The sequence below is a fragment of the Amblyomma maculatum genome, chromosome 3 (genome assembly GCF_055883805.1).
Source record: "Amblyomma maculatum isolate TAMU_Amacu chromosome 3, ASM5588380v1, whole genome shotgun sequence".
In the NCBI taxonomy this organism is placed as follows: domain Eukaryota; kingdom Metazoa; phylum Arthropoda; class Arachnida; order Ixodida; family Ixodidae; genus Amblyomma; species Amblyomma maculatum.
The window spans coordinates 99,830,775-99,902,863 of NC_139346.1; the positions used below are offsets into that span (position 1 = coordinate 99,830,775).

At 43.3% G+C, this 72,089-nt stretch overlaps 3 long non-coding RNA genes across 3 annotated transcripts; 1 reads left to right on the forward strand and 2 right to left on the reverse strand.

Annotated features, from left to right (window-relative positions):
• Nucleotides 1-6,577: 6,577 nt before the first annotated feature.
• Nucleotides 6,578-10,916, forward strand: LOC146195417 (uncharacterized). The gene is made up of 3 exons (XR_014705568.1): nt 6,578-6,682; nt 8,198-8,272; nt 10,619-10,916. It is a non-coding gene; the product is annotated as an uncharacterized LOC146195417 (long non-coding RNA).
• A 24,968-nt stretch (nt 10,917-35,884) lies between these two features.
• Nucleotides 35,885-38,091, reverse strand: LOC146195418 (uncharacterized). The gene is made up of 3 exons (XR_014705569.1): nt 38,032-38,091; nt 37,059-37,131; nt 35,885-36,215 (listed from the first exon to the last, which is right to left on the reverse strand). It is a non-coding gene; the product is annotated as an uncharacterized LOC146195418 (long non-coding RNA).
• Nucleotides 38,092-68,167: 30,076 nt separating this feature from the next.
• LOC146195419 (uncharacterized) lies at nt 68,168-70,651 on the reverse strand. Its single transcript, XR_014705570.1, has 3 exons — nt 70,588-70,651; nt 69,614-69,686; nt 68,168-68,501 (listed from the first exon to the last, which is right to left on the reverse strand). It is a non-coding gene; the product is annotated as an uncharacterized LOC146195419 (long non-coding RNA).
• Nucleotides 70,652-72,089: the final 1,438 nt, after the last annotated feature.

Genomic DNA, 72,089 nt, shown 5'->3' on the forward strand with positions numbered 1-72,089 from the left:
GTGACAAAACTATAATTTCATGCATAACTTCTGAATTTAGGGTTTGACCATGTACAATTTATTAACAAAAATCATTAAACATCATATCATATCCTGTGCCGAATTGAGCTAATATAGGCTTTCTTTTTCTTATTCACTGTATCTTTGAAATGCGATAACAATGAAGCATAAAATTGAGAGAAATTGTTGCTTTATCTTTCGCAGCGTTTGATTATAAAGTATAATACTTGACCATCTTTAGAGGACTAAACCTATGCTGACGCACCCACGCATGATTGCTTGAAATTAAAGTTTTTTTTTTGTATACGCGTGCCCTTCGAGCATGCGCGTGACATTATCATATTCAAATTATTAAGGTATAAGCGTTTAACTGTTGTCTTGACATGAACAACAGGGTGAATGGAACACAAGCTATGCGGTTCATTTAAAACGAAACGCTCTAAACATTTATCTTGTCATACAAAGAACATGAGCCAACATGAAGTTTTTAACGATACGAGAAATATTTTAACGATTGAATGAGAAACGGTATATATAGCTGCAGACATGCACGCTCAGTGCAAAAAAATAGTACAAATAGGAATGGCTTCGCAGGGCAACTAATTTGGGCTCGCATCAAGAATAAAAAATAAGGAAAATTTTGTAATTTATACAGCACATGGTCTATGGGAAAGCTGAATAAAAAGAAGGCAAAATATGAATCCACTTCTCAGGTGGACTTTTCACCTGTCTCCCGGCGAAACCAAAGTTATAGCTTGATAGTGCTAGTCATATGAGAGGCCACAATTCGGCTTATTACGGAGGATACAGAAATATTAGGCATGTTCTTTAAATCCCCAAAGGGAGAGACAAAAGGGAGCAAGATAAAATGCAATAATGAAAAATTTATTTTAAAGGAACTTTCAAAGGATCCTTTTCATTTTGAGTTAGCTCGAAGCAAACATTTTCGTTTAGACTTAAAATTAGGTTGCCCGACGTAGAAGCCAAATTTCATAACCAGTTGGGTTTCTGCGTTAGAATGAGATCTCATACAGCGAAGCATACATCGTGTATGCCGCTTGGTTGTTCTAAGTTCTTCGTTGTGTTGATATTGCATATAAGTAGCGCGCGAATGTTGATTGCAAGAGGGAATTCTGCAGAAAGAATTTGAAACACTTTGTATCTTCTTCTTCTTGTAGTCCGGTATCACTCTCCAGTAGTTTGGCAAGCAATGTCGAGCAGAGCTTGGCGAGACAATCATACTCGTTCTAAAAGACAATTGTGTGGTTAGTGCTATTGGTGACAATAATATACAGTTAACTGATTTACACCGCCCCCTGTTTTAAATGCGGATCAATTGTTACATGCTGCGGATACTGAGCCCTAGTTTAAACACAAATGCAAGTACCAGAGCAAGAATGCAGACTATTTGGCTATCTGTTAGCAAATACCCCTCTTGCATCAATGTTGGAGGATGTAGACATCGCTGGCGGCTAATCGCTGTTTTTCTGTTTACTAATTACTAAATATCTAAGATTTTTCTTTCCAGTCTTCACCCCGATCATTTTTGTAAATAATGTACGAAAACGAAATAAACGATTTAAATAAACCAGCAAGCAAATAAGGCACCCAAACATCCGCGATGCAGCAAGCTCAGTACCTACTTAAAGAGTATTAACATTCATTGTTCCGCTGTGTTCTTTCTAAAGATTCTGCTTTCTTGCACCCTAATAACTGCCATATTCAATTTAACTGCGTTATATTATTTGCGACGCATTTCGTTTTAGACGATCGCTTTTAAAAGAGAACACTTCGCATAAACACAAATGTAGTTACCAATTGTAATTTTCTCGAAAACGCTGACAGCCGGAAATCTGGCCTTTCCGAGGACTGCTGTGATTCTCTGTGGACTGAACTTCATTGGCGACAATGAATCTTTAGGTCTTCCAAATACGGTGGTTAGAGATTGTTTCACCCTGGAAACGTTAGACCTTTTTCTGAATTTTCATGTGGGTAGGTCTCAACTCGTTTTCAGGTTTGAGTCCCGTGAAACAGGGTAACTCGAACTACCTTTGCAGGGTGAAGTGTCCGAAAACTATTTTGCCCATGAATGAGCGCAAAAGGATTTCGGTTGGTCCTAGAGCATATGTTATATAGTAATATTATCCAGCACCTAATATATAACAACCTAATGTTAACCACAAAATGGTTTTGAGCGGGGAAAACCTCTAGAACAGATCACTGCTAAAAAGAATGAGTGCTCGAGGGCACTCATTCGCTACGCGAGCTTGATGCCGCGATCGTAGACTTCTCGAAAGTATTCGGCAGAGTTCTTTAATGAGACTTTAATCGTAATACTACCATAATAAACTGAATTCAAAGTTCTTCACACGATAGATATCAGGTTGTCGTGCTAGATAATATAATTTGCTCACCTCCGACATTTAAATCTCAATTTCCTCAGGGATCCGATGTCGGTCCACTTAATTCCTTTTGCACGTAAGCGACCTCCCAAAAATAACTCTTCACGAATTCGTCATTAAGAAGATGACTGCTCATATATTATAAGATTATTTGTACTAGCGATGCGCTTTTTCTAATGGACAATTTTCCTCCATCAGCGTAATAGCGTGACACGTGGCTAACACAGATTTGCGCTAACAAACCAAGAAAATGTTATTCTACTAAAAATGCTGCCAGAGAACAGGTTTATCGGATATAATACCCAGTTGTCATCTTGAAATTAAACTAAATCAGAATTACTGCATACAGTACACAACCAGCAAAGTAACTAAATGGATAGGACTAACTGGCAACACACTCTGCATGACTAAACCAGAGCCAAATCTACTGTCGCAAAACTATTCTCTGATCTCAGCTTCAATATGCCTATATTAATTGATATCCTCATTTTAGCTAACGGAGTCTATGGAATCATTCGAGAATCCTGCTTTCGTTTTATAACACAAAACTACCCAGCTGATAGTAATACAAACCTTTGAACATCGTAAATGTACAAGCACTTCTCCAGCGGAGTCGATATTTCTATAGTTATTCTTTTCAGAAATTCCAATTTTCAATTTGAACAAATTTGCAAGTTAACCATGAATCATAAATCTCTCATCGCACCGAAAATCCAGTCAACGTATGTCTGCCGCATGGTAGGACTAAGTTGTTCTAATTTTCAGTTTTGCTTTTAGATATTAAACATTCGAACGAGCTGCCGAGGAGGCTAGAGTACTAAAAATTACAATACACTTTTTACAGCTCTTCCTCCTGTATAGGGCTGATTTTCTTTCATATGTTCTTTGTATGAGAAAAATTATACTTCCCCCTTTTGTAATACGCATAAATGGTTCTTCGTGTATTTACAATGCCGCCTTTGAAATAAATACATATGCTATTTATTAATTGCTTTATTACATAGTCGCGTAAATGATGATTGACACTTCATGCGAAGGCATTTTGTTCGCTAGTTGTGTTTACATCCAGGTTATTAGACCGGAATTTATTTCGCATTAAATCATGGACGCCGAATGACTACTAGAATGGGACTGGCAAGCGGTCGGAATATTTAGGGAGTCGAAGCGGCAGCTATGCTGTCTTTAAGACGTCAGAGAGTCAGACGAAATATGTTCGCGCTCTGATGTCGCTGTCCCTGTTGTTCAGGGAAAGAAGGGGGAAGTATTGCCTTGGCGGCCATTGATGCGAGTTACCAAGCCATGCGTGCTGTGGGCCCCGGTTTGGGAGCGAATAAACTGCGAGATGTCAGCTTGCATTTTTTTTTTGCCAATCACTTCTAGGTAGACCCCTCATTGACTCTGTTAGAACACAGACGTTCTAGGCCCAGCATCTAAGCAAGTCAATGGAACTGGACTTTTATACCTACCACTAACCACTCACTTTAGCAATGTGGGAAATATAAGTACTGCTGGGGAGGCAGCGCCTGTAACAGGCGACGTTTAGAACGTGCTCTCTACAGTGGCACAAAGCGTCATACCTTCTCTTTTGATTCATACTCAACTTGTTGGTTCACAGAAGCAGCACTGCTAACAAAAATCATTAAAATATGTGCTCCTAATGACGGTGATTGGTACTAACCTGGGCAATTGACTACACACCAATGCATGTCATTGTTGCATGATTTCTTTAGCTTAATTTGACGGACAGCGAAGGTCTACACCAGACGACTTTTCATGCAGGCAAAGTTGCTTCTCTCAGAAAACTTTCAACATGCAAGTGCTACCAGTATTTTGTGCACATCATGGTTGAGTTATCCGCTCGAAGTTTAGACATTTGGAGGCAGCGTATCGTATGGCGATAAAATGTTTGATAAGATTCTCCTTGAGAAAAACTTAATTGCGGCTTTCGCTAAGGTTTTCCAATAAATGCATCGCCAACTAGCCCCTCATCGCACTCTATTAGATTTCATTAATCCTTGAGGCTGATTATGTTCAGTAATGACCTCAGCGGAGCAGGTAGGAGCATTCAGTAGACTTAGTATTATTGTGACGTGTGCGGTCACAGCGGCCACATTATCAAAAAGGGCCGGCACCACCTTGACCGGTGCAACGAGCAAGCACGCTCTAATTTATTCTTGTAATTTTTCCTTTTGGGGAAACGCGACAGCGACCGCACGTCGACAAGAAAAGGACAACAGCAACAGCGCGCACGACAACAAAAATTCATATGCTGCGCTGCAGCTGAGCATGTGACACGGCCGCGCTCTATACGACGTTTTCAGCTTTTTCCATGGATAGCAATGGCACCCTCTAGCCCACCTGGCCTCATCTTTCTTAATACCAGTTCAATAATTGTTAATTGGCATGAGGAACAGCTCCTGTAGAATAAGTTCAGGAAACTATTTTCTTGACATATACGAACAGAAAAGAACGAACTGAGTGCACATATAATAATAAATGCAGTGACCTATATCAGGTTAACAAAATTAAGTATTCAGGAATGATGTTTAACCTAATCTTAAATGGCACTGGTATACAGATAACATTGTACGAAAGCGAGAAAGAAACATGAATTTCTTAACCGTAGATTGAAGACTGTCGCAAGACACTCCAAGCTCACATCATACAAATATTTGGTAGGTCCACTTCTCGAACACATATATCCTCTTTAGACAGCTTGCCATTCATGCGATATAAAGCCACTGTAGTCTCTTCAAGAAAAAAAGGCTCCAGATTTATTGTCAGCAGAGTGCCCGCCATATCTCGTCCTCGACTCAAGTCAAAATCTTCACACTTCTTTCTCCTGCTCACAGGTACAGCATTTGTCAAACGTTTAGAGCCCAGAAGGTTTTCTTTCAAGCCGTTCATTATGAGTTATTTAAAAATTTGGACGTCCTAGCCATCGGACGGGATAGGACGAAAAATAATCTTGCCTTTAACATGTCTGGAAACTTGGGAATGCATCGCGAGCCACATAGTATGGCTCAGAAGTAGACCCCGGGGCTCTAAACGTTTGACAAAGGCTGCACATTCATTACCGCATTACTCTTTTACTCAAGATTGTACATGGAAGAGTAGATATCCAAGAACCAGCTGAGTTCAGCAATCCTGCGCGACGCATGCGAAGCAGCCTGCTATGCTTAGTTCCGTTACAGGCGTCAATGGGTTTTTATAACTATTTTTTGCGCACAACGTAAAAACCCTAGAATTCACTAGATAATTCATATTGTGCACTGCCGCATGACGAATCTGCCAATGAATTTGCGAATAGCTTGTGAATAGTCGACCCAGGAAACCAGAAACTAAAATTGTTGCTGTGCGGCAAATGCCTAATCATCACATGATACATTGAGATAGCAATCAATATAAATATAATGCAAATATTTCAGCTTTTCTTTACAGCTGCGGTTTACATCATGCCTGGCTGAATAACTTCAAAACCAGGCTATTCGTATATGCGCACGCATTTGTTCAGAGACATCTTGATGCTTAGACACCTTATGCCATCTGCTGTTTCCTAAGTTCAACATCCTCTGTTAGGCCGCAATGTAACGCATGTAATCTAGGACAAGTATATATTTTGGCCTCATTTAGTGAAGAGGAAACGGCTCTCGTTAGAAGAAATAACAAAATAGTTATTCATGGATGTCATTTGATGAATTTGCGTGCTGTGATGTATTATGTTCCCCGAAAGAGTGCTGTGTAAATGTCGAGCGCATTCTAGCGTTTACATGAACTGTATTGCAGTCGCTGACTTTCCATTTCAACGATAATACACCAGCTACGGCCAATATGGTCGGCATTTTCTTTTGTCTTTGTGTTTTTGAAGAGAGCGTAAATTGGAGTGGCATTCAAAGACATCATATGGTTGTAAAAGTCCGTTTTTTTTTTTTTTTTAATCAGATGCAGTTTCGGGCTCTGGTGGTGCGCATCACTAAGGCCGCTATAATTGAGTTTCCAGATTCTTTGTTATTAAACAAATGCAAGGTAGATTTTCGTCCCGTACATGCAGATAAGTTTTAAATTGCATTTTTGTGGGATGCAATGTAGTTCGCCGTATCAATTCAGTTATTTCTCGTGATGCCGAGATGAAATAGAGAATGCTATTTTTAATTACACAGATATGATGTTCTATGTCGGTCCCATGAAGCCGACAGTATGCGTCAGTGGCGAAGAATAAAAGGCCGTGATTGCGGTTGCGTCCATCGTTGTTGCGTCTTCATCGAGCTAAAGGCAGAACGGTGAGTTGCGAATCCAAAGACTGTGATTGACTTCAAGAGTGACTATTGCTGATCAATTGTTATCCTAAATTCCTAATATCTTCTGCTCAATATATTTAGAAAACCAAAGACTGCAATCTGTGAAATATCTTAACGCAAAACGGTAAATCACTATTTTGAAAATGCGAAGCTGCCAGAAGAAGCAAATGAGCACTAGCTTTTTCAGTAGAAAATGATTACCAGTTTCATGTTTCTGAGGGATACGACATATCGATTCGAATTCCCAGATTCTGAGGAATACTATTGTCGGGATACTTTGTAGGGTGGGTAACTAAACATCCATCGTTAATTTAAACAGCGCGAACACGAAGACACAGGACAAGATACAAGGAAGCCACAGTATGCTGGCTTCCTTGCATCTTGTCTTGTGTCTTCCTCTTCGCGCTGTTTAGATTAATAATAGATACTATTATCGGGATCACCAAAAATGTTTGTGTTTTTCTTGACGATACTCATTTCATGACCATTTCGGAGCAATAAACCAAGCAGCGCAATTCTAGAACAGTTTAACGACTTACAACAAATTTGATTAGAGAAAGGTGGGAAACAAAGATAAGTGAGGATTTAGTGCGGTGTAATTCCTCTCTTAAGAGTTCATGCTTGCGAAACAATTTCATATACGAATTATTTTTGACACAGGAATAAAATCGCGGAAATATTCACAGCTAGAGGCAACACTTTGCAAGGGGTGTATAACGGAATATGTAATAATAAAAATCAAATTTTTAAGCATGATTTCACAACCATGAGTCATAGTGAGAATTGTTGTCGAATGTGTACCTGTATGAGAAATTTTAAAACATAAAAGCTTCTAATGGCAAAAATTATTTATGTGACGTCGATCTTAGGTCTGTCGTTCGAAACGTGGCCCACGAAGTCTTTCGTACGCAATAGTGAATTGGTCCCGCAATAGGCATTTTATCTTGCATTTGCAATTTTTGTCTAAATATATGGTGGAGTTTCAGCAGCAATTTGAATGCCCTATATTGCCGGCAGCAGCTTAACGAGAAAGCCACAAAGCCATCATTGAGGATTTTGTTATGAATGAACCCGCCTTTAGAGGTAGAGCTATTTAATGAAACAAATCAACGGAGACTACAGTATGCAACTGCAAATTTTATTCGGTGAGCATAAACGCTTAGTGATGAATCAGTATCAGACTATCATACTGGAAATATTACTCGCTTGATTAGGAAGCATACAAGATAAATTTTATAACAATCATTTGGCTATTGTAATATAAAGCTGAAAGTTAGAAACTTTTGATCAGAAATTGTATTCTTTTTCAATATAACAATTTCATCGCAGTGAACAACGGCCTGTAAAATATATCTTAAATACACACGCAGATGTCGCTCGTTATTCATGTTTGGTTACCTCCTCTGATAAGAAGGTAAAAACGAAAAATAGTGTTTTTGGCGCAGTTAAACAAGCCTCGCACAAATTGCCAATGCGTTTTTTTTTTCATATATCCAGGTTGCCAAGATCTCACAACTATGAAGATCAAGGTTTTTATTATTGGCTTGGCCATTTTGGGTCTGCTTCTTACCGGTAGGAAATTTTTGTAGGCCGGAAGCTTGCTGTACCACATCTTGCACTCCGCAGCAAGACCACTTTCATTTTAGACATCACGTAACGCTTTATAACAAAGTTCTATTTCATGATGGGATAGGAACTGCTTTTGTGCTCTATTGGCAACATATCTGACTTTTTTGGTAACTACTGAGTACCTGCAACACAAACGTGGTGACGCTTTGGCTGGACAAAGACTCGCAGAGGCAGGTACTATGATTCAAACGCTGGCTTCATGGTGAAGATAACTTCAATTCAACATTGATAACGACGTTGCAAATTACTTGCAAATTTCTCAGACAGCACCATCATATTTAATAAAATTCATGTAGCGGAGAACGAGTACATTCCGATTTGAAGATCTCTGTACTGAAATAAAATATGTTTGTATGAATAGTGAAAATCAACCTTTAGAAAGCACGATGCCAACATCCAAGCAGCTAGGCGCGTGCTTGAGTCTTTATATTTGTACCTTATAAATAACTGTATATTTCAGCAAATAATATTTTCTATGCCATGGAAGTACCGTACTGAGACTTAAGATGTTTCCTGATTAGCGGCACTAACTTGAATAAAAAATAATGTAGTGGAAGGGCATTGGTACGTCCGTTTTTTGTTGCGTACCTATTCCACAATTGCTTGCCTTCAATTTCGCTAGTCTCGGCAGCTGACGGAACAATGCTGCTGCATTGCGGTGCTTTTTTACACCACTCACTCACATTAGCTATCACTGGATAGCGGCAACCAATTCTTTAGATCTAGGGAGTTTGTTCAAACAAAGCAGGCATTTTTGGCCAACCTCTTATACTTTCCTTTTCCATGCCGGTGTTTTAGTTTCTCTGTTCGGTAAAAATTAAATGAAATTCGCGTCGAAGTTCAACAAACTAGACGTGCTATATATTTAGGGCAGTTTACAATTACGGCTTGAAAGAAGCCATCGGAGCGAAGAAATTTAGCCTTCTGAGTGGTTGACGACACAATTTCTGGAACTGAATTGGTCTTCTACTTTGTTCGCCTACTTGCTATTTACTCATTCTTTGCTAACAGGCCAGTCTTCTAAATTTCGGATGAGAACTAATGCTTGTTTTTCCGATTTAGTTTGAAGTAATTTGAGGATATCGATTTGAATCGGTGAAAGTGCTAAGAAATATTCGCCCTAGTTTGACGCTGCGCCTGGTCAGAACAGATATGGGCAATTGATAAATATATATCGTGTGATATTGCTTCAATTTTTGTGCTTTCCCTGCAGTAAGTCGACATAGCCGAACTAAGCTCCAACATTTAACGATGTAATTGTTAGTAGTGAAATGACGTAATCAAAATTTCTCCGTCACATTTGTTCGCTAGAGAATACGAATTTGTTTGGTACAGTTTCTTATGAAGAGGTGCTTGTTTCGGCTTCTCTTGACGTTTCTTCTTCCGAAACAACGTTCACTGGGATACTTCAATACCACTGTGAATGCAATGGCGTTCAAGTAGTTTAGATCTATAAGGCAATCGTTGAAATAGAGTGCAAAATAGTCGGAAGTTTTTGCTGAAACAGACCTGCGCGAATTTCCGCATGCATGCCTTAATCACGTTAAATCATTATCTCTGCTTTATGCTTAAGCCTTGTTTTATCATGAGGAAAGAGTGTGTTGCTCTAAGTTTACAATTCGATCATGAACTGCACAATGACGTCTAAGCCGGAACACTGAGGGACCATCACCAGTGATGTGAACACAGTCGATCTGTCTAGAATTAGTCTGTAGCATTTCGAGGTAAAATTTACAAAGCCTTCAATGCCACAGCGACGGCAAAGTTTAGGCTCAATAGCGGGAGGAACACATGCTTTCGTTTGCAAAAATTCTTTTCTTGGTTCGGCTTATGTGTTTGTCTCTATGCGACTCTGAGTATAAGAGACACCATGTAGGAGGACTCAATAAATTTCTGCTAACTAGTGTTTTTTAACGAGCTCTGCAGCACACAGCTGACGAGATCCTCTGCTTTTCGTCTTCATCGAAAAGGTGCCTCTACGACCGGGATTTGATCCCTCATGCTTGCGAACAGCAGCCGAGTGCCCTAATCACTGCACCACCCCGGTGGTTAGAAGTACTTATAGTTTGATCGATAGCTTATCGCCACCTTTTAAATAGCAGTGCCCTGCATTTCTTGTTTCTATTTTATTATTCACGAATTAACTAAAATTTGTGTTTCCTAACCGAGCTACACACCGGTATGAAAGTTTCTTGCATTACCGCGTCTAAAATAAGATCATGGAAGACCCTTTAGAAGAATCTTCACAAAATCATTTAGGGTTTGAACATCCCAATTCATCATTTTCAGAGGCCACTCCGGCTACTGCCGAAGCTGAGCCACAAGCACGGGCTGATGCTCAAGACCAGGACCGTGGTGAAGCAAGAAGCCAGGAAGCTGAGGCCCGCATTGGAGGAGCCTGCATGGCTTCTCTTTGTGGCTAGAAGCCAGCTTGAGATAGTTTATGAGGTGCGAAGAATGTCCTCGGATTGTATGGCCCGCTTGGAGCACTTATTACATAGGACAACGTGCGATCCCCTTGTCTTTATATTTTTATAACGACTTTGCATGATACACTACCGCGCAAATAAACTCTCTTAACGACGAATTGTTGCTTGTGCTTGGTATTTCACACCATATAACATTTTAAATCACTCAACTTTAAATCTCACTTAAAGCCACTGGAACGATGCAACAAGTTTCGCTGTAAATTGGAAGCGGACTAAAATTTGGCCTAAAGGGCTTTTTTTAAAATCTTTCTAAAAAATGTGGTCAGGCTTCCTGAGTACACTCTGGGTTTGTTCCAGTGGTCATTCAATTGATATTATACAGTTTTCGAAAAAAAATTGTATAGTGGTTACGTGGTACTGTGCAACACTAATGTTTATTTCCAATACAAAGAATTAGATACCTCAATATTAAACATCCACCTTCGAGAAGCGCGAAGAATTACACCTCTTTCGTTTTCATTCTCTTTGAAAAGATTGAAGTACATGAACTATTGACAAAAGAGCTTCAGAACTATTCAACTCCATGCTTCATAATGTTTTCGTTAGGAGCATTGTAAAATGAGCTTCAATAATGCGGATTTTGAAATTATAAGCTAACTTAGGGTTATCATGACGGATAGTAATATAAGTGCGCAACAAGACGTGACAAAGAGAAGTGGACAATGACGGAGAAGAACTGACAACTGATTTAATGGAAGAACGACAGAGCAAATATATATATATATACACTTGGTGTACGTACATGCGAATAGTCAAATTTTGTTATATCTGTTTTCATAAAATATAACAGCACATGTAAAAAGCTCCCCATAACATGCACGTGGTGAAACCTGCCGATGCACTATCCTCCAAATTATCCATCATGGTTCACCAACTCTCCCAATAAGCCGTTATTCCTTAGGGTTGTCCTTGTTTGTTGATATCAATTACTAGAATATTTGAAGCCTGTGCTCTTAAGTGTACCATCAAAGAAAAGTTGACAAAACAGTAATTTCTCCAAGTTATGACATTAAAACATTCGTCGTTTAATATCCTATTTAGATAATGCGAAATTACACCTCTCGTGCTTTGGATGTTTGCTGTATATATAAGTGGAATAGCCGTGTAATATTCTTCGAGATTTGCGAGAAAAATTGTGTTATGTCCAAAACAGACAAAGGAAAAGAAAAAAAAGCGTACATCCACGGTACTCTCCTTTGTTTATACAATGTATCCCGACAAGCCACCAGGTGCACTATAGCGGATATTTTTGACCCACGAGGAGGGTTAGTTCAGTTGCACGGGACTAATAAGCGTGCAGAATGGCCAAAAGCTCGTAATGTTTTGCAGGGCACCTGACGGCAGATAACAAAGAAATAATTTGTGAACTCTCACGCCACGCAAAAAATAGCTGTGAACGTTCTTGAAATCACTGGCGCAGTCTCAATTAGTCAATTTGTATTATATTGTTTAATTTGTTTTGCAAATATAAGGGCTTGATTATAATATGCGCTTTAGATAGCCATATACAGTAAGTAATACAGCGACGAAGCAGTTCATGACTTCGACTAAACCGCAAACTGCTTATGAACACGAAAGAAGCAGCGCATAAAAAAATTCATTTTTTAGCTTGGTTTTTGAGAGTGCTGCAGGACATGTTTTCTCTCTGAGTCAACAGCTATTTTCGTTCACTATATTTACCCTTGCGGGAACATGGTTATGCTCAAGGATAACAATAGCCAAGAACAAAAATGAAGATTTTTGTTTGTTCTGATTAGGGCTATACTATATGTTGTGACATCTATTGCTTGAAGCATAAACTAACGGCAATCTATTTTGCGATTGTGGCAGATAACATACGCCAAGCAAAGAAATTCCAGTCGCTCCTGGCAGCTTGTTACTCGTTATAAGAATGGACAAGCACATAGCTGCGGGTTGTTGACCTGGCAGTTTATAGGCATCATTTTTGACACAATAAAAAAAAAACAGACTCTAGATAAGTAACGAATTAGATGTCTGCCCATTCTGGCAAAGGAGACAGTAGAATGCGACGCGGGCATCAACATCACAACGTTTTTGCTGCGAACGCTCACGAAACTTTCGCTTTCAGTATCTAATAGAGATTTCCTTTCCTAATTGGTTGACAGCCTATGAAAGTGGATGGTTTACCTTTCCGTATTAGAAATCCTTTCGATTGCCTTCGAGTCACCAGGAAGTTATGGCTACAATTAAAACTCGATTCAACGAAGCTGACGGGAACCGCGTATTACTTCGTTAAGTCGGAAAATTTGTTAAATAGAGAGGCATTCGTCGGTCAGTTATTCCGATAAAAAAATGATAATTATACGGTGTAGCAGCGTCATAGAAGTACCATGGCATCATAACTGTGAAGCGTAAACTCGATGCAAATGAAATTGCATATTGAAAGGACGCAATGAAATTGCGGTTTGAAACAACGCAACAGCGCAACCTATACACATAATCAGGGAAATTATAGTGTCATGACTTCCGAAATATATTGGCAGCAATTTCTCGCTGTGCTATGCTGCTACATTGAAATTGCGGCCTGCGTAGACGACCGTCAGTGATCGCCAGTGCGTAACAAAAAAAAGCAACGAAAATTGAATGTCGGCAAGAGTGGTGCCAAGGCAGTAAAAACTTCATCGTTAGCAAAGAAGTGGCTGATCTAGCCTAGCTTGCAATTTCTAAGCAAAAACGGCAAGCTTTTTTTCATGTCTTCCTCCGGCAGACTGCCGCAATAGATCATGGGCATCGAAAACCTGACTCGGTGTCCCAAACGGTGCTGGAAGCCGACACCGGGCAAGGTCAATAAATGTGCCCCTTTACGGCTCGCAGTTAAGCTAAAACGAGACGAAGTTTTTCCAAGATGGAAACTTTTTGGGCAGTTTACGCCTAATAGTTAAATAAAGTTAAATTGGTTCACAGGAAGGGAAAGGCGCAGTAACTGTCACACTTGCTCTGTGGACACCCGAACCGCGCCGAAGGGAAGGGAGGAAGGTGGGAATGAAAGTGGAAAGAGAGAAAGAGGAGCCGTAGTGGAGGGCTACGGAGTAATTTCGACCACCTGGGGATCTTTAACGTGCGCTGACATCGCACAGCACACGGACGCCACTTCGTTTCGCCTCCATCGAAACGCAGCCGCCGAGGCCGGGATTCGATCCCGGGAACTCCGGCACAGTAGTCGGGCGTCTTACCACTGCACCACCCCGGCGGGGCCGCCTAATAGACCACAAATTTAATTTGTGACCTTTGCTCGTTAGTTAGATCTTATCAGATAGTGCAAGGGCCGGTGTGCACAATGCGGTGGGCACAATCAAGTACTAATGGCCGACTTCACTGCCAAGGTAGGGAAAAAGCAGGCAGGAGATCAGGCAGTAGGGGACTATGGCATTGGTTCTAGGAATAGCAGGGGGAGTTACTAGTTGAGTTGCAGAGCGCAATAGCTTAAGAATCATGAATACCTTCTTCAGCAAACGAATGAACCGGAAATGAACATGGAAAAGTCCTAACCGGGAGACTAAAAATGAAATTGACTTCATAATGGGTTCAACCCCCGCCATTATGCAAGATGTAGAGATAATCGGGAAAGTGCGATGCAGTGACCACAGGATGGTGAGGTCCCAAATTAGCCTAAATCTGAAGAAGGAACGCAACAGATTAGTAAGAAGAAAACCATCAACGTATTAGCGGTGAGGGGGAGGGCAGAAGAGTTCAGCATCTCGCTACAGAATAGATATGCAGCTCTAAACGAGGATGGCGACATTACCCTAGAAGCAATCAACAATAATTTCAGAGATATATTACTGAATGTGCGGTAGAAGTAGGCTGTAGGATAGCTAGAGCTGTCTAAGGAGACGAAAGATTTGATCAAAAAACGACAGAGTATGAAAGCTTCCAATCCATCAGACCAGCTTGAATTGGCCGAGATATCAAAACTAATCCATAAGCGCAAGGTGGCCGATATAAGGAAGTATAACATGGAGAAAATTGAGCATGCTGTAAAGAACGGGGAAAGCTTTAAAGCGGTAAAGAAGAAATTGGGCATAGGCAAAAACCAGATGTATGCGATAAGGGACAAGGCGGGCAACGTCATCACGAATATGGACAGGATTGTTACAGTAGCTGAGCAGTTCGATACATATCTCTACAGTAGCTAAAAACGTCAGTACCGGAACGAGATTGGCGGTAGAGAAAAACAATCAGACGTTCCACCAGTGATGAAGGACGAGGTCAAGAAAGCATTAGAAACTATGAAAAAGGGGAAATCAGCTGGAGAGGATCAGACAACTACAGATTTGCTGAAGGACGGGGGGATATCATGTTAGAAAAACTGACGACCATGTATATGCAGTGCCTGGTGTCATCGACGGTATCGGAGTCATGGAAGAATGCAAACATTATCCTCATTCATAAGAAAGGGGACTCTAAAGACCTTAAAAATTACAGCCCAATCAGCTTACTGTCTGTTACGTATAAGGTATTTACTAAGGTAATCGCTAATAGAATCACGACAACCTTGACTAAAATCAACCAAAGGATCAAGTAGATTTTCGGAAACGGTACTCTACTATCGATCATATCCATACCATCAATCAGGTCATAGAAAAATGCTCGGAATATAACCAGCCCTTATACATAGCATTCATTAATTACGAAAAAGCATTTTACTCAGTTGAAACCTCGGCGGTGATGCAGCCATTGCGAAATCAGGGGGTAGACTAAGCCGTACGTGAAAGTGCTTGAAGATATAGATAGTGGCTCCACAGCAACCATAGTTCTGCATAAAGAAAGGAACAAAATTCCGATAAAGAAAGGTGTTAGGCAAGAGACACAATCTCCCCAGTACTATTCACAGCTTGCTTAGAGGAAGTTTCAGAGACTTGGAATAGGAGCAGTTAGGGATAAGGGTAGATGGAGAATACCTCAGTAATCTGCAATTTGCTGACGACATTGCCTTGCTAAGCAACTCAGGGAATGAACTGCAAATAATGATTGGTGACCTAGATAGGAAAAGTAGAAAGGTAGGCTTGAAAATAAGTAGGCAGAAGACTAAGGAAATTATAAACAGCCTCGAGAAGGAACAGCAGTTTACATTAGGTAGCGAAGTACTCGAAGTAGTAGGCGAATGTGTCGACTTAGGGCAGGTAGTAACCGCCGATCCGGATCATGAAAAGGAATAACAAGAAGAATAAGATTGGGATGGAGCGCATTTGGCAGGCACTCACAGATTATGACTTACCGGTATCGCTAAAGAGGAAAGTATTTAACAGTTGCATCTTACCTGTACTCACCTATGGGGCTGAAACGTGGAGGCTAACCAAGAGAGTTCTACTTAAGGTTAGGACAACCCAGAGGGCTATGGAGCGAAAAATGGTAGGGGTAACATTAAGAGATAGGAAGCGTGCAGAGTGGGTCAGAGAAATGACTCAAGTTGCCGACATTCTAGTGGAAATTAAAACGAAGAAATGGGCATGTGCAGGACATGTAGTGCGAAGAGAGGATAACCGATGGTCGCTTAGAGTAACAAACTAGATTCCAAGGGAAGGAAAGTGTAGCAGGGGCGGCAGAAAGGTAGGTGGGCGGATGAGGTTAAGAAGTTCGCAGGGGTTAAGTGGATGCAGCTAGCATAGAACCGGGTTAGGTGAAGAAATATGGGAGAGGCCTTCGCCCTACAGTGGATATAGTCAGGCTGATGATGATGATGACAATCAAGCGTCAGCATTACTTGTGTGGAGACAAGACAAATGCCCTTGTGGACATCGTGGTATTCGCGCAGTGCGAAGTGAACAGCATCTACGGAGGCTGTTGGAATGGCTAGCGAACAGCGTCTAATAACCTGGGTGTCTGAAGTTGCAACAACGATACCGCGTATGGCAAAAAGGAGACCCACCTGCTTGGAGGGGATCGCTTCTGCAACAATAGCAAGGGTGAAGGCCTCGGATTGTCATTATCGAATACGATAAAACGACAATGCCAAATTTGTGTCAACCGTGGCACTGGAGTCACCAACAAGTGCACAGTGACAACACTTAGGTGACACTGGTCTACGAATGGAAGCGTTGAAAAGGTCATGTATCCAGTGGCTTGTTCCCCATCTCTGTAAGAGAGGGGCCTGCGTACAAGTTAAGGTTGGGGGGCTGAGAACCGGATCTGGCACGCTAATGTGATCGCTGGGGTCACAGAATGTGTATGCTTAGTTTTTGTGCTCTTTTCGTGAATACATGTCCATGGAAAGCGTTGGTAGCTTTAAGAAAGTCCGGAGTGGGTGGTAAGCTGCAACCAACAAATCGGGGTGATGCTTGCTGCAATCTGTTATTATTTAAACATCGGCTGGACCTCGAGGCATTAAAACTGAGGCCCAGTGCCCAATCGAGATTTCTGTGCTATGGCCTAACTCGTCATGTTCGGCTACGCCAGAGTATTAGTTCCAGTTACCGAATATTGTTGTATATTTGTAAAGTTTTTTTTAGCATAAACTTCACCTATTCGTTTTGTCGACCTCATCAAGCGGAGTCGTCTTCGATTATTGTCGTCTTTGGCATCACTGTCTTGAAAGGCCCTAATTAACATATACTGGCCCAGTCAAGCAGGAGCCTGGTTGCAGACACCGAGATCTTGATTTGGAGAAACAGCGGCGCGTCAGAAGGACCAGCTGCCGAACTTAGGATCCAGAGCGGAAACGCGCAGCGGCGTGTCAATAGGATCGGTGACCGAACCAAAGATCCTGATCTTCAGCTCCTAGCAGGCCAGAGAGAACGCTAGCAAGGGCAAAATTGTGGAGCGACTCAGCGAAACGGCGTGTTTCCTCAGTCGCATTCTTTGCGCCTAATTGTGTGTGTATTCGAGCCTAGCACAGTTGTACTTCGTGCACAAGGCGAAATGAGATTCGCACCGCCGACCCATTCAAGAGTTGGAACTCGAACTTGAAGCGGATAGGACACATTTGAGACCATTTCAGGCGAAACTGGTCAAGCCGAAGAGCGAGAAGGCGCCTCTCGGCGAGGAAACGCCTCAAAAAGTAGAATGTGAGTGTGTCCAGCCAGTCGAGACCGGATCTCTTGACGAACGAGACAGCGGTCCCGCATGCTCTTCGGATAATGAAACGGGTGAGCAGTTAGCGGGAGAAAAGCAGGGACAGCCAAGGAGAAGAAATAAGTATCCGGACAAATTGCAGCGCTTCCGTAGTTGATGAAGAGAATACCGTCTCTGAAGTTCGCATGGTTCAGGGTAGCGATGCCATGGCTATAAACCGGTACAAAAACCGCGGTTCAGTGCTTTTGTAAAAGCTATCTGAGAGAGCGTATGAAAGGGAGGGTTTAAGCACGCATGGAATCAATAAGGATGACAGCGGTGATCTCAGCGAATTAGCGGAAAGCGGAACTTTGCCGCTTTGGCCAGAGCGTACTGTGTTAACCAAGGTACCAGAAGCTCGCGACAGCAGTATTTCGTCATGTGAGGCGAGTAACCGAGATTGGCCAATCGCGGCGCACATAGAGAGCGCCGCGGAGTATTCTGACGGGAGTCCAGTCGTGCAGTTAGAGGGCAGTGCAGTGCCACCAGACAAAGTTAAACCAGGTGAGCGCAAGGGAGACTCAGGTATAAATGATGCGACCGGGCCGATACATGCATGCCAAGCAAGGTGCAGGAAGCAGAAACGTTGCCCATTCCAGAAGAGAGCAAGTGGCTCCAACCGAGGCAAATTGACACGAGGCCACTCTGCGGCAAGTGCCCCGAAAGCTGGTGCAGGCAACAGTGCACACCGCCTCACGGTATGCTAGATAAAGAACAATGACCGCGACCACACAATTCGGGCTAGACAAGGCAGCATTTGTGCTCCATGTACGCCACAAGACTCTTTGCAGCGGTGCAATGTGATGAGCGGGACATCAGGGGCTCTCTTTGGCCAAGTGTTTTACACGTTCGATGATCAGGACGTCATTGATCCTGGAGGGTCAAAGACGTAGAGTTTTAGCCTTGTTGTGGAAGCAGCCTAATGACGTGATAAACCGTTAGGCGCTAGATACGTGCTGCTCAAAAGCACCCAGATACGAAGGGTGTGACTGACGGGGTTCATTTGGGCGCTCACGCAAGCGCAAATGGACGCCACAGTTTTTTTTGCTTGTGTGCGTGTTTGCGTGCCGAAATAGATGTGTGCAAGTGCGAACTGACTTCAGCGTGATAATTTGAACTTATCTCAAGGCGCACGTTTTTCATGCTAAATCTTTTACTTGGCTTCCGTTTTTTTCTTTTTTTTTTCTTTTGCTGAGCAAGGTTTTTTGTGTGTGCACGTGTGATATTGCAACAGTGATTATTGGTTGCGAGGGGTATATTGATCATTTGCTACTGTGGCACCAATGGCATTTTCGGCGCTCTATAGAGTCTAGGAGGGGCGCCTATCGATTTCGCCAGCAGCTAGCTGTGGTAGAGGCGCTTATTCTTTCAGCGTTAGCATCTATTTCTCAGCTTGCACACTTCCCTTATTTTGGGTTTCATTCACGCAGGCTTTGAAACCCTTACCTCAATCTTATTACAGGCGCAAAGAGTCGGTGTTGATACGCGGTGGTTCCAATCTAGTGTCGGCATTCCTTGTGCCCACACAGGACAGAGATCCTGTCGATATCATGGTATTCGCGCAGTGCTAAGTGAACCGCATCTACGGAGGCTGTTGGAATTGAAAGCGAACAGCGTCTAACGACCTGGGAGTCGAGGTTCCAACAATAGAGCCCGCGCATTGTAAAAGGTAGATGCACCTGCTTGGAGGGGGTCGCTTCAGCAACAATAACAAGGGTGAAGGAATCTGGCGATCATTATCGAATACGGCGAAACGATGACGCCAAATTAGTGTTGTCAACCACGGCGCTGGGGTCGCCAACAGGTGCACAGTGCCAACGCATAGGTGACACGGGTCTACGAAGGGAAGCATTGAAAGGGTCAGGTATCCAGTGGCTTGTTCCCTTTCTCTGTAAGAGAATGGCTTGCGTACATGTTAAGTTTGTGGGGCTGAGTTCCGGATCGCCATGCTAAAGTGGTCTCTGGAGCGCGCCATTTGTTTGTTATTTGTTTTGTTTCTCCTTGCATTAAATAGGTGCCCCGGGAAAGAGTTGATTGCTCTAAGAAAGTCTAGAGGGACTGGTAAGCAGGAAAAAACAATCGGTGAAGCTTGGTACAATTGGCTAATATTCAAATGTGGGCTAGCTCCCGAGGCATTATTACTGAGTCCCAGTGAGTGCCTAGTCGAGGGTTCTGTGCTTTGGCATAACTCGCCGTTTTATTTTTGTCCGAGCTAGCTAAATTCATGTGTTACCCAACTTTGGTGTGTATATTCTAAAGTATTTTTCGCATACACTCCCGTTACTCGCTTCTTCTATCTTCTCATGTGGAGTCGTCTTCCATTATCATTACCTTTGGCATCACCATTTTGGACAGGACCTGAAATTTACTGATAGTGTAATGGGTTTCGTTATTTCGTGTTACTCAAAGAATCAGACCATACGAGCGCCTGACGGGAGACCGGAATGTCTTGGTTTTAATGAAGATTTTTGTTAAATTGAGTTTTGACAGTGTTCCGAATAAAACCCATTGACAGCGCACCACGGCTATCTTGGCTCCTTTCATTGTTAGAGGCAGACTGCAGTCTTTGCATTCACCTCCTTTGTAAAAAGGCTAATTAAAATGACTCTCTTGTGACATAAGATATGTGTTTTAGAATAGAAAATATTGTGAGACCCATGATTAGAGGCAAGGAAAAATGAGGACGACGAAGAATCGGCTCTTGCTCGGGCTCGAAAGTGAACTCAGGTGGTTTGCGATGTTCTTTCTCCGGCTAATGATGCCTCACCTGTACCCTCTTGGGGCGCGGTGCCGGATATATGTTCACCTGAATCCCCAAAAACAGACTTCAGCTTGAACAAGGTCAAAATCGCCTTCTTGCTGGCCTTCCACCACCTATGCCTGTTATGTCTCTTGACAACGACGTTCCCTGGCGTGTACCTCTCAGCTCATGGCAACATCACCGGAAGCCGTGTTCGTTCTCGTGCTCATGCAGTGAAGATGTTGATGAGAGGTTGACTCTTTTCCGTGGGTGAGTCAATGTAATAAGTGGGACTCTTCCGCCCGGCTAGCAAACGTGGTTTTTGAGCTTGATGACACGGCCATAACGCGGTATGAGAACCAGGAGGACACTTTCCGCACCAGAGACCGCGTTGTAGAAGAGTTGAAAAGTGTTTACGAGGCTGATTCAAAGAAGAACCTAGCTTAACAAGTTCTTTTTCAAAAAGCGCAGCTTCCTGGTCTAACATGCACGAAGTATATCGAGGAAGATTTGAAGCTTTGCAAACATGTTTCCCTCGCATGACGGAAGATCACAAAGTTTGCCATCTGCCTAAAGGCTTTGCCGAAGATATTTTTAATTTTCTTACCGGAAAATCAAGCCTTGACTCATTGTCTGGCATGATTGAGCGCTGTCGCACGTTTGAGTCGCTTAAAATGCGTCGGATAACGCCCAAGTTCGGACGTCTGGCTGGCATGACATCGGTGGCCATTGTTGATGCTGCTGATGTAACGTCGGCTGACGATCTGGCCTTCATGATCCCTCTGATTATTCGCGAAGATGTGACTCCGTTGCTATAATTACCTTGGCATCAGCCTCCTAATCCGCCGTTAATGCAGCGGAGTTCTGGGAATACCGGTGACAGCAGCAGCTGCGGCCGAGCATCATACCGACGGCACCCACATGGCAACGGACCTGCTATTACCAGCCGACATATATCAGGTATGGCAGGTGTCAACGCGATGCTATGATCGGTGACTAATTTCCAGCAGCACATTTGCTCCTCCTGTGTGCTACCGCTGCTGCAAACCCGGGCAAAGCTTTCCGTCATACTCTCGCCGCCAAGCATCATGTTACGGCTCCATAAATTATCCTCAGCAGTAGGACTACAATTCTGGCTCTTCTTTTCAATTCGCGCTACCCCCTTTGATTCTGCAGAAACGTAACATGCGCCGTTTTCGAATGTTTCACCAGCATCGAACAGAAGCATATAACCTCCAGCTTCTTGCAGCAACCGCTCACAGCCGTCGGAACATTTGTAAGCGCGAACTATCGGCGTGAGGGAAAAATATGGTAGAGGCCTTCGCCCTGCAGTAGGTATAATCAGGCTGCTGCTGCTGCTGCTGATGATGATGATGATGATGATCGGCGTGAGGTCGCTGGACGTTCGCTCCTGGATCAGTACATCCGCATGCGTTTATGTGGCGGAACAAGGTTACTGATTTAGTTAACGGTGTACCTGCTACGAATTCAGTTGATATCGGGGCCACCATATCCGTATTGAGTGCTGCCTTTAAGCGTCGCCTCGAAATAAAAGTGGTATTCTAGTGGCACAAAGTTACTAGTTTTGTCTTTGGAGTAGCGAAGCATTGCTTGCTATCTGGGATTGCGTTAGTAGTAGTTTGCGTCTTTATCTAGATTGTTCGGGCAGCCTTTAAGTTGAGCATTGAAGAGTGCGACTGGCATTCTTAGTTCCACCACCGACGAGCACGTTTATTGCTATCGCCGCCGCCAAGTTGCTTAGTTCTTTTGCGGGGCAAGTCAGCCCAATAAAGGGTTTCTTCAATGCAATCACTGACTAATTTGTGTCATCGACCTTGTCACCACCACGTGACATCTTGTGGAGGTGCTGCCTCCACCAGATGTCAAGACCCCAGCCTTGTTCCTGTCGCTCTGGGGGACCAGCCTACAGGTCACCGAACCAGCCGCCAGCTTCAAGGGCTTCAACCCGAACACGTTCTGCTGCCTGCCCTCGTTCGACACCGGAAGGCATCAACTTTGAAAATGGCCCAGTGAACAGCGCCAGTCGTCTTCGTGTAGTACCGGGAGCCCATCATCTTCCAAGAGCTGCCCAGTCAACATGCGGAAGAATGGATGTACCTTTTCGACCACGTGGCAGAATTCAATGGCTGGAACGACGCTGCGAAACTCACGCTAGTCTACTTTGCTCTTCAAGGACATACCCGAGTTTGGTTGGAAAACATGAAACTTTTTAAAGGATTGTGAGGCATTAAAAGTAGAAGTTTTGATGGTCTTTGCAAGTTTTGTCCAAAACGAAAGTGCTCAGGCTCTCCTCCAATCACGACTTCAACTCCCGAACGAGTCCGTCGTGGTCTACATTGAGGAAATGAAGCCCCTCTTTCGCCGCGCCGATCCTTACGTGACCGAAGGTGAGAAAGTGAAATTTTTAATGCGAGGCATTAAAGAGACTCTTTTTGCAGGGCTTGTCAGAAATTCGCCAAAAACCGTGGAGGAATTTGAGAGTAAGCATCGACCACCGAGAGGACGATGGACACCGGGATGCGCCACTACGAACGACCACTCCAGCCGGTCTACGCAAGCCCCTACAGTAGAGCATCTGCGAGCGGTGAGAGCCTTCGGAACCTCATCCGAGACATCGTGCAAGACGAACTCCGGTGGTCGCTGCCGCCATCTCAACAACCCCAGTTGGCGACGCTCGAGGATGTCGTCCGTGAATAAGTCAAGCAGTCACTCGGTGTTCAAGTGAAGGCTCCAACTACTACAATGTAAGAAGCAGCAGCCATGAACCATTCTGCTGCATTACGTCACCCTGCGAGCCGACGTGACTTCCCAAGGCCCCGCCGCTACTGTTCCTGAAATTCGCCTCTTAAACCCCGCCCGTCAAGCCTACCAACGACCCCCAAGCTCCACAAAGTGCGATGCTTCGAGGACTGCTAAAAACCGGCTATTATGCTTCCACTGCGGTGAAGCCTGCCACATCCTACTCCTATAACCTTACAGACGCATCGGCCTGCGCGGCTTCGCCATCGACGCCCCACGACCCCATCCTGGCGAGCGACCACAAGAAATCGACAACTTGCTTCGCAGGAGAGAGCACGCGTCGCCAATCCATCTGTCACGCTCACCCTCGCCATACAGGGCCCGCTTTGGGTCGCCAGGCCATACCTATGAACGAATTTGCTCCAGGTTCCACTAGACCGCGCAGGGGAAACTAAATAGAGCAACCTTTGGAGGTGAGGTTGCTTCACTGCGAAAACATGAATATCCTCCAGCGCCGACGACGAGTCATGATGACGAGCCATTAAATTGCCAATCCACAAGACAACGTCGACGAGATCACAACCAGACTTCAAGTTGACATCGCCGCCCAGCGACGTGACGACGGTGTGCCCCGGCGTTGACCTTAGCACGAGACGAAGCAGAGATCGAAGATTGAAGACAACATGCAATACTAAGACGCGAACAAGCGACCTTGAGGTTGCTGTCGACGGAATACACGGTTACCGCCCTAGTGGACACCCGAGCGAGACTACTCTGCCATGAGTGGAGCTTTCGCCGCTCAGCTCATGAAGGTGACAACCACTTGGAATGGCCCGCTAATCCGCACCTTATTACGCCGTTAGGGCAATGCACCACAATGGTTACGGTAAATGGATGTACCTACCCCCAGTTTCGTCGTCTTACAGCACTGTTTCCGCGACGTGATTCTGGGCATTATTTCTCTGAATGAACATCGAGCGATCATCGACCTTCGACGCAAACTCATCAAGCTCTCGACCAACAAAGCCATACCGGCTACAAGAACTTTGACGCATCACGTCGCTGTCAGAGTCCTCGACGGATACCTGACCGTACCACCCCGATCAGGCGTCATCGTCTCTGTGGTTACAAAAAAAAGTTGAAATCACGGAAAGGGTTGTTAAGGGAATACTCAGTTGATAATGGATAGCGGACTTGGCATCGCAAGAGGCATCGTCCGTTTCCGTCATAGACAAGCTCATGTGCTCGTCACAAACTTCACCGACGAATACCGGCACCTGAACAAGGGGATGACTATCGTTGTCCTTGACGAGCTATCGGACACCCTTGAGGTCTTCGTCCTCCCCAGTCAGCTTGAAGACGATGCACCGAACCGAACCAAGCAGCCTAAATTAGACATTAGCCATCAATTCCCCGAGACAGACCAAGGCCGGATTTGCACTTTTCTTGAAAACTACAGCGAGTGATTTTCTTCAGCGTCGAAAGTGCGGCAAAATCTGTTTTCAAAGCATCGCATCATCACGGACGAAAACACTCGACGGCTACGCGAAAGCCTCTACAGTGTATCGCCACGAGAACGCCAGGCCATACGAGATAAAGTTGAGGAAATGCTACGTGATGACGTACTATTCACAGCTTGCTTAGCTGAAGTATTCAGAAACTTGGAAGGACAGCAGTTAGGGATAAGGGCAGATGGAGAATACCTCCTCAGTAATCTGCAATTTGCTGATGACATTGACATTGCCTAGAAATTTAGGAGATGAGCTGCAAAGCATTATTCCTGATCTGAAAGAAAAAGTAAAAAGGTATAGCTTGAAAATTCTTATGCAGAAGACTTAGGTAATGTTCAACAGCCTCGGGAAGGAACAGCAGTTTATGTTATATAGCGAAGCACTGGAAGTAGTACGCAAATATGTCTACTAGGACAAGTAGTGACCGCAGATCCGGACCATGAAAAGGAAATAAGAAGAATAAGATTTGGATAGAGCGGATTTGGCACGCACTCGCAGATTAGGACTAGTAGATTACCGGTATCGCTCAAGAGGAAGGTATAAACCAGTTTCACCTTACCGGTACTTACCTATGGTTCTGAAACATGGAGGCTAACCAAGAGGGTTCTATTTAAGTTGAGGACAACAAAGAGGGCTATGGAACGAAAAATGGTAGGGGTAACATTAAGAGACAGGAAGCGTGCAGAGTGGGTCAGAGAAATAACTCATGTTGCTGACATTCTGGTGGAAATCAAGAAGATATGGGCATGGGCAGGACATGTAGTGTGAAGAGAGGATAACCGATGGTAGCATAGGGTAACAAATTGGATTCCAGAGGAATGAAAGTGTACCATGAGGCGGCAGAAAATTCGATGAGTGAATGAGCTATAGAAGTTCGCAGGGGTCAAGTGGATGCAGCTAGCACAGAAGCGGGTTTATTGGAGAAATATGGGAGAGGTCTTCGCCCTGCAGTGGGTATAGTCAGGCTGATAATGATGCTGCTGCTGCTGATGATGATGACGTGATCAAGCCATCCAACCGCCCCTGGGCGGCACTAGTCATTTTGCTGAAGAAAGACAGCACATTTTTCTTCTGCGTTGATTACCACCGCTTGAATAGCATAACTAAGAAGGATGTCTACCCGCTTCCCCGCTTCCCCGCATCGACGACACACTGGACCGGCTCTGTAACGCTAAGTACTTCTCGTCAATGGACCTGAAGAGTGGGTACTAGTAAATTGAGGTCGACCAAAGAGACTGTGAGAAGACGGCGTTCATGACACAGTACGGTCTCTTCGAAGTCAAGGAAATGCCATTTGGCTCGTGCTCCGCACCAGCCACGTTTCAGCGGGTAATAGACACTGTCCTGGCGGGCTTAAAGCGGCAGATTTGTTTAGTTTATTTTGACAACGTCGTTGTGTTCTAGTCAAACTTTGACGACCGTCTGGGAGGGCTCTGAACAATACTTGACGCAATGAAGTCCTCAGGATTATTATTAAAAGCAGAGAAGTGTCACTTCGCCTACAAAGAGATGTTTCTTGGCCATATCTTAAGCAAGGAGGAAGTTCGCCCCTATCCGCAGAAAAAAGCTGCGATCGCACAGTTTCCACAGCCCGGAGAAAAGAAAGCTGTGCGCAGACTCCTCGGACTGTGTGCATATTTTTGACGATTTTTCAAGAACTGTTCACGCCTCGCCGAACCTTTGGCGCAGCTTATAAACACAGACGCGCCATTTCAATGAGAAGCACCGCAAGCGGTAGCCTTCGAGGAACTTAAGTGTCGTCTACAGTCCCCTCCTGTGCTAGGACACTTGGATGAGAACGCCGAGATTAAGATACACGCGAGCAATCTAGGCCTAGGCGCCGCTCTCATTCAGAAGAATGCCGGACGGGAGAAAGTAATCACCCACGCTGGAAGGTGCCTCTCGAAAGCCGAAGCCAATTACTCGACCACCGAGAACGAGTGCTTTGCGATCATCTGGGCCACTTCAAAGTTCCGCCCGTACTTAAACGGCCGACCATTCAATGTGGTAAGCGATCACTATGCGCTCTGCTGGCTGCCAAATTTGAATCACCCCTCCAGCCGCTTTGCCCGGTGGAGCCTACGTCTTCACGAAATCAACAAAACAGTCGTCTAGAAGTCACGCCTCAAACATGCCGATGCAGACTGCTTGTCACGAGCCCCCGTTGATGCGCCGACGAAGGAAGACGACGAAGACACCTTTTTGGGACCAGTAAGCGCCAGCAGTTTCGCAGAACGGTCATCACACCCTGAGTTGGAAGCGCCAGCCGCTCGCCTAAATGGAAAAACCGCTTTACGTCCTGGCGTGTTCAGGCGACATTTATCATCGTTCGCGATAAGCAATGACCTCCTCTTGAAGATCGTCGCTCCCAACAGGACCGCGAAGCTTTTTGTTGTGCCTAGAAACCTCCGCGAAGATATTCTGCAGGCGTTGCGCAGTTAGCCCACAGCAGGCCATGTATGGTTTGCGCATACGTTGTGTCCAATCGAGGAGAAGTATACTGGCCACGGCTGCCTGCCGAAGTTGCCCACTACGTGAGAAGGTGTGATTGTCAACAACGCAAAATGCCGCCGATAACACCAGCGGGACTACTGAACCAGATTCTCAACCCCTTTTTACCTTCGTCCATGGGTAAATAGTGGATCGTCGTGGACACTTACTACCTTACCCGTTACACCAAAGCAAAAGCACTACCCAATGGTACCACGGCAGAAGTCGGCAAATGTTTCGTTGAACAAATTTTTTTTGCGACCCGGCGCCGCAGAAGTGCTCATCATAGACAGGGGAACAGCGTTTACGGCAGAGTCGACGCAAGCCATCATGGAATACGGTCATACAAATCTTCACTTCACTTCACTTCACTTCACTTCACTTCACTTTATTTCCTTAAAGGCCTCTCTTGGAGGCATTACATAAGGGGTGGGTTTACAAGCATGAGAAAATACAAGCACAGGTCATTGTGTTTGAAAATAAATTTTTAAGGCATCAATAAATGATGATTGGCAATCATCGACGAACAACTGCGTACCATCCCCAGACCAATGGCCTTACGGAGCACCTGAACAAAATGATAGAGGAGATGATAGCCATGTACGTCGACGCTGAACACAAGAGCTGCGACGCCATCTTGCCGCACGTGATCTTCGCGTGTAACACGGCAGTACAGGAGACGACCAGAGCGACCCCTCCCAGTTTGTGGACAGCAGGGAGCCCACGACGACGGTCGACGCAATGTCGCCGCACAGAAATAACGATGACAAATCTGACTTCCCCATCTACCGGCAGCTCGCAGAGGAAGGCCCGACGACTCACACGGCTGCGTATTAAAGACCAACAGCACACCGACAATCGACGATACAACTTACGCCTATGCCACGCAGAGTACAATCCAGGAGACCAAGTGTGGGTTTGGACTCCAATTCGCAGCCGTGTACTCAGTGAAAAGCTGCTGCGTCGATACTTTGAGCCGTACAAAATACTTCGCCGCGCCGGACAACTCAACTTGAAGTCCTTCCCGAGAGTACGACAGCATCACATTGGTGTCGCGCGCCCAGAAATTGTGCATGCTGTTCATCTGAAGCCTTATTACGTGCGTTAAAGAATCCATGATGTTTGAACGGAGTAATGTTTGTATATAAGTTGCTTTGTTTATTTTGGAACATTGAGGCGATATTTTTTTAAGGTGGGAGTAATGCCGCGAAACCTACAAAATTGTATTTGTTGTTTTCTGGCACCCGCCGGCTTATGACCTTATCACTGATTCTGGATCACGTATTAGTTCTGTATTCTTTGTTTGTTAATGCTCGATGTCGCGAGACGCACCTTCATCAGTTTCGTTTTCGCGCAACATGCGACGAGATGTGTCTCGAAGATTGCGACCACTAGCGTATGTTTCTACAATGTTCCAGGTTGTGCTAGTAGCAGTTTGCGATGTTATCGTGATTTTTCTGAGCAGCCTTTAAATTGAGCGTTCATGAGTACGACGGGCATTCTTAATTCGACCATCGACGAGCACGCTTGTTGCTATCGCTGCCGCAAAATTGCTTATTTCTTTTGCGGGCGCAAGTCAGCCTAATAAAGAGTTTCTTCAGTGCAATCTCCGACTCTTCGTTTGTGTCATCGACCTTGTTACCACCACGTGACAGTTTAATTTGAAACAATAAGTACTATAACCCTCGCGACCATTTATTTTGTTTTTTGTGGGAACGAGTTTCGCGTATCACGCTTCGATGAAGGCAAACGCGAGAGAGCAAACTTTGTGCTGGACGAACTAGATGCAGAAAAATAAGTCAAGTGAAGATGCCACAAAGGAGTTGCTAGAAGTTTGCACGCAGCTAAGAGAACTAAGTTGCAGGATGCTTGGAAAGGTGAAGCAAACAACTGCGTTCCAGAAACGCTATCTTAGAACAATCAAAATTATGCACACATCAGGAACGTTTTATTCAAGTAATTTATTACCGTAGATGCACAAAGGTAAAACACATTACGGACAACCTTCCAATAATTGAATTAAAAGAACAAACATATGACACATTCGCTCAAGAGCTCACAGTAAACAATATATCATTCTCAGGTACAAGACTGGAAGAAGGAAGGAAAACAAATATTAATTTAGTTTAAGGGAATAGACACCATTTTATACAGTTTTGCTATAAGGAGAAGAAGTACTTAGCTTTTCACGTTGTTGTATATTAAGAAAACCAGCGTCTTAAGTGCATTATTTATATCAAAATGGTTACTTCCTTAACAAAACAGAATGCTTAACCTTGCGTTTACAGAATGATAGCCATAGTTGCCTAAAGGAGATGAACATGCATATAACATTTGGGCTCACTCCTGCCTAATAAGTGCCGAGTTCGGCAGTATTCCGTCTGGCATTATAAATTCATACTGACATGATTAAAACGTACCCCCGTCAAACGTCGTAGAAAAAAAAGGAAATTAAGAAATATTGGCATCTAGGTGCTTTTACAAATATCTTGATCGCAATGAAGCAAGTACGGGAAGCTTCGCTACTTTCGCTAAGATCAATGAAGTAAAGGGTTTGACGAAGCCCCATCTGGCGAGGGAGAAGCTGAGAAGCTTCCACTCACAGAAATGTATTCAGGACCCCCCCCCCCCCATGACGACATTCTAAAATAACAATGTGAATAGCCTAATCGCGTGGAGCAGAACCCCTCAATAATAGCGCTGTCGGCCAGTAGTGAGTAACCAGAGCCTGCTGGAATGGAGGCTAGAGCGTATTTGCTACTGACAGCTTCCATTAGGTACGACAGCTACAACCAATGACCGGAGAATGTGAATATAACGAAGTCACAGCGTTGCCGCCGTGAAGGACGCACAGCGAAGTGTCGGATTCGCTGCCAAAAGTCCTACATCGTTTTGTGCATGCCTGCTCATAGCGAGTTGAAAAAACGTCAGCGCGAATGAAAAGCCTTATGGCGTTTTCATATGTCGCGTTGACTCATCTGGTTTTTTCTCATAATGATTCCGCATGCCTGCCTCATTTTTTATCTGTGTTGGTATATTGTTTATAGCTTCGTCCATATCAACTGAATATCTTAACATTATATCTGAGTTCCAGCATCTTTTAGCATTATCACATGTTTTGCGTTTTATCGCTTTAAAGGCCCTTTACATCATGTGACGTTTGCCTGCCTCTAACTGTTCTGCCACCGCTCTAGTATTTATTGCGCACGCTTTTACTCAATAAAGATTAGTTGTCAGTCAGCGCACTTTCATGTCCCTTCTTTTCGCATTCGGGATTTTTATTTGCACTGAAGTTTTTTCAAATCGTTGTGGACCAACTATCCTAACAAAACGTTTTACTTCTGCTCATAACAATTGCTTTTACCTTTTCCACAGTATATATACTCTGAGATTACCCATTTATTTAGGAAATCTTGCAATAATTCAATGACCATCTTTGCGCCAGATATTTTTCTGTATCGGGGTTCCCTGTCCTCGAATGGGGCCATTGAAAACGACAATCAAAAAATAAATATTTTTTTTCTTCAGGACCATGTCATTTGAAGCGTGGAGAACCATACATGGCCCTCAGATAGTTTTTTTGTATTGCAAAGATTTTTTTCGCGCATGAAAGGGCTATTTTAAATGTTTCAAAACAAGCCACATTCGACATCAACAAACTTGACTTATGTCGCTGCACCTTCTTATGTCAAGAACCAGACAGTGGACGGTTAGGACAGTTTCTCCGCCTGCTATCTTTAGCGATGTGCAACACCCGCTAGAATTTCTGAGGAATACGAGTGCTGACAAGCTTGCACAGAAAAGTACATTGGACCTTAAGGTTTTGCAAGCTGACTTACCAACTAGCCTAATAGCGTGCAGCTAATCACCTCCAAAATACCGCAGTTGGCCGACCACTTAGTACCAAGAACATGTTAGAAAAAAGGCTAGCCCGCATTCGCTGCCGATTGCCACTATAAGGTATGATGGCTGCCACCACTGGCTGTAGCATATAAACACACCGGGCTCCCAGTACTGCGGTCAGGAGGGATGTACAGCGAAGTGTTGGATTCGCCTCCAAAAGTGCCACAGCTCATTGCACGTGTCTGCTCAGAGCAGTTGCTTTCACCTTTTTTACGCAGTGCACTGTATGGTTATTGCTTAATTATGAAACAAAGCAATGGGCTTTCACTATAGTGTGGATCAGATATCCTTTTGCTGGCATCATGCAATATATTTTCTGCATTAAGGCACCTTGTACACGAATTGGAACACCCCACCTACTGGCTACGCCATTTGAAGTGTGAAGACCAAACAACGTCATAAGATAATTTTATTAAAAATATTTTTTCGATACTGAAGGACATATGCAGGGACCTGTCTGATCAGTTGTTTCTTGAATTTACAATTATATATTTTATGAGACGTCTCAAGCATCAGTTGCAGAGTGTCACAATTCAGGGCATAGTGAAAAACGCTTCGTCGAATTTCTCTACCAAAAGGGCAACCGCGACATCCGGAGCTTAAAGCCATTTTTTGTCAGTGCCAGGTTTCCAGTATTATTTTCATTGTTTTCGCACCAATCGTTTCAAACACAGTGGCCAATGAACTGCAATAGAAAACCGGCCCTTTAACAGCCCTTTAACGATTCGAAACCCGCGTCGGGATCCTTGCTGAAAAGGTGCCAACATGCTATTGCTCTCAAGAAAAGTGAATTTACGAAATGATATGCTTGAGAATTTTAGATGATGATACTTGGCGGAATTTGGTGTATAGTTTGCGGGAGAAGCGGTGTCCTATGATTTGTGGATAGGTAACAATTTAGCCATTTTCCACTCTTTTGCCAATCCTGACGACGAAATAGATTTGCGAAGGATAACTCATAGGTATCTGCTACACCACTCCGCATACTTAAAAAAATTGTTCGGAATATTATCAGGGCCTTTTGATTTTTTTATGATCTAGGATGAGAGAATGGTTAAATATGCCACCATCTGTAATTCTGAAAGGTTCGATATTGATAATGGATAATGTGCAGGTCCTGGGTAGTTTCCGTTATCTTAAGTGAAATCTTTGAAGAAAAAAATTGTTGCACATATTAGCAGTGCAATTTTTATCTTCTGGTGTAGGCCCGAATGGTGCTTTTTCATGGTCTCGTAAATGGATTGAAAATCGTTCAGGATTCATTTTCAAGAAGTTTGATAAAGTCACGCTGAAAGTGTAATCTTACGCTTGATTCACAGCTTGCTTGAGCGTATCAACGGCATTTCTTAAATTAAACCTTTTCAATTCACTTACGCCTTTGATCTTGAACGCTCTGCGTATTCGCTTTACTCGACGCTGCTCGTGGATAACGTCTCTTGTGATCCAAAGGTTGTCTTTTGAGGCACGTTCAACCTTTCGCAGAACAAATTTTTTCAAATCTGAGCCAAACTCATCTGACAATTATACTGCAAAATGAATTTAATCAAGAAAATTTCCCCATTTCAATCTGAGAAAAATTTGAATAATTTTATTTTCTTTACAGTCTGTCACCTCTCATGATAGGCTCCATAAAACCCCGGCCCTCAGGCACGAGCGGCTGCGGAACAACTGACCACGGCGGCGGTCAGCCCTATGACGCAGCAGAGGGTGCTAAGAATTTCTGGCTCCACTGGACAGGCCGCCATTGGAAACTGACCCTGGCAACTTTTAACGCTAGAACCCTAGCTAGTGAAGCTAGTTTAGCAGGGCTGTTAGAGTAACTAGAGGGTATGGAATGGGATGTCATAGGGCTTAGTGAGGTTAGGAGGCCGAATGAGGCATATATTGTACTGAAGGATGGGCATGTACTGTGTTATCTAGGTTTACCAGAGGGGCGACAATTAGTAGTAGTTTCCCTTGACAATAAGTATATAGCGGGTAATATAGATGAATTTTATAGTATTAATGAGAGGGTGGCAGGCATCGTAATTGGGCCTAAAAAGCGGTGTAAACTGAACGTTGTACAGGCCTATGCACCTACATGTAATTATGATGACCAGGCATTTGAAAGCTTCTACGAAGATGTAGAATCGGCAATGCAAAAAGTAAAGACGCAGTATACTGTACTAATCGGCGACTTCAATGCCAAGGTAGGGAAAAAGCAGGCGGGAGACCAAGCAGTAGGCGACTATGGCATTGGTTTTAGGAATAGCAGGGGGGGAGTTACTAGTTGAGTTTGTAGAGCGCAATAACTTAAGAATTATGAATACCTTCTTCAGCAAACGGAAGCACCGGAAATGGACATGGAAAAGTCCTAACGGGGAGAATAAAATAAAATTGACTTCATAATGCGTTCAACCCCCGCCATTATGCAAGATGTAGATGTAATCGGGTAAGTGCGATGCAGTGACCACAGGATGGTGAGGTCCCGAATTAGCCTAAATCTGAAGAAGGAACGCAACAGATTAGTAAGAAAAAAATCCATCAACGAATTAGCGGTGAGGGGGAGGGCAGAAGAGTTCATGATCTCGCTACTGAATACATATTCAGCTCTAACCTAGGATCGCGGCATTACCCTATAAGCGATCAACAATAATTTCAGAGATATCATTACTGAGTGCGCGGTAGAAGTAGGCAGTAGGATAGTTACAGAGGATACCGGTAAGCTGTCTAACGAGACGGAAAATTTGATTAAGAAACGCCAGAGTATGAAAGCTTCCAATCTAACAGACCAGATCGAAATGGCCGAGATATCAAAGCTAATCAGTAATTGCAAGTTGGCCGATATAAGGAAGTATGACATGGAGAGAATTGATCATGCTGTAAAGAACGGGGAAAGCCTTAAAGCGGTAAAGAAGAAATTGGGAATAGGCAAAAACCAGATGTATAAAGATAAGGGACAAAGCTGGGAACGTCATCACGAGTACGGACAAGATAGTCAAAGTAGCCAAGGAGTTCTATGCAGATTTTTACAGTAGAAAAGTAGTCAGGACCGTAATAAAATTGGCGGTGGGTAAAAACAGACCTTCCGCAAGTGAGGAATGACAATGTCAAGAGCGCATTACAAACTATGAAAAGGGGGAATTCAGATGGAGAGGATCAGATAACTACAGATTTGTTGAAGGACGGGGGTATATCGTGCTAGAAAAACTGGTCATCATGTACATGCACCTGTACGCCCACAAGGCCATGTGGTGTTTCAGCAGAGTTCTTTTGGACTTGTGAATTGCAGAAAAAAAAATAGTTTATTATCTGAAATAATTTTCTTACTCACTGTAAACTTATTTGACGGTAGCGGAAAGTATTCCGTATATGAAAGCTTGAGTGCAGCTGACTGTCAGGTTTCTAGACTACCAGATTGTTTTAGATCGCTATTTCATGGGCACCTTACTTCTAGTATTGTTTTTTTTTAATCTTTAGTGGCCGACGATGGCCCATTTTGGTCCCAGAGTCATTATTTATCAGTGCGCACAAGCACTTTACGATTTATTAGATGCTTTGAAAAGACAGAATAATTCAGTGTGCACATGTCGCGCTGCGAAAGTGCGACGACATCTAAAGAACGCGCGCGGCGACCTGGAGGCGATGTTAAAGCTGTAAATAGAAAAGGAAACTTTAAAAGACACTTTAAAGCAGCTGTTAGTTATTTTATTCATTTACTTATTTATTTATTGATACTGTTGGTCCAGGGGCCGTTCTAGGGTGGATATATATATTTTGCTTAGTTTTTCTTCACTGACATCACAGCAAAAGTTGCATAATCAACAGGCGCACAAGCACACCGCGCAATAGGCCGGCCAGGCAATGTACAAGCGACGACATTTTTATAGAGCTGTGCAAGAGGCACTGGTTGAGCATTCTTAAGGACCTCTTTGGACGTGCGTCTGTGCGACATCGGGGTGTGGGTACATGTTTATTATGCTCAACGGATCTACACTGTACGCTACGGATAGGCAAATACGGATTTCTTCGTCACTAAACCACCTGGATGACGGCTACGAAAAGGCGCTTGCCAATCCCAGAGCTGCACAATGTGTCTTTCATTACCCTCTCATTCCTCTCCTTCTCGTAACTACGTACACTACGTACGGCAATGTCTCCATGGGCATGTGCTCGACTGGTGAGCAACGTTTCTTATGCTTCAGCCTTCGCGTTCCAGAGTATATGTCCACATATAAATATTAGCAAAACGTTCAAATTGTCTGTGTCAAGCTGCTGATCCTTGAGAGCAGAAGTGGCTAACCAAGTAGGCTGCTCTGATTCCTGAGCCGATTGAACTCTAGTTTGCTGATCTTGAGAGAAAGATTAAAGTCACGATTTTCTTTCACACTCTTTAAAGACAGGCAGCCACTCAAATAGAGCTCACTGCTTGCCCAATCACCTTAAATTATCCTTATTTTTAACTTTCTCAATTTGCAAATCTACAATCTGTTGTAAGAGGCTGTAGAATTGAGGCCAACTATGCTAATATTTTCATCGCGACCTCTTCTATATCGTCTATTTATTTACGGATATAAAGACGTACAATTTAAAACGTTCCAGTGAGCAGGCCTTGTGTTCATTTCGTATCCACGTTTATTGCATTGATCTTATCAAAAGGGATTCTGGCACCACTGACGGTGAGAGAGCTGTGCAAACAATTGTTGGTTACATAATGGTGCCTTCGATATTTTTGCAAAAGTGGTAAAAGTTGGTGTTCCTCCCACTCCGGACAGTTCCATGACAGAGTCTCGGCATCTAGCCCAGGCCACCGCCACAGAGTGTGGTAATGCAGGCTGAACCAATGCGCTCTTCAGCACCTTGGGCTCCGGACGCAGCGCGTTCGTGCGGTTCTGCTGCCTGCTTTGCTTCCGACGTCGTTTCTGCAGTGCTAAGCACCACCTCTGAAAATGGTGCGAAAAAGCGGACTTCAGAAAAGTGGTTCACCCCACAGACGGGTTTCTGAGCACCAGATATAAATGTAGCTGGATGCTTGAGTCAAAAATCATGACGATTCCAAGGACAAATAAAGCTGTTAAAGATGAACACAAAGAAAACTTTTATGCTTTATTTTGAATTGTATGCTGATGGCCGGCAAAGAAAACATCGATGCTGTACCTTTTCAAGTACTCCTTCAGCTAGACTGAACGAAGCAGAACTATGAGTGGTTTTGTGCATAGCGGGTAGATTCGCCTTTTTTAGCTATGTACTTAATTCGTGGACCTTTTAGTATTTAGTGCCGCAACCTTGCATCAGTTTTCGGCATAATAAGCGAGGCAGATTCCTCCTGTATCAGAGTAGCCCTATTTTTGTACTCCTGTAAGGTTTAGACGCGGCGGTTTTCCGGCCGTAACATTTTGGCTCAGCGATCTCGAACTCCTGCTTAACCGAGTATTTTTAGCCGTGAAACTCTTAATGGGTACAAATGCGAGTTCTGACTGATGTTCGGGCACTGTACGGCTCGGTTATCTCAAGGTTTGCAAAGGAGTCAACAATAATCCTTATTTTTAATTATATGTTCGTATTCTGTCTTCTGGCACGTCCCATTATAGCTGAATACTTTCGCTATTCAACGGGCATTGATCGATTTCGAATGGCTGACTTTTTATATGCACCAGTCGAAGGCAGTGAGGCACACATCAGTAATGATGAATTTAGTAGGAGGCGATAAATCATTGACAAATTTTTCATTGTGTCTCGCAAAAAAAAAAAAAGAATAAAAGAAATTGCTTATTGACTGGTCTTACCTGACATCAAAAAGCCGAAAATGGCCAAACCGACAAGAACAACTTTGAAGTGCATATCACCAGGCGAATGTACCTGTAAAGAGAAGGAGGACAATAAACTGCTCTTGAGATAAAAAGATCAATAGTGCAGAAATACTTTTTTTGACTCTACTCAGTGGCTCCTGAGCCTTTCAACACACATCGTATTAGCTGTGAAGGTTTATTTCAATGCGGTAAAGAAAATTAAATTATTTGCGCTTTGCTGCTCATGAGAGTCTGTGGGAATAGAAATCGAAGTACTGTATCTACTGCGTGGCGCAAACAGATACAACACACATATAACAAGCTCGTTGTAAGGTATCATAGGTATGGTTAGGCATAGCACCCATTATTAATAAACTCCATCATGTTTTAGTTCAAGCAATATGCCCTGTGGCATTTATTATACCGACCTAGAACACAGGCACATGTAAACCATGCTTCGTTATATGAAATAAAAACCTAGAACTTAAGGCTCTACATAAATTAATCGCTTGCGTTCCAAACTTAAAATGTGTATCAAACGTGTAACTTCAAACGCGCCAGGTTTAAGCGGAAGAAACCAGCATGTATCGTAAGTGATAAGTTTAGGTGCCGCTATCAGCGAGTAACCAACTTGAGTCAGTGCAATGAAAACGAATAATGGAGGAACGGTGCTTGATATAGTTGTCTGATTGTTCTAATTTATGCTTAGATAAAGCGGCCAAGTATCTAATCGGGTATTTTATAGTAAGCGCTGCTAAGTTCATATCACACGTTCAGACCTTCCGACTCTTTTCTAATATATGCAGTTGGTGAGGACTATTCAAGCATGGGATTTTATTTAAAAAGCTACAATATAAATGCGAATTTTAAATACTAAAATAACAATAATTAGAGCTTAACAAAAACATGTCAGTTTTGCACTCTCGCCTGTGAAATCTGCTCAAAAATTGGATAACACTTTAATAATTACCTGCTCCTTTTACAATGAGACTGCGTTGCAAAGGAAGTAACTCTACCTTTCTCTGCTCAGATATCTGGCTGCAGCTTGGATGCTACACAATTTATATGATCCGGCTTGAGCTACACGTACCGAAGAGGGCAACTATTTTTTATCACGATATGCTATATTTCTATTTTGTTTCGCAATAGAGAGCAACACGATATTAACCCTACCGTAGGCTGTCTGCTTATACTCAATCAAAAGAACCATAGATGTACGCTTCATTACAGACCTTGTCCATCAAAAACTGCATTACATACTTATCTTGGCATAGGCAGGAAGATTTACCGCAATAGAAGCAGAACAAAGTTTCACAAGACCTAAAAAGCAGGATACTAACCTGAGAGCATGTCACGTAGTGATATATCAAAAACTGCATACTTTTGTAAAACCGAGAAAGACGATAAACATACCTGAAGCAGCCAATAATTTCAGATCTTCCACGGATATGGGCAAAGAAAATCAGTCCACAAAGGACGTATCCGAAGTTGTGGACGTTGCTGTAGAAATGCGCCGATAAAATTACACTTTTATTATGTCACATTTCATGAGACAGCCATTGAAGCAGCGCAAAGCAGCATGCGTACCAGATTTAAAAAAGTGAAATGCGTTTCTTCAAGTGCACATTATATGTTTGTTTGGGAAGTCAACTTCGTTTTAAACATCAGTGTCGTCGACCTACGTTGTGAGCATGTTATGATGTGAGAAATACAAGGCTTGAGAGCTGCATACCTTAAATTTGCTTCTTTCATCTGCAACACCGTCAAAAGAAAGCTTTCAGTCTTCTTTCCTCATTTATTAAGCCACCTTTATTCGCCCACCGTGAAAAACTAAAAGCTAGCAGAGTTCAACAAAATGGAAGATTTCAGATTACCCATTTCTCCTGGTTTACACTTAGCTAAGGGCAGCCGAACGCAGCTTATAAGGAGCAATTTGTGTCTCGCCTGAAACTTTATCACAAAACGCTTGTATTAAACGAATTGTTTTGTTTCTCAAAACATTTTCGAGAACCTCTTGGGAAATGATGCATCAGATGTTCTTTGCAATTAGGGAAGGAACCATTTCGGGCTTTGTAGTATAATTTCCTAAACGCTTTGAAATAGTTGTTAATAGGATGTCAGAGCTTTATTTTCCTATGCCGTATTTGTATCAAAAATCAACATTTTGAAACCACAGAATATGTCAGGATTTTATTAGACTAATTAATATGTGGAAAGAATAATATATTTAATCTTTTTTTATGTTGACGGTGTCCTCCTAGGCAAAAGATCAGTTTTTGACTGAAGACTGCATATTTCATGACGACTAGCAAAGAGATTGTTTCAAATCGAGCCTTCAAGCGGGTATATATATATATATATATATATATATACATACATTTTTTTGTTTGAAATGGCAACATTTAAGATTCAGACTGTTGGGCTCGACTGGTCAGGAATACCGACTGCATTATGGGATTAGCGGCCTCTTGCCGCAGGACAGAGTGCGTGTGCTTGTTTAGTCGCCGGAATCAAGTTCGGATACCTGCTCCGGTCGCGTACGTGTTCCTGGTGACGGCCCGTTTTATTGCGGTCCAAACGCCGCCAACCCCCCATTTCCTATGGAGTCCGGAAATGGCCGGCGCCCATATGGCAGCAGCGCAACCGCCGCCAGCCGCTGCGCTCTGGAGACACTTGCGCGGACCTCTACCTTGTAAAACAGCAGCTACTGAATAGAAGTGGTGCGACAGAACCTGAAGAACAGCAGGCCCGTAAATCGACAGTCAATGGAGAAGCGGCCGTTTGGAGGCGCAAGTTCGCGGGCTGATGTCGGATTGACACCGGAAGAGCATAGATCACCTTCGTCGGCCCCGAAGAATTTCCACTCCAATGAGAGATGTTATATCAATCGACCAGCGGCGTAGTAGCAGGACCGGCGAGGGTGGGGAGGCACCGCCTTACCGTGGTAGGGTTTTCGTCAATGGGTTTGATTGGATGATTTGAAACGCAGCAAAATTTCCGCTCCCAATTCGGAAGCCTTAAAATGGAACATCTGGGAAGTGTTCAAATATCTTGATTCTCATCTTGGTCATCGACCTTAATCATGGCTAGTAACTATGTATATAAATTGTTTGAATTTTGGTGAACCGGCTGCAGCTTATCCTGGACTTCGTTGGGAAGCCGAGAAACTTCTAAAATCATCAGAAGTACGAACCATCAACATCCCAACTTAGACAATTTTGAATAACCGTTTCTCTACCTCGCACATTGATTGAAGCACGTGTCACAACTTGTCTCCACATGGCAATCAGCAAAATACCTTTTATTGTTTGTTTGCTCGGACAATTTTCTCACAAATCTAGTGTGGTAATAATATGCAATGCGAACACATCTTATCTGTAATCGTTACCTTTGAAAGGAAGGATTTATTTTGCGACCTTTATTTCTTTTTTCACTATGAGTGATACATGTTATTCTTGAGCCACCTAAAAGGGAAGAAGACATTTATTAACAACGAAGTGATTTTGGAAAGGTGCATATAAGAACGATGCTACCGCTTCACTATTTCTTTGTGAAGCGACATGTGGTTCTAAAATCCTTCATGGAATAATGCCGTTAAACTGCTTTCCTGACAGGCTGCGCGGTGCAGTCAAAAATTTTAAAATTATAGGATTGTATCGTTTTACGATCTACCCTTTTGCTATTTTAATTGCCCCTCGAAACTTTATAAGCTTTAAATAATAGGTTATGGCATCTATATCTCTTAAATTCCTTTGAACGCCCTTCAAAGTTTCGAAGGACTTAATTTTTTGCAACATTTACGATAGCCTGCATGATATTATTTATTGCGAAAAAAGAAAGTGGTGTGAATTGAGTGGAGATAGTGAAGCTGTGAAGGAAAGTTTCAAAAGGGGTATTTTACTATCCAGTAGTTGCACCATATATTGCTTTCCCAGCTGTCCAAATTATCTCAGCCCCGCCTCAATGGTGCAGTGCTTACGATACTTGACTGTTGTATGCAAGGACGTGGGACTGAATTCCGCCACGACACTCGCTTTTCTATTATAACCTTAAGAGTCTATGAGCTGCGTGATGTCAGTGCATGTCGATGAATCCCAGTAGGTCGAAATATCAAAAGACCTCCACAACAGTGTCTCTCACAGCCTGAGTCGAATTCGAACATCCAATCACATAAACCAAGTAGAACCAAGCTATCTTACACTCCACTAGTGCTTTTGTGGGTACCCATGGCACCCGCTTTTCTATTGAAACGAACAGCTACGCGATGTTATGAGCAGGGCGATGTCAGTGTACGTCGATGAATCTCAATAGGTAGATAGATCAGGAGGCCTCCACAATAGCGTCTCCAATAGCCCGAATCTCAATGGAACATCGAATAAGATAAACCATGTTAAATCAAGTATTCTTAGACTCTTCTAGCGCTTTTTGGGTGGAGTGAAGTAAAAACAAATATTTGGATATTCGGGGCTATTGACCTTGGAAAAAAGTCCACAGCGCTGAGTATTCGTCCTTTTTATTGCAGTGGATTTTTTCCTTTTTCAATAAATTTGCTTTGTGTAAAGCAATCGACGAGGCGTTCGGCCACGCCTTTTAGCTCTACACCTGATCCAAAGTGAAAGCTTCATTCGCGGCGACCTCTTACCGTGTCAGCACTTTATTTGAACTAATTCATTGCGCCACTGAAGCTTTTTATAAATATATTGTTATACAATAATTTTTTCGACTCAATACTGAGTTTAGCATATCTGACGCTACATAACTAATTATGCGCTTATAAACACAATGTCAAAGTAGGAGCAGCTTTATGAAGCTTTAAACTCTCTCGTTGGGTAAATATGTCTCGCGATAGAGAATAAGGTAAGAGTAAAACTAATATACAACAATTATGTACGTATTATTAGTAGTGTGAGACGTAGAGCCCGGTGTGATCGGTCGTATTATATAGTGTAAAATTATAAAATAGAGTGTAGATTTATGTAATGTAAATGTTGCAAGTTTAGCACTGCATACGGATTGCCAAACAAATCTCTAATATGGTTTAAAAATGTTAATTTTATTATAATCATCATCATCATCATCAGCCTGATTATACCCACTGCATGGCGAAGGCCTCTCCCATATTTCTCCACTTAACCCGGTTCTGTGCTAGCTGCATCCACTTGACCCCTGCGAACTTCTTAATCTCATCCGCCCACCTAACTTTCTGCCGCCCCCTGCTACGCTTTCCTTCCCTTGGAATCCAGTTTGTTACCCTCAGCGACCATCGGTTATCCTTTCTTCGCACTACATGTCTTGCCCATGTCCATTTCTTCTTCTTAATTTCTACTAGAATGTCGGTAACTTGAGTTATGTCTCTGACCCACTCTGCACGCTTTCTATCTCTTAGTGTTACCCCTACCATTTTTCGTTCCATAGCCCTCTGGGTTGTCCTCAACTTAAGTAGAACTCTCTTGGTTAGCCTCCACGTTTCAGCCCCATAGGTGAGTGCAGGCAAGATGCAACTGTTGTATACTTTCCTCTTGAGCGATACCGGCAAGCTGCTAGTCATAATCTGCGAGTGCTTGCCAAATGCGCTCCATCCTAATCGTATTCTTCTTGTTATTTCCTTTTCGTTGTCCGGATCTGCGGTTACTACCTGTTCTAAGTAGACATATTCGCCTACTACTTCCAGTATTTCGCTACCTAATGTAAACTGCTGTTCCTTCACGAGGCTGTTGAACATTACCTTAGTCTTCTGCATATTGATTTTGAAGCCTACCTTTCTACTTTTCCTGTCTAGGTCATCAATCACTATTTGCAGTTCATCCCCCGAGTTGCTTAGCCAGGCAATGTCATCAGGAAATTGCAGATTACTGAGGTATTCTCCATCTACCCTTATCCCTAACTGCTCCCTTTCCAAGTCTCTGAATACTTCCTCTAAACAAGCTATGAATTGTACAGGGAAGATTGTGTCTCCTTGCCTAATTATAATACCTTACTTTAATTGTCCCTACATTGCACGAACTTCAATTTAGTTATTTTAGCGCATAAAGCGCATAAGCGCATAAAAGCTTTAGCGCATAAAGTTGAATTCACACTGAATTCTGCAATGACGCACTTCCTACCAAGAAGCATTCGAAATGTGCGAAAATATGTATTTTCACTACCACCAATGAGCTGGAGCGAAGCTCCTCTTAAAACTACACTGTCACAATAAAACCTGGGTTATATCTTCCTGAAGCTTAACGCGATTCCTCACACTCGCTGCATTTCATAGCTGTGGAGTAAATACATCGCTCAAATCTCCTCCCTTCTGATTCGCATCCATCTGCTAGGATATTTTAGCGGAGAGAGATAATGCGCGGCACACAAAATTGAAGGCAGCCACATGAGGAAGCCAAATAAGGCTTCCACAATGACTGAGAAGATTGAGTATTCGATGTGTAATTTGTTTGCAAAATAGTGGCAGCAATGTAGTTTGCTTACTTGTGCAGGAGTCGACTACGTGAATCAAGCAGGGTTACAGTTGTTGCAAGGCACTTTGGAATTAGCCTTGCGAATTTAACCCGCAATGGTCCCACTGGTGGAACATTTATATGTTAATCAATGTCCATATTTGAGGCACATGTCTGCGACCCGGCGGTGCTATTTCACCACAGACCCCGCCGTAGTGACTCAGTGGGTCGGACACTTTTGGTAGAGCATCCACCTCGCATTCGGGAGGTACGGGGTTCGATCCCCAGTGCCGCCGGGTACCCACCGGTTTCCAATGGGTGCAAGATTTCCCCCGGCCTGGTGGTCGGCTCTTCTGGGGTGAAATGCTTGGGAAAAGGCCATGAACCAAAATGTTGGTTCAAGAAGAAGGAAAAAAAAGGGCCACATAATGGGCTGTTGCCGCGCGAGGCGGACTTATTGTTGTCCGATGGCGGAACTAAGCACTGCCACATCGGCGCAACTATTTGGGGTACAAGGAGGATAGAGGAAATGCCGCCGTTGACGCCACTTTTCGATGGAGGCGAAAAGCAAGGCACAAGTGTGCCGTACAAAGCCAGTGTAAGGTAACGAACCACATGGGGTCGAAATTACCGGCGTCCTCCACTACGGCATTTCTCATAGGCATTTATCATACGCTTGGTTGCTTCCGGAGGATAAGCCCCATAAACCAGTATAAACCAACTTCGCCAACACTAAGCGGGTATAGTGGCGAATAGTTACACCTATAACTTCGACTCCATATCGGAATTCTTGATACAGTATCAGAGAAGTATAAAGTCTCTTTGCATCATGCGTCTTTAGTGCACGGAGAAGCGATATGATACAAGGAAGTTTGCTAAGCCCGCACTTTCTTCTAAACACATTCTACTTTCTTTTTTTTGGAATGCACATACGTGACACTAATCTATACCTTTGCTTACACAACATGAGGACAGAGCCCCTTTATGTCAAAGTTGTTCCGCACCTTCACCAGAAGATAAATTGGTCTTAAGGGCCGTAAGTGAATTTCAAAGTGGCTCCTCTAGTCTGTTTAAGAATTCTCAAGAATGAGAAGAAGAGACTTCTTCAACAGCTCCAGAGCTGACCGCTCTTTGTGTCGCAATTAGGCATATCGGTCAACAGAGCCCCCATTGATGGTCTATTTTCACAGATTCAAAAGCAGCCCTGCAAGCCTTAAAAGCTTCTCTACGCCGTGAAGTTGATGAACAAGTCGTTGCGGAAATACGACAAATTCATCACTGCGCAATTAATGGAGGATATGACTTCATCTTCCAGTGGCTTCCAGGACACAGCAGCATAGCGGGCAATCTTCGGGCGGACGAGGTTTCACGAACAGCCCACAAAGACGGCGATTGTGTTTTGACTCCCTTTTCCTGGGCACACGCGGCGGGCAGGCTTCGCGCACTTGCGCGGGAACCCACACTCTCCCTGTGGAATTCTAGCCAGTTTGCGAACTGCCGCTTAAAATCCCTGGACCCTGACCTAGAGCTCCGCCTTCCACCTGGCCTACCTCGACGAGAAGAAACTTTGCTTCGCCGCGTGTGGGATGGTGTAGCATTCACTAACTCGTATTCTTTTATGATAGGCATGGCAAACAGCCCTGCATGTACAAACTGCGGATGCGACGAATCTATAGGCCACATTCTTTGTTAGTGCCCGATATACAGTGAGGAAAGACAGTGTCTGTGCCGTACGCTGGAACGTCTAGATGGACGCCTATTGACTGAAATTAAGATTTTAGGTCACTAGCAACGGCTATCGTCTGCGGAGAAGGCCCCCCAGGCACTGCTCCGCTTTACGAGAAGCACAGGCCTAATCCAAAGGCTATGAGTTTGCTATGATGCTATGATATGACTGTGACGTGATGTGATGTGGCGTGTCTGTTATGTGGCTGTACTAACTTCAGCTATCCCTCTCTCACAACTTTAATATACACTCATCGCCCCCAAGTGCAGGGTAGCAAACAAGTTGCTTTTACTGGTTAACCTCCCTGCCTTTCCTCATTTTTATTATTATTAAGAACGAGCAATCTCGTTGATGCAATTGCAAAACAGGTCTTTTGCAAACGTGAGAGAGAAGAAACGTGCATTCGAGGGTCGCGAAGAAAAAGGCCGTTTCAACTCCTGAATTTGCATTGTGTTGTCAAGGCATAAGTCCCTAGGAGTGCTAGTTGAAATTAGGCCCTGGATTCAAATATCTTTTGCACAGAATATTGAACCCCTTGTCTTTCTGCAATCTCTACATGCCTGCAAAGTTGCTTTACAGACATTACGGAAACGTTAAAAAAAAAAAGATGTTTCTATATCGAAACGTAGACTTTTGAATTGGACCGGCCGTCTGCGAAATTCTCAAATACCTTTTCCACGCAACGTTTAAATTGTGGAAGATCGCACGTTACGCGGCTTGGCATCAGAGCATCAGTTGGGAAAATTAGGAGTGTGGTTTACCATCATTTTCTTGTGATGCTTTAGATCACGTTTAAACACAACGGTGACAGCGAGAACGTTTAGTCAACAGCCCGTCACCACTACAAAGGAAAAAGCGCGTCAGACTATTCCCCAGTATTAAATTCACGAAGGTTTATATTTATATTCTCAAAACATCTACCTTTGCCTAAAACAAAAAACAAACAAACAAATTTCTCGAAATATAGGGAAATTATTATGCTTTGAGAAAAACAAACAAATTTCTCCAAATATAGGGACATATTATCATGCCTTGACAATGATCATACACGGAAAGTAGGCTCTGTCTAACATCTAAGGCTAGTTGCTTGTTCCGGTAGCCAGATAATGCGCAGAGATAACGTCTTCGTATATTACTATATATACATGCTTGACGTTAACTGCAGTACAAATCCATTACAAAGTTAGAAATCGGGGGAAGTAATTCTGCGAGTGGTTAATTATTCGCATAAAGGCGTTTCAGCGCTTACTGCAATCCTTGACTGCAATATAAACGTACCATCAGTGACGAACGAGACCCATTAGCAGCAGGCCCTATGCATATACGACTTCAGACTATGTAATTTGGTTTGAACAATAGTCCCATGGGCTACATTAAGACAAACAGGCTTGTGTCGAAATGCTGATAGATTTTTGATATTCAAAGTTGGGTAGCAACTGCAAGGCACCATATAGTGGAGTCAAATCTTGGTGTAATCTGATTTCATCACTAGTCAAGCTTCCCCTTGTAGTATTACAGGCGTTGAACAGTCACCAAGTGCACAACACTCCCGAAAGAGCACTTCCTTACACATCCTAGGAGAGATAGCACTACCCGTTGTGAAGGATAAAATGGCCTCATAGAGAAGCCCGAAATTGTTGCGTCTTAACTTTGCAATTTCATAATTATCAAATTTGAGATCAATTTTCGTAAGTAATGACATGAGTCTTATCAAAAGCTCATCTGCTTTTACTGATGAAGAAAAATCGTGTCATTGGACAGAAGTACGCGAATTTGTACAAAATAATTTACTCTTCAAAAGATTGCAATGCTTCCTTTTTCTTTCACTCCCAATGTATCTCGCTATGTGCCTTCACCGTTATAAACGCCCGCATAATTTATCTATGTAAACTGACAGCAGTCGGGAGGGACAGTAATTGTGCGGCTCTTCTGCTTGTTTCGATGCTAGCGTTTACGATAGCATTGCCACGTGCGGAGAGTAGATTTATTTATGCGACCGCTGTGCTCCTTTTGTTGCTTTTGTTCACGATTGTTTTCCACGTGCGAGGGAGACATTGCCATGACGAAAATAGAACTAATCTCTGTGCTGTGCTCTAGTGAGTTTGCGAATTTAGTAGACATGCAATAGAAAACGTTTTATGATGCTCCCACAATATAAAGAAATTATATAAAAATCCAGCGTATGTTCTCTACTTGGGAGTTTAACAAGTTATATGCCTTTTGTCTGAGGTTACTGGAAGATAAAATTTATAGTTTCAAATACTTTTCAAATAATGTCTGGCACAAGACAGTTTAAGAATGTGAAAAACAGCCTTAAATTTTGTGCTCGGAAAAAATGTTTAGACTCAGTCCCAAAATATATGCACAAATATTTGATCTAATTGATGCAAAGAAAACAGGTTTATCTTTACGAGAATTAGCGGTACATGAGGATGACATTTTATTTTTGTAACGCATATTCGCATTTACTGCACATATAAGGAGCTTGAACGCATGACGTATTGTTAGCTTCTAACTATCCTCGACCAGTTATTTTGCTAACGTGGTAGTTCTTGTTGTATAAACTTTCGTTTTAAAAGCTAGATTTTATTGAATATAACGCGTGCGTTGATATAGTAGTGTATTCAGGCCAATCACGCTTTGAATCGTTCAGTAGATAACTCAGTGAAATAATGAGAAATAGCTGTTTTTATTTTGCAACAGTGAAGTGAAAGCTTTTTAGAAAATAGCCCGGGATAGGACTTCTTCGGGAAATCTAACACTGGGTAATCACGAGACCAATGCCTCTGCAGAAAAAAGACACGATTTTTAGCTAAACGATCACGCAGTAAATGGCTCAGCTAAATCTGAAATTATTCATTTGTACCGATATGTTGCCTGATAATATTGTGTAAAATGACATTGATAATGAAAAACATCTGCGGCCGAAAGCCATTCAAACAGTAAATCGAAACATCGAATAGCTCCGCATATAGGGACCTTTCAGGACAGAGTTTACATATGCCACCAGCGGCTTTTCTTGCGTGTTCATAATCGCATAATTGCACTTCGTAATTCGCCTTTTTACTCGCCCCTTATTTGTCCCTCTAGTATCTTTCCTACCAGCATTCCTAGAGGCTCTTCAAATGCCATGATATGTAATAAACCACAATACATAAATTAAAGCCCTGCTTGACGAAAATCTCCGATCCGACCTGCGCTGGCTTACGGTGGCGCGTCTGAATCGGCATCCTTGCGTGTCGCAAAATTTATTCCACACCGTGGCACTTCAAAGGAACAACTATTGTTTAGATGGGCTGCCAAGTTTTTTTATACGTGGTCTGGGCCTGATAGAAGCTTGAGTAAGGTCAACGGCCTGCTATATTACCCGTCCATTACAATGAGCAGGAGGTCGGCAATTTATTTCTCGGCCACACTATAGGACAACAGGGAGAAAGCAACCTTTGACGCTGTTCTGTTAATATTAGACTGTGAGCGAAAAGAGAATGCTGATGCTATACTTGGAGCGCATTTACAAGGCGTCATGGTGATTAGTTTGATTTGACTTATTGGATTAACATTACAAAGCGACTCGGGGTGTGAGTGATGCGGTAGTGGAAGGCTCGGAAATTTGGAGCACCTGGGTTTCTTTCACGTCCACTGACATCGCACAGCACTCGGGCACCATGTTTCCGGTCTTCAGCAAAAAGCCACCGCCGAGGAACAGATGCAATCCCGCATGCACGGACAGAGTTGTCGAGCGCGCTAACCAACTGCACCGTCTCGGCGAAGGTCATGATAATGTTTAAGCAATCGTAAATTTGTGCCTCATTTCCGATTCAAAGGCCAATTTTTTAGCTTTTTTTTTGTATTTTTTAAGAATCAAACGGGTTGAAAATACAGCCCGAGTGGCTCATCAACTTGTTCAAACGCTATATGAAGCGCTTTTTCAGCTCTCTTGAGAAGAAATATCTTCCGACAAGATATCCTTATGTTCTCCTATGAAAGACGTGCTCGGTGGGATGATATTTGGAATACCCTGAAGATTGGCCTCTGAGATGTGGCCAGAAATGCAGGCAACATTTGTCTGTGGTTGCTTTTCTCGATCTTCGTTCGTGCACGCGACATTTGCTTTTGGCCTTATCGCTAACCCCTAGTGCAAAAACTGATATGAAGCCCAGCGAATAAAAAAGCGGTAGCTTCTTATCGCTTAATGTCAACTGAAACTGTATTCTAGACCGATAGCCCTCTTGACAGTAATGAACTCCAATTTGTTCAACTAAATCCTCTTACTGATCCCAGATTGTGTGTATCTATTAGTTTAGAATGCTCATAAGCATGCAGTTGCATGCCAACATGTCATCTGAAGGATGTAGATACAACGGCATAAACTGACTCGATTAAGTAAGTTGTATGGACGGGCTTTCGTGAGATTGAAGCCAACTGCTGCACTCTTTATAAGGTTCTCTGTTTCCATGCCCGTACAATGCCAACACCTACCCTTCTAAAGATTAGGCCGGGTGACCTGTTTGCGCGACGCATGAGAACCTTCCAGCCAATGTAGACCTGGCCATGTCGCCTGTCGCGTACACCTTGTATGGGGCACAGCGTAGTTTTTTTTTTTTTTGCTCACAGTTTACAGAATATACCATGACAACGGCGTAGCCTGTGGCAGAACTTAGGCCCTCAGCTCGTTTGCCCTCCATAACTAATCATCAAGCCTGAATACGTTCCAATAAAAATAGGGCTGCAAATATTTTCAGGATATATGAGAGACCTGCGGGCTTTTCGTATTTCTTAAAAATTAAAACAGAAGGTTAATAAACAGGAGGTTCTGAATATACACAAATATTTGGCGGCACCTAACTGCAATGAATAAGAGATGCTTATCTGAAAAATGCAGAGCCCCTCCAAGGGACTGGCGATGCGCTCTGGGTGGCGTTCCTTTAGCTAATAATGTAGAACTACAGTATATTAGGAATCAACGGGAGCTTTTCGGCCTTCTTTATATGTATTCGGTGATGTGCGTTTCTCCAAACATTGAGAGCGGAAATTCTTTGTCCATCTCTTAACAGTGGTGCAATGTGCGGACTCATTCTCCATTCTAAATTCTACCCTGAAGGAGGAAGGTCCACCGCCCGAAACTTGTTAGAATAAAATAGATAATCGAGAAAGTTTTGTGACATCCGGTTTGAATTTAAGTCTGGCCCATTAGCCACAAGTAAACCATGTCGATATATATATATATATATATATATATATATATATATATATATATATATATATATATATATATATATATATATCTGTGTGTGTGTGTGTGTTTATCAAACAGTATGCTTTTATATATAATACAACACTAGTTCCAGTCAATAGCAAAACGTTAAAAAAAGTTCCCAGACGTTTTCATTGGCCTCGCAGACTGTTGTCTCCTTTCCTTAATGCCTCTTAGCCCCTCATTTCCCTTTTATTTCCTGCTTAAAAAGTTGCGAAAATCTGGGTTAACGCCAACACACAGCTATAGGAATAGCGCAAAGGTGCTCTTGCATAGTTTCCGCCCTCCCCTCTTAATCACGTTCCACCTAACGCTGGTGGTTCCGAGGACGTTCCACGTACGCCACTATGATTGGTGGCGCTGGTGATCGCTGTTAAGATTAGCTTACAGGCGATGGTAACCCAAACAAGTAGACGGGTCGACAGACCTCGATGTAGTTCAGTTGGTAAGAACACCGGACGGAACATTCGGAGGTCGTTGGTTCTGTTTCCACCATCAGCGTATTCTGTTTGCTCCTACTGTGATGTCTGCGTCCTGAATTGCTTACTGTACTCATCCAGGTCAATAGCAAAATTTAAAATAGCTTTCCCAGGCCTCGCCCCCTCGTGGCTGCTGTTATACATGTATGCACTCGTATATACCATGCCTCAGCTAACTTAGACCAAGCCAGTCAACACACGGATATCCGTGGTACGACAGATTAGGATCCGAATCTCCATTGCCATGAGAAGACGTTCGCAAGGCATCCGTACATATGTCCAAATTCGGATACCCGAATCGTAAATTCGTTGTATGTTCGAGGGGCATTCGTTATTGGATGGCGAGCGGATGTACGCAAGCGGAGGTCCGAGAGGTATGAGAGAATGTCCGTCTATGACCACGATCGAATTTGTGACCGACATACATGTTTTAACTGTCCCCACGTAAACTATTTTACAAGTGATTCGGCTGTTGTGCAGATGAATTATCTGACTCCTTCCTACTAGCGCTGATATAAAATAACAACTAAATTAATCATATGTCTTTCTAGCATCTGATTTGAGAAATAATGCCGTTTTCTTTCTCCAGCTGTCTTACGTGCCGAGGCATGCACTCTTCGTTCGGTGAAAACGAACCTCATACCAGGCAGCACCATGGAAGTACAGCATAAAAGCTCACCTCAAACACCGGACTGTCGATGTGATCCGATCCAAAGCCAATCCAGCCGACAAGTTCCGTGATGCTTGTTTGGAATTTCGTTTTTCGAGCTTATTTTGAGTTGTTTGTTTATTGTGTGTTTAATTGGCTGTGCTACATAAGTTATGTTCCACTTATGAGCTAGTCGAGGCCTTCTTTTGGTCCTGAAGCTTTGTGCAACTGACTTTGCCGAGATGGAGCTTGGTTGCTTTTCATGAAAAAAGGAGCGTCTAGTCACACCCGAATGTAACAGTGCGTGAACATTACTTTTGGATGTTATTGCCGGATTTGTGAAGGGTCATAACACAGTTGCAACCTATGGTGCACTTTGTTCACCTTGGCGTGAAGTTTCATGCTTCGGAGTGGTTACCGGCGTGAGGCAATACCTGTCACGACACAACATTATTCGCATTTACGAGCGGAGCACCAAGGCCCGGAAATGAGTGTCTCGCGCCTCTATCTTCTGTCTGCGTTGGTTATTATTAGTGTTTGGTAATATTTTAGAGGAAACCCTCAAGGCAGAGTGTAGTTTTGGAATGAGAGTAATTATTATGTTCACCCGTGCGCAGCCGCACGGCGACAAAAGAAAGCTCGCAGATGTCGTGGTTAAAGAAAATAGTTTTTAGGGGTGAATCTTGAATGATATGCAGGTTCGTCGTTGTGGTTGAACGGAATGTGTAAGAAGCATAATGCCAGAACAACTAGGGCTTTGCAGAGATGCGTGATTTTGCTATCTTTTTAAGTCCTTTCTTTTTGTAGATGGGACCTGCCCACGTAGCGGATTGGTGCCAAAATAATACCAGGTTATAGAAAGAACAGGTAGGCTGAAAATCTAAATATATTACATTTGCATAATATTGACTCGTTCCCTTTTGCTTACAGAGGGATTAAACACGTACGGCACGTATGTTGCACTGCTCAGTAGAAGTGTACCATAAAGTTTAAAGGTCCGGTTAGATTTGCTGACTTCACTCATATTCTCTACTTAAATCCTTATATTTGTACATCGATCGTAGTGAGATGATACCATGCTTTGGTGCAGCCTTGACAAGCATGGTATAGCTCACCGAGGTAAATGCTGAGCCAGATATGTGCGCCTTACGGCTGCCATGGAGCTACAGGTCGCGAAATTGTGAGCAGACCACTTTTTCTTCATTGGAGCCCTCCCTTACAAAAAAGCCTAATGAGTTTCTCATTAAATGATAATTACATTCCTCATCATGCACATTAACATTTCTATACATTTTCTTGATGCATTTTTGATGAGTTTCACAAGAAAGTTGGCCACCGTGTTTCTGGTTGGTACCTAATGTGTGCATTTCTTGTGTGTTGTTCATGAGTGCTGACCAATGAGCACTTTTGGATAAAAAGTAAAAGCTAAAACGTAGCGAAGCACCTCAACTACATTAAAAAAAGCTAAAAAAAAAAAAATTAAGCGAAAAAAAAAACTGCACTTCTGACGCGATTCGAACTCGGTACCTCTTACTCCGTAGCTTTCTACGCTAACCACACGGCCACTCGGGGAACTGGTAATGTCGGTAACGTATTTGCTTCTTATGTCTGGACTGCATTCATAAGATTGGGACATAATGTTTCGAAGCATGTTTCGAAGTGTACAGGCCATTGCGGCTGCTCTAACAATTACAACTTCTTGACCATTAGAACTTGCATCTAATGTTCTAGATACTTATGCGCACTATTTTGTCCACTGCAGTCATTTTAACATGTCGAGTTTGGCCTCACTGGCAAATTTATCAGCGCTGGCTCTTCGGTGGTTGCTACCTTGGGCGTAATTTTCGCTGAACACGGAGCTGTAGCACGAACCTTTAAGGGAAAAAAGTGCGAGCAAGCTTCAATACCGGCAAGCGCAGCAGCGCCAACACTATTTTACTGGTAACTAAATCTTATTTGTATCTAAACATTTCGGGAAGCGTTGCGATGACTGAGGGCTCGGCTAATCTATACGCAGAGCAAGAAGGAGCTCGAAAGCTTAAGAAACACGCAAAATATCATGCATTATAAAGAAGGCATTGCTTCTCGTGCCCTGGTCGCGCACATGCTCCCAGGACGGTCCAGTTCCGAGTCAACGCACGGCTCGGATTACGTCCGCGCGTCGTCGTCGGCGCAGGCCGGGGTACCCCTGCTGGTCTCTCCAAAACGGCCTGCTCGCAGGTGCAAGGAGGCATTGGAAATGGAGCGGCCTTGCGTCCGTTAGCTTGGAGGTGGTGTGGCAGTGCGTCGGTTCGCGTACACAACAATATCCTTGCCCGTAACACCCTCAAGCATATTGTCCAACCACAGCACCCATTCGCTTGGCAAGAAGTGATTTGCAATGGCACAAACACCCAAGACGTAGGGTGTAAGCGTGCTTTGAATGAAACAAATGTCCAAAAAGTAGTTTTTGTTTTTACAGTGCATGCTAAACAGAAATGAAAACATAATAAAGAATATACATTCGCTTAGTGATGTATAATTTCCCTCATTTGAGAAAGTCAATGTATTTCCACATTAGCTCCTATACAAAAATACTGTTTTGTTTTCCAAGTACAAAACTTCTTGCGTAATCTCAAATGAAAGGCTGTTGCGAATCTCATGTTAAAACACATAAAAATTGTTTCTTAGGCAACATCCTACATATGCTAATCAGAAATGAAAACATAGGGCTCTGAAAGTGTGCAGTTAACAAAGAAATAATATATATTCACTTAGTGATGTATACATTTCCTCATTTGATAAAGTCAATGTATTTCCACATTAGATCCTACCCAAAAATACTGTTGCGTTTTCCAAGCACAAAACTTCATGTGTGATCTCAAAGGAAAGTCTGCTGCGGATATGATGTTAAAACACATCTAATCTTGAATCTCCTTTGAGTGGTTGATGACTCATCAAAAACACATTACGTGGGTAACAGAAATTCAATATCCATTTTTGTAAGGGCTGGTTTTTCAGATATGCTGTCAATGCCCTGCTGCATAATTTGTCAATGAACACAGGAACAACGGCGTAACGACAGTAGCACAAAGAGAGAACCCCAAGCACATGTACATTATTGGCAATCATTATGAAAACAAGGAGCTAAATTCTTCCTTCACACCTAAGCTGATGGCACATCGCTATCTTGCAAAACTCTTCTATCACCCATGCATAAGGCTAATAAACAATGAATATTTTTCCTTTCCAGGAATAAAAAAAATACCAAATAAATCAAAGCAGTGTCCGCCATAACTCATGAAGTGGCACGTGAAATTTTAGCGGCTTTTATTGTAAAAAAAGAAAGGTTGCCGATGTGTCAGCGACGCATGATTCCGTTCTCTCATTGGTAGGGTAGTAACTCTAGTACGGCCCTCCAAGAAGCGTCACCTGGTGACAAACATCGGAAATATTGTCAAAATGATTAAGAGTGCATTTGAAGCCTGCCGTTCCCGTTGCTTCTAAAAAAAAGCTTCTTTGCCGGAATTCATTAACACTACTTACCTGAGCAGTGGTATGTTGTTTGAATCTTCGAAGTGGATTTTGTTTTAATTTCCAACGTTACAATGAGCTACCGACATCTTTCCTGGGCTGTGTGTCTCTTTAGATTGCATTATGTCATTGTTTTATACCTTAATATCCGCAAAACTAACCGTGAACGCAGCCAGGAGGTGACGGTATGACATTGGTTACACTTTACAACTACCTTCGCTGTAATCATTGTCTGCCTTCTTTGGGTGTATGTTATGTCGGGTGTATTTGGTGTACCTTATGTGGCGTTCAGAGACACCTCTCCGCAACAATTTCCATTTAACTTGCTGAGAGACAACCAGTGGAGAGAAAGAAGCTTTGGAATCCTACCGTTGAGGAAACGGAATTACGTGTCAGCGACACATTCACGAGCTATATCCACAGAAATGAAGTATCTTGGTGCAGTTTTCTGTATTGTTGTGAGGGTTGTGTGGCAGCTCTGTCTTGCTTTGTGTATAGGCATGTGTGTGGCTTGTGACTCCTTCTAGTCTCAATGTGTGACAGTGCTTTTTCTGTTTGTTTGGCTTTGTCTATTTGCGTGGACACTGCTTTGGCTAAGACATTTGGTGTCTTTTCATTTTCAGAAAGGTGAAACGTTCAGTGTTGATTAGCTGAACCAGACTATTAAAAGGAAAAAAGAATGTGCAAAGTGAGGACGTGTAAAGGGTGCAAATGAAATCAAAGATAAAATCAGAGATGAAAGCAACCTTCCTGCGTGAAAGAAAAACGTAGGCTGGGCTTATGCATTCATCCACCAGGTTTGCGACAATGGCGGCTTCCTCTAATCAACATGCGAGCTTTGTTTGGCACTTTTTCAAAATGGTCATTTATCCAAAACAGGGGTACATTTTCTATTGATGTCACAATTGCAATGCTCACTGCGAATTTCTGAACAGGGAGCATATAATCTCATTGCAATGCTTTGTTAGCCTTTTATTGATAGGTACGGCAAAGAAAAACACTGTTCGTACTCTATGACTGAAGAATTCCATCGTAGCATGCACAGAAATCATCATATACTACTTTCCACTATCTCCTGGCAAGCATACATTGGCCAAACTGGCCGAACTATCAATAGAAGACTAATTTGTGGAGTGCAGCAATGATATTAACGTTTCGTAGTCCAGAAATCTTCCAGTGTACTAGTACAAATGTGGCAGCAATGGAATATATTCCCCAGCTTTTTAACAAACACCATTCTGAACAAATGCCATAATAATCTCATACGCAAAATAGTGGAAGCAGCCATGATCGTGAAGCTCAAGTATGAATGTGCCAGCAGAGCCTGTATCCCTCTCAAGCGCATAGATTGTATTCATCTATAGTTTTATCTTATATTATTTGCACCCTTTGTATGCCCTCATTTTATAGATACCGTTTTTACTTTTAAATCTGATTCAGTGCTTGTTTATCCTGTGTGTTTCTCATGCACTGTTCACATCCTGCTATGTGCTGCTGGAACTGATTGAAAACCAATGACCACCACAAAATATTCAGCAATGAACCTTTCATACCGACAAATTCTGACAAAGGCCATGTTTTGCTGCATAATGAGAACAGCTAGCATGCTGCATAATTACATCAGCTAGTATGGTGCATGTGTGTTACATAAGTTGCTCTCAGGCTTCATTCCTTTGCCATGTGCTGTGGAGGTGACTGGCCTGGGCTTGTGACAGTATAGTACCTGTTTTCAGCAGCACAGTGTAGTTACGTTTGAACTGTAGCGCAGGTTTTTTCCCCTCACATAATCAGCCCTTTTTTTTGCTTTCTGCCGTATGTAGTCAGAGGAATGTCCAGCTATAGTTCAGTGAACTTATACCTAGTACCAATGTACTGAATCACAGATTACTTGCAACTGTGTGGCAAGAGTTGGTCATATCTACAGCACCTGCGTTGCATAATGCTGACTCTTTGCAATAAGGTCCGCGTTTACAGTGTGTCTGGAAAACAAATACATTGCATTTCAGTCTTGCCGCAGCGTTGCAATAGTTGGGGCGCTCGACTGCTGAATCTTAGTATGCAAGATCGAATTCTAACAGGATGGTTACTTTTCTAAAGAGGCAAAAAGCAAGGTGCCCGTGTATTGTGCAATGCCAGTGCAATGAAAATAATCCGACGCGGTCGAAATTTCCAGAGAGTTCCACTGGTGGTGATCAGTTCAGTTCAGTCGTTCAGTAGTGTCCGACTCTTCGTCATCCTATAGACCATGTCACGCCACACTTCCCGGTCTCTAATTATCTTCCTAACATTACATCGCTTCATCTGCAGTGCCTCGAGGATGACATCTAACTATCGCGTTCGCTGCCTTCACCTTCTCCGGCGACCCTCAACTTCTCCCAACATCAAATCTTTCTCCAGCGACTCCTTTCTTCTCATCAGATGACCAAAGTAGCTTAGCTTTAACTTTAGAATTTGACCCTCCAATGAGCAGTCAGGGTTTATGGTTGACAATATCGACTGATTTGATCTTCTGGTAGTCCAAGGAACTCTCAAGAGTCTTCGTCAGCACCACAATTCAAACGCGTCAATTCTTCTGCGGTCAGCCTTTTTCACAGTCCAACTCTCGCATCCCTACATCACAACTGGAAAGACCATATTACGAGTTATACGGATCTTGGTTGGCAGACTAATGTCTCTGCTCTTTACTAGGCGGTCAAGGCTAACCATTGCTTTCTTTCTCAGAAGCAGGCGTCTCCTAATTTCATGGCTGCAGTCTCCCTTCGAGGTAATCTTGGTGCCCAAGAACAGAAAATCCGTCACAGCTTCCACTTCTTGTCCATTGATGCTCCAGGACTTGATAGGGTAAGACGCCATGATCTTTGTGTTTTTAATGTTCAATTTAAGCCCAAACTTCTCACTCTCTTCTTGTACGTGCATCAGAAGTCTCTTGAGTTCCACTTCCCTTTCTGCCATTAAAGTGGTATCATCCGCAAATCTAAGGTTGTTGATACGTTTTCCAGCAATCTTCCCTCCAGCTGAAGACTCGTCCAGACCGGCCTTCCTCATGACGCACTCTGCACATGGGATAAATAGGCAATGCGACAGTATGCAGCCTTGCTTCACTCCTATCTCAATCGGAAACCAATCAGTAAGACCATGCCCAGTTCTGACTGTGGCCCTTCATACAGGTTCCTGAGGAGACAGATGAGGTGAATTGGAACTCCCATCTCTTGAAGAGCTTGCCACAATCTGCTGTGATTCACGCAGTGAAACAAATTTTGCATAGTCAATAAAGCAGAAGTAGATGGGTTTCTGGAACTCTTTTGCTCTTTCCACGATCAAGCGAAGGTTGGCAATTTGGTCTCCAGTTCCTCTGCCCTTGCGAAACTCAGCTTGCACGTCCGGAAGCTCCTGATCCACATACTGCTGCAGCTTACCTTGGAGGATTTTCGAAATCACCTTGCTAGTATGAGAAATAAGTGCGATCGTGTGGTAGTTGGAACAATCTTTGGCACTGCCTTTCTTTGGAATGGGGATGTAAACTGACCTCCTCTAATCCTGTGGCCACTGCAAGGTTGTCCAAATCTTCTGACATAATGTATGCAGAATGGTAACAGCGTCATGGTTGGGGTTTTGAAGCAACTCAGCTGGAGTGCCATCAATTCCGCTAGCTTTGTTCTAAGCACGGCTGGCTAAGGCCTATTCAACTTCATTCTTCAGGATGCCCGGCTCGAGATCAGTAATCACAACCGTCTTATGTTGGGTTTGCACATTCGCGTCCTTCTTGTACAGTTCTTTTGTGTATTCCTGCCTCCTCTTCTTTATCTCTGAGGCTTCAGTGAGGTCCTTACCTCGTTTGGCCTTTATCACGCCCAGCTTAGCACAGAAGCTTCCTTTGATATCTTTGATTGTCTTATACAGAGTTCTTGTGTTCCTTAATTGGCTATTGTCCTCAACTGCTTGGCACTGTATGTTCAGGAAGGCATTCTTATCTCTCCTTGCTATTTTCTGAAAATCCGAATTGAGAACCTTGTATCGTTCTCTTTCCCCCATAACTTTTGCCATCCTCCTTTCCTCAGCTATTTGCAAAGCCTCTTCACATAACCAGTTTGCTTTCTTGCATTTCTTTTGCTTTGGAACTACCTTAGTAGCAACTTCTTGTATTATATCTCGAACATCAGCCCACCTCTCTTCGGCCTTTTCCCACCCTTGCTTTTCACAGGGCTGCTAACTCCATCGTAATGGGAGTATCAATTTCTGAATTATTTATTTGCTTTATACCTGCTACAGAATAACACTGCGATCTTGAAAATTTTAGACCTTATTATCACTGGCGGAAATTCAAAGTGCGCAATTTTGCCTTGTGCACTTTGCATTCAGGTTGATGGTAATAATAAAAGATGCACTGCAAATACTTTTCGAAGCCTTACAGACAAGGAGGTGCATTGAAGAGTAGACACAAGTTTGCTATACTACCCTTCATCACGTATGCGTTTAATACCGCCACGCATGAGACGACTGGGTACAGTCCATTTTTCCTGCTCTATGCCAGACCGCCACGCTACTCCCTGGATACTATCCTGCCCTTCAGATGCCGTGAAGACCCCTGCCTGGCTGAGACCATTTTTCTCGCCGAAGAAGCTCGGAGAATCGCCCGATTACGGTCTGGTGCTTCACAAGAACGTTCTAAAGTGCGATACGATGCCAGTCATCGGCGGGTCACGTACTCTGTAGGCGATTTAGTCTGGCTGTGGCGTCGAATTCGGCGCAGTGGCCTACATCAAAAACTCTTGGCCCACTATGACGGCCCATATGTGGTTGTCAAACGCATGAGCGATTTAACTTATCCAATAGCCCGCCTGACAGCATAGGGTCGTCGGTCTACCAAAACCGAACTATGTCATGTTGATCGCTTGAAGCCGTGTCAGCCTGGCGCGACTCACGAACACGCCCAGAGGGCTTAGGCTGAGTAGGGGGGAAATGTCACGCCACTGACGACGAGGAAGAATTGTGCTGGTCTGGGAGAAAAAGAGGAGAAAGCGTTGGCGCCTGGAGGCTAGTAGGCTTCACCGTATCCCCATTGCCATATCAGTATAAATAAGCACACCTTTTCTATTTCACCGTAACAGTATCACTAATTCCAATACTTCATCTCAAAGAGTTTGCAAGACTGCCAAAGGCAGGGCGACCTGGTTCATTCCTGGCGCCTCTCAACTCTGTGCACTATAACAGATATCTATGCTCCTACTTTTGACCCCACCGACGGGGGGGGGGGGGGGGAGGTGAGGCAAGTATGAGCACTATTTCCTATAGAAGTGCATAGGATCCTAAATGGCACCGGTCACCCTTGCTTTTCACAGGGCTGCTAACTGCATCTGAAAGGGAGTATCAATTTATGAACTAAACATTTGCTTTATACCTGCTACAGTACAAAACTGCAATCTTGAAAATTTTAGACCTTATTATCCCTGGCGGCAAATCATAGTGCTCAATTTTGCCTTCTGCACGTTGCAATCAGGTTGATGGCGATAATAAAAATATGCACTGCAAATACTTCTCCAGGCCTTACAACCAAGGAGATGCATTGATGAGTAGAGACAAGTTTGCAGAAATACTGAGTTGCGTATCTTTAATATCGTTTGTAGTAAACTATGTTGGACATGAAAATTTGCTTAGCCTTTCGATAAAAGTGCTTTGCTTTGGCATAATTTTGTTTTTTAGAAAATCATCCCAACTTTGGCTACGAATCCTGCCATAAGAGTACTGCTTGGCCCGATGTTGTCCTGGTAGGACCAGATTGAAAACCTGTTGAAAATTGCCGTGATTGTGATTCATTGTACCCATTGTACTTTGTGGCCGTTAATTGCTTTGTAGAGGCATGCATCTCACATTCTTCAGGGCGCCTGTCCAAATTCTGGGATTTTATGGGCCCGTATAAGTGCATGGAGTCTACCAGAATTATTAATTGCCTCCAGTAATCACAGATTACTTTATAAGTGGATGAGGCACCACTTCTCAATGTCCTCAATAGATACGCCAACGAATATCCGGCGGGGATCGCCCTGAGAGATTCAAATAATTATTTTTGTACATCCGTCGGAGATCCATGAGATGTCCATCGGACATCAGCTGAACTCCGACGGATATACATATGTCCAGAACCGGACGTACACCGAACATCCGACGTACGTTCGATGGTTAATTGGGAAGGTTTATAAAATACGCGTCGCCGCAGCGCAGTGAAGAAAATTCAGAGATGTTGAGGAATATCCTATGCTAAGCTTCAGAGTTTTGTTCATTGACTACAGTTGACTACTAGCTATTTTCTAAATATTGGCTGCCCAGAAAAGTGTCGATGCAAAATTTGTAGACCTTCTCAAAACATGGATAGCGATGTTCTCGCTATCCTGGCTAAAATATTCCTGAGCGAATACCGTACTTTGCTGGAAACAACGCAGCTATGTGTTTTTCGAGGACGTCTACAACCTTTGCATTGGCACTTTTATTACGAAAGCGCAATTACACCAGGTTGAAACCTCGTCGCGTGGCCGGTGGCCGGTGGTCACCAATGGCCCTTAACAGCCTTTGCCTACCAACCTTTTCAGCAGAGCTCCACCCAGTGGTCTCACCGTGTCACCAAGCCGCTTCTTCATACTCAGGCACTAGCTCCGCTCCACCAGATTGCGTCACAATCGGTGCCACACTAGGAGGCCTCGATGTCAGCGCCGCCGTTCAGGGTCTGGCCATCCTTAACTGGACCCACGCCGTCTCTTTCGCACCGCGACGCCATATTGAATCTCGGCGGGCGCTCAGAGCGGTAGCAGTTGCACTGTTCAAGCAAGCTTGCGTTGTTTGAGGCTGGGATTGTCTCGCTGTTGGTTGTACTTGTTTGAGAATGTTAGACAGCGTGACTTATGCGCTTGTCAGGTTCACCAAGCGAGCATTACGAGCGTTTGTGTGTACTGGTGTGCGCTGAGTAAACCCGTAAAAGACTAGGTTATTTTCATTCCTCCTTAGGCTCAAGGAGAGATAGAAGTGGGATCGATGGAAAGGAAGTGAGAGTTTATATACCAGCGAGGTAAGTTGCAAGACAGTTTTGAATTATGTTTCATTTTGTACATTGTTTTTCTGTGCGAGTAGTGTCCTAGCTGATGTAGAGTCGATTGAAAATTTTTTTTTGGTACCGATATCTCGCGGATCTGAAGTCAAGGCTCCTAGCTTATTTCTTTAGATTTGTATATATTGCACGTTTGTAGTTGCAAGCGATGTAGCCAATGTTATGTTTGCGGGTACATTCTCGCAACCCGATAATTGCGACGTTCATTCCCGACCGTGCTACCTAATTTGTTGCGGGGCTAAACGCCTCAGCACGGTGTGGTACATGTAAACACGTAGTCACAACGCTCTATGTTATTCAAATTTCTCTTGGGTTTTCTGCATGAATATCTGTCGCATTCTGCGCATTGTTTACAAATATGTCAGGCTCGGTAATGCGCAGCGATATTTTTATATAAACGTTCTTTTCACCACCTATTTTTTTTATTCAAAATATTTCTCTTTATCACTCTAAATTAACTCCAGTAATTACTTTTTGGCGTTATCTATCCTTAGCACCAATCTGATGAGGACTAGCTCGAAAGAAATTGGTAGGATGGACGCCGCATGCTAAAGTTGAGAGCATTGCCCATGTTGTTTGATTTTAGATCTAATACTTGTACTGGCGTGCGTTATTTCATCAATTTCGAGGGAATCGAAGCAATAACACTTCTCTTTTTATTCTTTATTCATCTTAGCAGAAGCCGAGTGAACTCCAGGCGAGACGGCCTGATAAATGTACACCTGCTGGAGAAGAAGACAGCAACTCCTCCTCAGTTGCTGCAGAGGTTGCTAAGATAGCCTGATGATCACAACTATGGCAGCTAGACTGAGGCTGACGTCAACTTGCTGTAGAGTGATTTGTTTGAACAGTTATACCGGACCCTGCACATCAGCTTTACCAGTCTTTCTTGCTCGTTATTACATGGTTGACTTATATTTTTTTAAGTTTTTGTTGCGAATGCTACTTTTCTCCGCCCACATCAAAATGTTTGCTTTAGGTTTGTCGCATAATTCGGGGTTTGCATCCCTTTTAACGCGCTAGTTTCATATCTTAACTATAAGGGTTATAACAGGCTGTACGTACAGATATCTTTATACACCTGGCTCGGTAATTTATATTACAGTTCAGTTCAGTCTTTCAGTCATGTCCGACACATTGTGCCCCTATGGACCATTTCACGCCAAGCTTTACGGTCTGTCACTATCTTCTTAATATGACATAACTGCATCTGCAGCGCCTCGAGGATGCCACCTAACCATCGCGTTCGCTGCCTGCCCCGTATCCGGTAACCCTCAACTTTTCCCAACATCAAAGCTTTCTCCAGTGACTCCTCTCTTCTCTTCAGATGACCAAAGTCAGTTCAGTTCAGTTCAGGCGTTCAGTCGTGTCCGACTCTTCGTGACCCTATGGACCATGTCACGCCACGCTTTCCGGTCTCTCACTATCTTCTTAACATCGCATAGCTTCATCTGCAATGCCTCGAGAATGCCATTTAACCATCGCGTTCGCTGCCTACCCCTTCTCCGGCGACCCTCAACCTTTCCCAACATCAAATCTTTCTCCAGCGACTCCTCTCTTCTTATCAGATGACCAAAGTAGCTGAGCTTTAACTTTAGAATTTGACCCTCCAATGAGCAGTCAGGGTTTATGGTCGACAATATCGACTGATTTGATCGTCTGGCAGTCCAAGGAACTCTTAAGAGTCTTCGCCAGCACCACAATTCAAACGCGTCAATTCTTCGGCGGTCAGCCTTTTTCACAGTCCAACTCTCGCATCCATACATCACAACTGGAAAGACCATAGCACGGGTTATACGGATCTTGGTTGGTAGACTAATGTCTCTGCTCTTTACTAGGCGGTCAAGGCTAACCATTGCTCTCTTTCCCAGAAGCAGGCGTCTCCTAATTTCATGGCTGCAGTCTCCTTCCGAGGTAATCTTGGCGCCCAAGAATAGAAAATCTGTCACAGCTTCCACTTCTTGTCCATTGATGCTCCAGGACTTGATAGGGCAAGACGCCATGATCTTCGTCTTTTTAATGTTCAGTTTAAGCCCAAACTTCTCACTCTCTTCTTGTACGCGCATCAGAAGTCTCTTGAGTTCCACTTCACTTTCTGCCATTAAAGTGGTATCATCCGCATATCTAAGGTTGTTGATACGTTTTCCAGCAATCTTCACTCCAGCTGAAGACTCGTCCAGACCGGCCTTCCTCATGATGCACTCTGCATATAGGTTAAATAGGCAGGGCGACAGTATGCAGCCTTGCCTCACCCCTTTCTCAATCGGAAACCAATCAGTAAGACCATGCCCAGTTCTGACTGTGGCCTCTTGCCCTTCATAAAGGTTCCTGAGGAGACAGATGAGGTGAATTGGAACTCCCATCTCTTGGAGAGCTTGCCACAATCTGCTGTGATCTACGCAGTCAAACGCTTTCGCATAATCAATAAAGCAGAAGTAAATGGGTTTCTGGAACTCTCTTGCTTTTTCCATGATCCAGCGAAGGTTGGCAATTTGGTCTCTAATGACCAAAGTAGCTGAGCTTTAACTTTAGAATTTGACGGGTTTATGGTCGACAACATCGACTGATTTGATCTTCTGGCATTCCAAGAACTCGCACGATTCTCCGACACTGCCACAATTCAAACGCGTCAATTCTTCGGCGGTCAGCCTTTTTCACAGTTAAACTCTCGCATCCATACATCACAACTGGAAAGACCACAGCACGAGTTATACGGATCTTGTGGGCAGTCTGATATCTCTGCTCTTAAATAGGCGGTCAATGCTAGCCATGGCTCTCTTTATCAAAAGCAGGCGACTCCTAATTTCATGGCTGCAGTCACCTTCCCGGCTAATCTTGAAGCCCAATTAGAGAAAATCTGTTACGGCTTTGACTTCTGCCCCTTGATGCTCCAGGACTTGATAGGGGAAGATGCCACGATCTTCGTCTTTGTGATTCAGTTTAAGCCCACACTTCTCAAGTCTGTCACCTCTCATGATAAGCTCCATAAAACCCCGGCCCTCAGGCACGAGCGGCTGCGGAACAACTGACCACGGCGGCGGTCAGCCCTGTGACGCAGCAGAGGGTGCTAAGAATTTCTGGCTCCACTGGACAGGCCGCTATTGGAAACTGACCCTGGCAACTTTTAACGCTAGAACCCTAGCTAGTGAAGCTAGTTTAGCAGGGCTGTTAGAGTAACTAGAGGGTATGAAATGGGATGTCATAGGGCTTAGTTAGGTTAGGAGGCCGAATGAGGCATATACTGTATTGAAGACTGGGCATGTACTGTGTTGTCGAGGTTTGCTAGAGAGGCAACAACTAGGAGTGGTTTTCCTTATCAATTAGTATATAGCGGAAGTATATAGAGATGAATTTTATAGCATTAATGAGAGGGTGGCAGGCATCGTAATTAGGCTTAATAAGTGCTATAAACTGAAGGTTGTACAGGCCTATGCACCTACATGTAATTATGATGGCCAGGCAGTTGAAAGCTTCTATGGAGATGTAGAATCGGCAATGCGAAAAGTAAAGACGCAGTATACTGTACTAATGGTCGACATCAATGTCAAGGTAGGGAAAAAGCAGGCAGGAGACCAAGCAGTAGGTGACTATGGCATTGGTTCTATGAATAGCAGGGGGAGTTGCTAGTTGAGTTTGCAGAGCGCAATAACATAAGAATCATGAATTCCTTTTTTCAGCAAACGGAAGAACTGGAAATGGACATGGAAAAGTCCTAACGGGAGACTAAAATGAAATTAACTCCATAATGTGTTCAACCCCCGCCATTATGCAAGATGTAGAGGTAGTCGGCAAAGTGCGATGCAGTGACCACAGGATGGCGTGCTCCAGAATTAGCCTAAATCTGAAGAAGGAACGCAACAGATTTGTAAGAAAGTAACCCATCAACGAATTAGCGGTGAGAGCGAGGGCAGAAGAGTTCAGGATCTCTCTACAGCATAGATATTCAGCTCTAACCGAGGATGGCGACATTACCCGAGAAGCAATAAACAATAATTTCAGAGATATAATTACTGAGTGCGCGGTAGAAGTAGGCGGTAGGATAGTTAGGATACTGGTAAGCTGTCTAAGGAGACGAAAGATTTGATTAAGAAACTCTAGAGTATGAAAGCTTCCAATCCGACAGACCAGATCGAATTGGTCGAGATATCAAAGCTAATCAATAAGTGCAAGGTGGCCGATATAAGGAAGTATAACATGGAGAAAAATGAGCAGGCTGTAATGAACGGGGGAAGCCTTAAAGCGGTAAAGAAGAAATTGGGAATAGGCAAAAACCAGATGTATGCAATAAGTGACAAGGCTGGCAACGTCGTCATGAATATGGACAAGATAGTCAAAGTAGCTGAGGAGTTCCACACAGATTTCTACTGTAGAAATAGTAGTCAGGACCGTAATGAGATTGTCGGTAGGGAAAACAGTCCGAAGTACCACCAGTGACGAAGGAAGAGGTCTCGAAAGCATTAGAAACTGTGAAAAGGGGGAAATCAGCTGGAAAGGTTCAGATAACTACAGATTTGTTGATGCACGGGGAGGATATCGTGCTAGAAAAACTGGCAATCTTGTATACGCACCTATACGCCCACAAGGCCATGTGGTGTTTCCGCAGTTCTGGTGGCCTCGTGAAATGCAGAAAAAAAATGCCTATTATCTGGAATGATTTCCTTACTCACTGTAAACTAATATGACGGTAGGGGAACGTATTCCGCATATGAAAGCTAGAGTGCAGCTGACTGTCAGGTTTCTACACTACCAGATTGTTTTATATCGTTATTTCAGGGGCAGCTCACCTCTAGTATTGTTTATTTGCCTCTTTAAATGGCCGACGATGGCCCATTTCGGTTCCAGAGTCATTAATTCTCTGCGCACACAAGCATGTACGATTTATTAGGTGCTAAAAAGACGATATAATTCAGTGTGCACAGTCGCGCTGCGAAAGTGCGACATATAAAGAACGCGAGCGGAGACCTGGAGGCGATGTTAAGACTGAAAATAGAAAAGGAAACTTTAAAAGACACTTTAAAGCAGCTGTTATTTATTTATTTTATTTATTTATTTATTCATTTATTTATTCATACTGTGGGTCCAGGAGCCGTTCTAAGGTGGATAGATATTTTGTTTAGTTTTTCTTCACTGACATCAAAGCAAAGGTTGCATAATCAGCAGGCGCACAAGCACGGAGCACAATGCGCCGGCCAGGCAATCTACAAGCGACGACATTTTTATAGAGCTGTGCAAGAGGGACTGGCTGAGCACCCTTAAGGACCTCTTTGGACGTGCGCCTGTGTGACATCGGGGTGTGGGTACATGAGTATTAGAGCTCAATGGATCTACACTGTACGACTACGGATAGGCAAATACGGATTTCTTCTTCACTAGAACCACCTGGATGACGACAACGAAAGAAACACTTGCCAATCACAGAGCTGCACAACTTAAGTGTCTTTAATTACCCTCTCATTCCTCTCCTTCTCATAACTACATACACCACGTACGGCAATGTCGTCATAATGAGCGTGTGCTCGACTGGTGAGCAACGTTTGCTGTGCCTCAGCCTTCGTGGTCGAAAGTATATTCCCAGATATAAATATTAGCAAAAAGTTCAAATTGTCTGTATCAAGCTGCTGATCCTTGAAAGAAGAAGCGGTTAACCAAGTAGGCTGCTTCGATTGCTGACCCGATTGAACTCTAGTTTGCTGCTCTTGAGAGAAAGATTATAGTCACGATTTTCTTTCACACTCTTTAAAGACAGGCAACCCCTCAAATAGAGCTCACTGTTTGCCCAACCACCTTAAATTATCCTTATTTTTCACTTTCTCAATTTCCAAATCTACAATCTGTTGTAAGAGACGGTAGAATTGAGGCCAACCATGCTAATATTTTCATCGCGACCTCTTGTATATCGTCTATTAATTTACGGATATAAAGACGTACGACTTAAAACGTTCCGGTGAATAGGCCTTGTGTTCATTTCGTATCCACGTTTATTGCATTGATCTTATCGAAAGAGATTCTGGCACCACTGACGGTGAGAGAGCTCTGCAAACAATTGTTGGTTACATAATGGTGCCTTCAATATTTTTGCAAAAGTGGTAAAAGTTGGTGTTCCTCCCACTCCGGACAGTTCCATGAGAGAGTCTCGGCATCTAGCCCAGGCCACCGCCACAGAGCGTGGTAATGCAGGCTGAACCAATGCGCTCTTCTTCAGCACCTTGGGCTCCGGACGCAGCGCGTTCGTGCGGTTCTGCGGCACGCTTTGCTTCCGACGCCGTTTCTGCAGTGCTAAGCACCACCCCTGAAAATGGTGCGAAAAAGCGGACTTCAGAGAAGTGCTTCACCCGACAGCCAGGTTTCTGACCACAAGATCTAAATGGAGCGTGATGCTTGAGTCAAAAATCAATAAGATTCCAATTGCAAATAAAACTTTTTAAGATGCACACGAAGAAAACTTTTATGCTTTATGTTGTATTGTATGCTGATTGCCGGCAAAGAAAACATCGGCGCCGTACCTTTTCAAGTTCTCCTTAGGTTAGAATGAACATGGTGAACTATAGGTGATTTTGTGCATAGCGGGTTGGTTGGTTGGTTCATAGGAAGGGAAAGACGCAGTATCTGTCACACTTGCTCTGTGGACACCTGAACCGCGCCGTAAGGGAAGGGATGAAGGTGGGAGTGAAAGTGGATAGAGAGAAAGGGGAGCCGTAGTGGAGGGCTACGGAGTAATTTCGACCACCTGGGGATCTTTAACGTGCGCTGACATCGCACAGCACACGGACACCACTTCGTTTCGCCTCCATCGAAACGCAGCCGCCGAGGCCGGGATTCGATCCCGGGAACTCCGGCACAGTAGTCGGGCGCCTCTTTTAGCTACGTACCTAAATCGTTAACCTTTTAATATTTAGTGCCGCAGCCCTGGATCAGTTTTCGGCATAACAAGCGAGGCAAATTCCTCCTGTTTCAGAATAGCACCATATTTGTACTCCTGAAGGATTAGAGCCGACGGTTTTGCGGCCTTAACGTTTTTGGTGAGCGATCTCGCACTCCTGTTTAATCGGGTATTTTTAACCGTCAAACTCTTTGTGGGTACAAATGCGAGTTCTGAGTGATGTGCGGTTACTGTACGGCTCGGTTATCTCAAGGTTTGCAAAGGAGTCAACGATAATCCCTATTTTTAATTATATGTTCGTACTCTATCTTCTAGCATGTCCCATTATAGCTGAATACTTTCGCTATTCAACGGGCATTGATCGATTTCGAATGGCTGACTTTTTATATGCACCAGTCGAAGGCAATGAGACACACATCAGTAATGATGAATTTAGTAGGAGGCGATAAATCATTGACAAATTTTTCGTTGTGTCTCGCAAACAAAAAGAATAAAAGTAATTGCTTATTGACTGGTCTTACCTGACATCAAAAAGCCAAAAATGGCCAAACCGAGAAGAACAACTTTGAAGTTCATATCACGAGGCGAATGTACCTGTAAACAGAAGGAGGGCAATAAATTTGTCTAGAGATAAAAGGATCAATAGTGCAGAAATAATTTTACTGACTCTACTCAGTGGCTCCTGCGCCATTCAACACACATCGTATTAAGTGCGAAGTTTTATTTCAATAGGGTAAACAAGATTAAATTAATTTGCGCTTTGCTGCCAATGATGGTCTGTGGGAATAGAAATCTAAGAACTGTATTTACTGCGTGGCGCAAACAGATACAACACACATATAACCACCTCGTTGTAAAGTATCATCGGTATGGTTAGGCATAGAACACATTATGAATCAACTTCATCACGTTTTAATTCAAGCAATATGCCCTGTGGCATTCATTATACCGAAATAGAACAGCGGCACATTTATATCCTGCTTCGTTATATCAAAATAATTCTTGAACTGAATGCTCCACATAAATTAATCGCTTGTATTCCAAACTTAAAACGTCTGTGAAACGTGGAACTTCGAACGCGCCAGGTTTGTGTGGAAGCCACCAGCATTTATCGCAAGTGATAAGGTTAGGTGCCGCTACCAGCGAGTCACCAACATGAGTCAGTGCAAGTAAAAGGAATAGCGGCGGAACGGTGCTTGTTATAGTTGTCTGATTGCTCTAATTTATGGTTAGAGAAAGCGGCCAAGGATCTAATACAGTATTTTATACTAAGCGCTTCTAATTTCATATTAAATGTTCAGATCTTCCTACTCCTCTCTAATATTTGCAGTTGATGTGAACTATTCAAGCATGGCATTTTTTTAAAATAACCTTATTATAAATGAGTATTTTAATTACTAAAATATCAATGTTCACAGATTTACAATAAGGTGTCAGTTTTTGCACTCTCGCCTGTGAATTCTGCTCAAAAATTCGATAACGCTTTCATAATTACCTGCTCTTTTTTCAATGACACTGCGTTGCAAAGGAAGTGTTACCAGCTTTGTCTGCTCAGAGGTTTGACTGTAGCTCAGATGCTACACAATTTATATGATCTGGCTCGAGCTACACGTGCCGAAAAAGGCAACTATTTTTTATCATGCCAGGCTATCTTTTTGTTTTGTTTCGCCATAGAGAGCAGCAGAAAATTAACCCTGCCGTAGGCTGTCTGCTTATACTCAATCAAACGAACCATAGATAGACGCTTCATTACAGACCTTGTCAATCAAAAACTACATTACACACTTATCTCGGCATAGGCAGGAAGATTTACCGCAATAGAAGCAGAACAAAGTTTCACAAGACCTAAAAAGCAGGATACTAACCTGAGAGTATGCCATTTAGTCGCATATCAAAAACTGCATACTTTTGTAAAACCGGGAAAGACGATAAACATACCTGGAGCAGCCAATCATTTGAGATCTTGCACGGATATGGCCAAAGAAAATCAGTCCACAAAGGGCGCGTATCCGAAGTTGTGCACGTTGCTGTAGAAATGCGCTGATAAAATTACCGTTTTATTATGTCACAGTTCATGAGACAGCGATTGAAGCAGCGCAAAGCAGCATGCGTACCAGGTTTAAAAAAGTGAAATGCGTTTCTTCAAGTGCACATTATATGTTTGTTTGGAAAGTCAACTTCGTTTTAAACATCAGTGTCGTCGACCTACGTTGTGAGGATATTATGATATGAGAAATACAAGGCTTGAGAGCTGCATACCTTAAATTTCCTTCTTTCATGTGCAACACCGTCAATAGAAAGCTTTCAGCCTTCTTTCATAATTTATTAAGCCACCTTTATTCGCCCACCGTGAAAAACTAATAGCTAGCAGAGTTCAACAAAATGGAAGATTTCAGTTTACCCGTTCTCCTGGTTTACACTTAGCTAAGGGCCGACGAACGCAGCTTATAAGGGGCAATTTGCGTCTCGCCTGAAACTTTATCACAAAACGCTTGTATTGAACGAATTGTTTTGTTTCTCAAAACATTTTCGAGAACCTCTTGGGAAATGATGCATCACATGTTCTTTCCAATTAGGGAAGGAACCATTTCGGGCTTTGTCGTATAATTTCCTAAACGCCTCGAAATAGTTGTTAATAGGTTGTCATAGCTTTATTTTCCTTTGTCGTATTTGTATCAAAAATGAACCTATTTGAAACCACAGAATATATCAAGATTTGATTAGACTAATTATTATGTGGAAAGCATAAAATATTTAACCTTCTTATATGTTGACGGTTTCCTCCCAGGCAAAAGATCGGTTGCTCACTGAAGACCGCATATTTCATGACGACGAGCAAAGAGATTGTTTCAAATCGAGCCTTGAAGTCGTTATCTTTTTATTTTTTTTTTACTTTTTTTATTCTGCTTTAACGGGCAGATGCAGCTTGTTGGACTCCAATGTTCGGGAATTTCGACAGTTTGCGCCATACCGACTGCATTATGGGGATCGCGTCCT